This window comes from Hordeum vulgare, chromosome 6H, assembly GCF_904849725.1.
Source record: "Hordeum vulgare subsp. vulgare chromosome 6H, MorexV3_pseudomolecules_assembly, whole genome shotgun sequence".
Taxonomy (NCBI): Eukaryota; Viridiplantae; Streptophyta; class Magnoliopsida; order Poales; family Poaceae; genus Hordeum; species Hordeum vulgare.
The window spans coordinates 391,905,099-391,977,187 of record NC_058523.1 but is presented as its reverse complement, the minus strand read 5'-3'; the positions used below and the strand labels follow the sequence as shown (position 1 = coordinate 391,977,187).

The window sequence follows — 72,089 nt, the reverse complement described above, 5'->3', positions numbered from 1 at the left end:
TTCATGGGGTTCGGCCATTATCCAGTAAGCTATCTGTAGAAACCATTATTACAACTTCCTCGGATGCATCTTTCTTCACTATGTAGACACATATGCAGGTCAATCTCACTGCTAAAATGGGTAGGACTTATCAAAAAAATCAGCAGAAATAGCAAATGACCTTCTCATTTAAAGTCAGCAGCACCCATGCACAAAGTGTAAATCTTCAACATGGTTACACCAAACAATAGTATTAGTATTGTACTAGTACAAAATAGAGTCATTTATTTTGAGACGGAGGGAGTACATGCTAAGAGAAATAATCGGGGACCTGCATGTACAGCAAAACACATGGTAGAACATATTCACTCTCTAGGTATGGCAGTAATAAATTCCCTGTTTATACAACAAACTGATTGCTAACGTCATAAATCTGAAAAAGAAGATGAACTAAGTAAAAGAGCTAAACTTGAGTAAACTAAATTCAGAGAAGAAAGAATCTTTTTCTGTAAGTCACAACTCACAACAGCTTATTTCTCCCTACACAGTACTATTCAATCTTGAGAAAAAAATTATATGCGACGCAAAATCTGATGAGAGTAATCTTCCAATAATTGAATTAACATGTTCAGGCAAAAGAAACAACTATTGCTGGTCGTGTATCATCAAATTAATACCCAAACTTGCATATTAATCTTGCATTATGTACTAAAACTTTGAACAGATCAAACCTAGGACAAACACATCTTGAACTGGACCAAATTTACTTCAAAGGTAGAATTAATATGGACCAATTTGGAACCGGGACAGTTAGGAAAAGAACAGGGTGCCATGCTTATGCATCACACAGGAAAAATTAAGGGCGTACCTAATCCCTGTTGTGCTCGACGATGGCCGTGGCTGAACCAGATGGGCAAAAGGACGGTCTCGGCAGCCGTGTTGTTAATCCATGCGGCGTCGCGCATGCCGTCGAGGCTGTGAGATGCGAGGTTGTTGGGCCCACGCACGCTCCCGCCTCCATGTTGTCTGTTTGCTAGCATGGGCGTGGGGCGTGTTTTTTTTGCCTCGACCGTGGGACGTGCGAAGAGACGAAGGGGGTTTAGTAGCTTTAGTTTTAGTTAGTGGGCTAAACATGAAAGTTTAGCTCATTAGATGGTAATCGGACAGCTAATATTTTTAGTTAGATCTGTCCTCTCATCTTTTTTAAGGTATGGTAGTAGATAGATATTCCCTCAGTTCTTAAATATAAGTCTTTTTAGAGTTTTTACTAGAAGACTATATACAGATGTATATAGACATACTTTAAAATGTAGATTCATTCATTTTGTTCTGGATGTAGTCATCTAGTGAAATATAAGACTTATATTTAAAAACGAAGGAAGTAGATAGTAGATGAAGTCACACGAATTCAATTTTTTTTGCTACAATCTCTTAAAAACAAATGAAGTCTATCGGTTGACTTCCATGGTGTACTACAATCAGAAATAGGATCACATAATTATGCAAATTACCCAACAGTTTGCGATGAACTTATGAACTTACACTAGTAGAAAACAGGGCTACCGTTCGGCCCTGGCCAGCCCATTAGTCCCGGTTCTTCAAGAACCGGGACCAATGGGGGGTATTAGACCCGGTTCGTGAGCCCAGGGGGCCGGCGGGGACTCGTGGGCATTGGTCCCGATTCGTGTGGAACCATTTGTCCCGGTTCGAGCCACGAACCGGGACCAATGGTCCTCGCTGCTGGCCCACAACCTTTAGTCCCGGTTCATGTCACGAACCGAGACAAATAACTTGCCTACATATATACCCGCCGCCGCGGCATAATACTCCACAGTGCTCTGTTTTTGTCGAGCCGGCGAGGGGAGGGTATTTGGGTGCTCTAGTTCACCTCCTATGCACATGAGGTGTTCGATCAAATGCCCGAGCCACACTAGTTAAGCTTTCTCCTCTCGAAACTCGACCTCCGAGCTCCATTTTCAACGAGACTTGTCTAGATTTAGCGGTCCGTCACGCCTCGTCCCCGCCCCGTCTTCACCGCCGTCGATCGCCCGCACCGATCTCGTCGCCGGCACCACCGTGGTGAGCCTCTTGTTCTTATCTTCTTTCTGAAAGAAAAAAATTCTGACTTCAGATAGATACTTGTCTAATTTTCTTACTTTTATTATTCCTTGTTATTATATAGTGCGATGGTTTTGGTATCCGCCCCCGTCGGCCCTCATCCTGTCTATGATTCAGATGTGGTATATATTATCTTTTCATAACTATTTGGTTCATTTATTGTTTATGACAATTATGATGACCAACGTGACATATGTTTTTAATCTAGGAGGTATGTGAACCGGAAATTCCAACCCACCTAGAAATGCTTCTCGAGAAGTTAACTTTGGTTGAAAAAGAGAACAAATACTTGAAGGAAAAATTGAAAATAATTGAGGATAAGAATATGGAAATGGAGTTGCATGTTGCCGAGGTCATTAACGATCGCAAGATGCAGATCGATGCGATGCGGTTGAAGATGGATGCAATGCGCTTGAAGATGGATGAAATGCGCTTAAAGATTAGGAATATTAGAAAATATGCCATTGATAAAGACGCTTGGTATCATTATGCTGTTGGGTCAATTGTTACCTTACTTGCGATTTTGATCGCGTTTGTTGTTTTATTTAAATATTTTACATAGTTGTATGTTGTTTTATGAGAGAACTTTATGTATTTTTTTTCAATAATAACATTTGATCACTATTATGCTTTGGTTTTAATGTGATGATGAACTTGTATTAATTTGGTCATTTCTCTATTCATTTTGTTCTGCAATGGTTTTTTGATATATACCTAATTTCATAATAGAGATGAACCGTCAATGGATGTACGGTGACCGATAAACTTTGGTGTACATTACGAACCGGGACTAATGCCCGAGTCGAAAAGGGTTGTAAATTCATTATGTGGCTTTGAATGGTGCATTTTGAACATAGAAAAACTATGGGTTGTAAATTGATGATGTGCTAGATATTTGTTATGCATTAGGGGAAGAAGGAATAGCGGCCATCATCGACGGTCGAAAAATCAGGTGAGGGAGTGTTCACCATATATGAGAGAAACTTTAATAGCAAAAAGAATTATCATAAAATAAAATTAATAAGTAATTATAAACAAAATAAAATAAAATAAATAAGTATTTGTTGTAAGTAGAAACAAAACAAAATAAGCTAACTAGCACTTTGAATTTAAGTAGAAACAAAAAAAAAAATAAAAAAAATCATTAAATGCAACTAAAATTATTAAAGTATTTTCTGTTAAAAATCATTAAAAGCAAAAAGAATTTTCATAAAGAACATTTTTGTTAGAAACTTTAATGGCAAAAAAATTATCATAAAATAAAACAAATAAGTAATTAGAAAAAAAAGTATTTTGTTGTAAGGAGAAACAAAACAAAATAAGCTAACTAAAAAAATAAACAAAACAAAAATAAAGTAAAAAACAAAACAAAAATAATGGAAAAAAAATAAAAAATAGATGCGAATTTATAGAGAAAATTCAACCTAAATTCAAAGTATTAGTTAGCGCTAACTAATACTTTGAATTTAGGTTGAATTTTCTCTATAAAGTCGTTCCTCTCCATGTTGCACCCGCGGCGGAGCTTATAAACAGGCTCGGAAGCCCTTGGCTTGGCGAGGTGGGACTAAACATTCAACCGCACCACGACTGGTATCAATGCAAAAAATAAATAAAATAAATAAAGAAAAAAATAAAACAAAAAAAACTGGGAAAAAATAAAAAAAATTGCCACCAACCGGGCCACCACGGCGTGAATACGACTAGAAACCCATCCATGGGCCAGGATTCAGGCCCGCAGTAGGCCCAAAAGGCCCATCAGGCAAAGCATTAGCAAGTAGGCCCGTAAGCCTGAAGTGGAGAGGAGCTCGAGAGGGGTGCGGCAGTGGGGCTTATAAACCACTGCGCGCCCCTCTCAACTAGCGAGGTGGGACTAAACTTTGGCCGCGACGCGGGCAGCACACGGGCCTTTGGTACCGGTTCGTGGCACCAACCGATATCAATGCCCACCCTTTAGTCCCGGTTGGTTCCACCAACCGGGACCAAAGGACCAAAGGTCACTTTTCAGCAGCCGAAAGGGCGGAAAGCGGCGGCCTTTGGTCCCGGTTGGTGGAACCAACCGGGACTAAAGGGGGGCATTGGTACCGGTTGGTGCCACGAACCGGTACCAATGGCTTTGATATATGAGCCCGCGCTTCTGAAATTTTCGTTAGTTTCTTTGATCCCTCCGACGACGCCGGCAGGCTGCCCGAGATCCCGACCACGCCTCCTCCCCCCGACCACGCCACCGCTGCCCCCTCCCCGACCACGCCGCCGTCGCCGTGCCTCTGCCCCCCGACTACGCCACCGTTGCCGCCGTCGCCGTGCTTCTGCCGCGCCCCTGACCCGCCCCGTCGACGCCGTCGCCGCCCTCTGCCCCGTCGACGCCGTCGCCGCCCTCTACCCCGACCACGCCGCCATCGCCCTGCCCCGACCACGCCGTCGTTGCCACCCTCTACACTGACGCCAACGCCGTGCCTCTGCCCCTGCCCCGACCAATCTCTCCCTCCTTGGTCAGGCCGGCGGCGCCGCCCCCTGTCCTCTCCTCTGTTTTTTCATTATATGATGTTTTTTCCACATTATGTGTATATGTGTAAGTATATGTATGTATATGTTCTTTTCATTATTAGATTTTTTGTTCATATCTATGATGATTTGTTTTTTGCATTTTTATAAAAATTGATATATGTATATGTTCTCTGTGCATATAAAAGTTAGATTTTTAGTACATTTTGGTACATTTTAGGTTAGTTTTATCTATATATGTTCTCTGATTTAGTACATTTTAGGTTAGTTTTATCTATATATATTTAGAAAGAAGGAAGAAGGAAGAAGAAGAAAAAGTTTTATATATGCAAAAGTTACATTTTTAGAAAAGTATTATATATCTAGCTAGGAAGATAAGGAAGAAGAAGAAAATGAATGAGAGGAAAAAGGAAAATAAGAAGAGGAAGAAAGAATAAGAAGAGGAGAGCAAGAAGAGAAAAAATAAATAAGAAGAGGAAAAAAGAAGAAAAAGAAGAGGACAAGAAGAAAGGAATAGAGGAGAAAGAAGAATTTTTTTTCTTCTTTCTCCTCTATTCCTTTCTTCTTCTCCTTTTTTTCTTATTTTTTTTTCTTCGATTGCTTCTCTTCTATTCCTTTCTTCTTCTCCTCTTTTTATTTCTTGTTTTGTCTTCTTATTTTTTATCGGGTATGTCGTTGTCGATATATACCCCCTCCCAAATTTACCAAGTTAAAAGAGCGTTGTCGTCGAGGCCACCCCAAACCCTTGAAGCGTTGTGTCCAGGCCACCCCAAACCCTTGAAGCATTGTGTTGAGGCCACCCCAAACCCTTGAAGCGTTGTCTAGGCCACCCCAAACCCTAGAGAAGCAACGTTGAGGCCACTAACATGATTCCTTATTATGATTAGCTAGCTAGTTCTACGTTTGTCACTAATATATATCCATCTGTACCATGTTTGAATAATAATTGACATGTTGTAAATATTTGCAGAAACTATGGATCACTCCCGAGACGAAGAGGAAGAAGCGATGTTGGGGGAGATAATCGCACAAGGAAGTGATGTCATTGCGTCGTTTCTCAGAGACACCGATGGTCTGGAAGGACCGGGTGAAGAAGAGGGCTATGTTCATGATGATCTGGAAAGACCGGATGAAGAAGAGGGCGTTCATCATGATCTGGAAGGACCGGGTGAAGAAGAGGGCGTTCATGACGGCTCCATTGACCGAACCGAGTCCGGCCAGGTATATATATATTAGTTAAGCCCGTGCTGACTAGTTAATTGATGCATTCATTGTTTTCATATGTACACATATTAATTAACTCTCGTCTTTCTTCTTTTTTCTCTAGACCTCCGGATCGACCTCAACTTCGGTAAAGAAACGAGGCCCGAAGAAAAAGTTGCGCTCGGATGAGAGGTTTGAGATCATAGCAATCGCGCGCGATGGCAAGCCGATTGAACCCATCCAGACAAGGGATGCATTTCATGCTCAGTGCGGGGTTCTTGTTAGGGACAAGATCCCGATCAGTATCCAGCAATGGTTAAAGCCAAAGAAGGAAGACCCTGAGGTGCCGACGTCTTATGTCTCCGATAAACAGAAAGAAGATCTTTGGACAACGCTTAAGGAAAATGTCACCCTACCGGCAGAGGAGGATCCAGAGAAGCCAGTTAAAGACGAATTGATCAAGTCTCATGCTCTTAAGAAGATGGCAGAACTATTCAGGAGGTGGAAGAATGAGCTGAAAACATTTGTCGACAAAGAAGAGACACCAGAATTCACTGGCCGGTTTGAGAAGATCATAGATCGGTGGCCCGCATTTGTGGCCCACAAGACATCAAAAAAGAGTAAGAAGATGTCAGCGACAAACAAGAAAAATGCTGCGAAGAAGAAGCATCACCATCGCACGGGGTCAGGTGGTTACCTCAAAGCCCGACCTTTGTGGGGCAAGGCTGAGAATGACCTGATTGCTAAAGGGGTCGAATCAGAGACATTGAGATGGCCAGACCGTTGCCGGACTTGGTTCTTTGGGGTTGGCGGAACCTTGGACCCTGTATCAGGGGAGTGCGTTTGGACGGAAGAGCAACTGCGAATACCCGTCAGGAAGCTTCAGCACTATATCGCCGCAGCACAGGAAGGGCGTTCATTCCAGACAGAGAGAATGACGAGCTCACAATGTCCCTCGGGAATCCTGAGCACCCTGGACGGACACGAGGCACGCCAGGCTCCCTTCCGTGGAAGGCTGGGTTTCCGGACGCAGGGGGTTACAAAACCCAGGAGAGGAGGAAGAAAGCGGAGCATAGCCAACTGCAGGCGCTGCACGAAAGGGTACAAGGGCTAGAGGAACGAGAAGCAGATCGCAGCAAACGACCTGCCGAAGCTTCCCCTGAAGCTACCCCGCCATCTCAGCGGAGAAGCAGCGTGGCTTCCACCGAGAAGACTCAGCAGTTGGAGCCTGTCTTCACGTGCTACCCCATGGATGCTATCACAGAGTCTCAATATTGCTACCTTATGACGCAATGGATGACATTCAAAGTCAAGCCGGGTGTTGGCTCTGTTATACCTAATGAACCTGGCTCAACCTACCATGGCCAGCCGATTCCAGAAGGATATGCTAGGGTGATGGTGGATCAAATAACGGAAGGATTTGAGGACCTTGAGCTTGATCACCCTACGGGTGAAGGGGAGATTCGGCTGGGTTCTTCTCTGAAGACTCCATGCCTATGGCGGAAGGAGCTCATCCACCTTCCGAACTGGACGCCTCCGCCTCCTCCTCCTCCTCCGGCGAATCAGGGCCCGCCTCCTCCTCCGCCTCCTCCGGCGAGTGATCACGGCACTCAGCCTCCTTCTCCGGCGCGTGACGGCACTCCGCCTCCTTCTCCGCCTGCGCCGGCGCGCCCGAGCAGCCAGCTGCCTCCTCCTTCTCCGCCTCGTCAACAAGGGCTGAAGAGACCCGCTGCCGCTCCGGCTCCTCCGGCACGTAGTCCTTCTCCTCCGCCTCGTAAGAAAGGAAAGATAGTCGCAGCCGCTCCGTCTGCTCCGACGTGTAGCAGTATAGCCAGAGGCAGGCAATACAAATACGGTCCTTCTCTAAAGCCTCTAGAGAAGTTACCATACGAGAGGAGCCCGGAGGAAAACAAGAAGATCGTGCGAGCCGAAGTGGCCAACTTCTTTGAAGGGGTCAAAGCAAAGAAAAATCCACCTCCGGAGGAGAAGATAGACCCGGTAAAAGCGAAGCGTACTCTGGCTGCCCTGACGAAACCACCAAAGTCTCCGGTGAAAGACAACTATCAGCGCATTCTTACAAAGTCATTTATCGCAGCGGAGCGGTCGGGAAGTACTGTTAGTGCTCAAAGGTTAGTAGGACGACGAGCTGGTAAAAAAGTTGCCCAACTCGGTGAACACGCGAACCAATCATTGCCCCCGCTCCAGGTGTCTAGCGTCGTCGTGAATCATCCGGGCGGGATGGTGCACGGTTATAACGATCTTGGAGATTACCTACTCGACTCTGCACATTTTGATTTCTTGGAGGTGGACGAACACAGATACGTGTACGGGAAGCCTCTCGTCGATGAAAAATCGCTAACAACGATGATGCGAAGATTCCATGATTGGTATATGAAAACCTGCAGAGAGTCTGGGAGGAGGAATAGTTTGATGCTCAGAGTTAAAGAGGAGCATGACCTCGTTGGAATTGATCTGTTGAATGTTCCATTTGACGAGTTCTTCGAGTTTTTCAATCTAAAGGCCCTCGATAAGTCAATTATCACTTGCTACTGCCTGTAAGTAGTACTACTTCTGTCATTAAGTCTCTATATATAGGTCAGCTCTTTCATTGCATGTATCTTTAATTATTCTCACTATATTATGCAGATTGAAGATCGCCGAATTGAAGAAAAGACAAATCGGTGATATTGGGTTCATTAACACAAATCTCATAGATGAATATATGGTTAAATATCATGCCAAAGATACCGAGACCAACCTGCTACAATCGTTTATATTAAATCAAAACAAAGCTATAATACTCTTCCCTTACAACTTCGAGTGAGTGTTACTGTCTTGTGCATATTTGGTTTCCCTTATTAGTCGAGGTTATAGTAATGTAATTGATGAGTTATGCATGCGTGCACAGTTTCCACTATATTATCCTAGAGATTAAGCTTGAGGAGGGACTAGTAACCGTCTTAGACTCGAGACGAAAAGATCCCAAGAAGTACGCAGACATGACTGAAATTCTAGAGAAGTAAGTTAAATCTATTATTATTGCACCATATCGGCAACTTCAATTGTTCATATCCTGATATCAAGTAATTGTTTTCTTTGTCTGGCAGGGTTTGGAGTAAATTCACCGTAAAAACTCCAGAACTGCCAAAGAAGCTGCAGTTTAGACACCCGAAAGTAAGTACTATAGTAGCATATATGTTCCACGCATCTCCTAGTGATTCAAGTGCTAGTTTCATCAATACCATTTAGCAATGCTTGCTAATTATCAGTTTGATTGACCTCTATTTCTTGTAAAGTGGTTGTGGCACGAAGAAGGGACTAATTACTGTGGATACTACATTTGCGAGTCCATCCGCAACACGACCTGTGAGCGGGGCTACTCCGAGAAACAATATGAAGTGCGTAAATAATTATATTCACAATTTTATTTTATTACCATCATTTGTGTTCAGTTTCATTTATTCATATATATGTATTGACCCCCTTCTTCAAATTAGATATTTCGGATGCGAAATGAACTCCTAGCACCAGATCGTATGCGAGCAATTCAAGAAGAATTGGGGGCATTCTTTATTGACCACGTGATCGCTAAAGACGGAGAATACTATGTGGACCCTGATGCGTTCAATTTTAATTAGGAGATTATATTGTAAAAGATACTTATATTGTATATATGTAGCCAGTAGCGTCGGATAGATATACGAGAACTTGTTGTTCGACCAATCTCTCAGAGAAGGAGAGGTGGTCGATATCACTTCTCTTTGTATGCATCTGTTCATGAAGATCTTCTGTTTCCTTCATTTGCTTAACTAGCTAGCGTGTCTAGTCCTCATTACGTATAGTACGTAGCGTCGACCAAGCACGGAGATAAGAAAGGACACTTCGCTCTATTAATTAGCATGCTAACACAATATATGAAACACCTAAATTAACCCCCCTAAACCCTCCCCCTTTCAAAAAAAACAAAACCCCCAGCACCTGAGATGCTGACGCGTGGATGCCTATTGGTCCCGGTTGGTGGCGGTGCCACCAACCGGGACCAAAGGGCCTCCTGCCTGGGCTCGCCACACCGGCCACGTGAAGGTCCATCTGTCCCGGTTTATGCAAGAACCAGGACTAAAGGTTTAGGGCATTAGTACCGACGCTTTTGTCCCGGTTCAAAAACCGGGACAAATGGCCCTCATGAACCGGGACAATAGGTCCTTTTTCTACTAGTGTTATAATGAACTCTAATAGAATACTATTTTACAATCAGCCAAAACATATCCTACCATGGTAAATATAGACTGGAAGCATAAGTTCACGTGCACTTGTTCATCTATATATAGTAACTATAAACATCTCTACGTGGAATAGGTTCTGTTGATTCATATGGCAACTCCTTGGGTGAAGAATCTCCACTCCTGACGTCGCTGAAGATCTTGTGAAATAGGTTTTGTTGATTCATATGGCAACGCTCCCTGGCTCAAGAATCTCCACTCCTCATCGGTGATGTCGCTGAGGAAGTTGATGCCGTAAATTGGGTTGGGACCGAAGGCGGCATTGAAGGCGGCATTGAGCAGATCGACCCTGCGGAGCTCGTCCTTGAATAAAGCGTAACGACGATCCTCCTCGCCAGCGGAGCTGTACTTCTTGCCGTACTCGACCATCCACTAAGCAAACACCCGCCGAGTCTCCTCCTCGTTCCTGATGTTCTTGCCGTGCCCTGCCTTCCACTCCACCATGACCCGTTCGTACAACTTCAGCATCCTCCGATTCCCCCCCGACTTGCTCTCCCTGTCCGGCGAGGCCGTCGTGTTCGCCGCAAGGGATACCAGCAACAGCAGCAGCGCTGCCACCGCCATGAAGAAGAGACCGAGACGCACACGGATGCAGACCAGGACATCAATTATTACACCTCTTATCAGACTCAGACACGGATTCTACCTGCACGACGCACACGGACGCAGACCAGGACATCAATTAGTACACCTCTTATCAGACTCAGACACGGATTCTACATGCCTGACGTGCGGTGGGAACGTTCCATGGAGAAAGCGGCGGCCAGCAGTAGCGCACTCAGATCGGCGCGGCCTTGCCCGCCGGGACTCGCGGCAGAGCGCCGTCGCTTGGGACGACGAGATGCTCGACTCCCCGGACGAGCCCGCCAAAATGGGCAGATGCGGCGGATAGGCGTGACGGGCCCTACGCTCTTGTCGTGTGCTAGTCCGGGAGATGGTGGCCGCGGTGCAGTGAGAGGAGCACAATGGAGGCGGGCTCGCCCCTCAGACACGCGCGCCGGCGGAGGATACGTAGCGTGTCCAACGGGCTAACCCGAACGGATACGCGTCTTATTTTTCACCCGCAACTTATTTTAAATTTAAATTTAGACCGGATATATCTTGACACGAACAGGGGATGGACGCCCGTGTCGCCTGTCCTTCTTTTCCCTTAGATCGTAAGTCGGTGGCATGTATGTTATTTTTTACTTTTCCTTTGTATTCAACGCTCTCGCTCGTCCCGCCTCCCACTCCCACTGCCGACTTTCGTTGTTGCCGCCAGTCAACCGTCCATAAAATCATCCTCCCGACAACCTCATCTCAAGCCGTCGCCGTCACCGTCACCCAGCTCCGCTACTTTATCTCGGTGGGGCGCGAGGCTCCTAATCGGCCGGATTCTTCGAAGACGCATGCAAGTTGTATGGCGCTTTGCCCGCATGGCACAGATGGACTCCGACGATGAGATTTTTTTACAACGCGCTTTGTGATTTGGATGATTCTTCATCCGACGATGAGGAGATCGTGGCAGTTGCGTTGGTCGTCCATGACCACCTTAGTATGGAGCGGCCGCAGTTTAGGGGCTCCATTTCGGGGCACATGCCGACACTAAATCGCAACCGAGGAAGTGATCATTTCCTATTCTGGAAGGACTACTTCGAGACCCCGAACCCTCTTTTCAAACATCACATGTTTCGATGCCGTTTTGTATGGCTAGACATGTGTTCTACCATATTCGGGAGGGGGTAGTCGAGTACGATAACTATTTCGAGTGCAAGAGGGATGCCCTTGGAAAGATTTGTTTCTCCTTTTATGAGAAATGCATTGCTGCCATTCGGATGCTTGCATATGGAGTTCCCAGTGATCTTGTTGATGAGTACGTCTGAATGAGTGAGTGCATATGTGTAACGACTAAGATGCGGTCCTTTCCGATCTGGGGATCGAGGCCCCGAATTGGAAAGGAGCGCATCTAAGCGTCTCACAAACAAGGTATCATCGCACATACATAATATCAACAGAATGACAATAAGGGATTCAATTTCCATCTCATAAATATATCAGAGTACATCACGGATACAATCAAGGTAGTTCCGCTACAGACTACAAAACAAGAGAAATGGTTATGCTACCCTGCCTGCTGGCCCATGATCACGATCACGCCTCAATCTTCTGGATAGTTCACGTACAGGCGGTCATTGTCCTCATCGTACTGCCACGCCAGCTGCGTGCCGTCGGGATCACCTGTCTCTAGGGTACCTGAACTTGTTGGTGTTGTGAAGGAATCTGTGAGTCACGGGGGACTCAGCAATCTATGACCTCGGTGTTAGAACTAGTCAAGTTATTAGGTTGGATAGATGGAGTATTTAGGTTGCAGCATCCTAAGCTTGATTTGGTGGCTACTTACGTAGAACTTATATGAAGGTGGTCTATACTAGCGGTCGATAATAGATGATCACTAAGTGATCCTGAACACCTACCTACGTCAATCATAACCCCACCGTATTCCCGATCGAAGAGAGATCTTTGAGGGGACAGTCACGGTTACGCACACAGTTGGCAATTTTATTAGCTTATGTTTAAGTTATCTATTACCGGATGTTAACAAAATATTTCAAGTTGCCACATAACCGCGGGCACGGCTTTCCGAAAGATTAAACCCTGCAGGGGTGCTCCAACTAGTCCATCACAAACGTACACTGGCCGCAAAGTAATCCTCTATCACGAATCTCGTGATCTCGTCGGATTACTTAGAGGAAAACCTCCACTCTGAGGAGAACCAAAGCTTCACCGGGATTCCTATACGCAAGATATATCGCTAAGGTAAGACAAGACTAGCAGGACCTCCCGTCGTGTCGACGACCCTCATAAGAGCCGCGTATCTTAGTCTCAGGACACGACGGATGAGCTACACACACGATGGCCTGATAGAAATCACTCAAGTTGCCCTGAGTTGGCCCCGAGCAGTGTCCAGTTTGGACCAACACTCATGAGGAGCACTGCCCGGGTTGTTGATTAATTCCTTGGGGTAGCTATTCCCTATACAGATTATTATTAAGTGATTAGCAAATTAACTCCAATGTTGGGTCCTGCCGAACAAGTCTTAACACTACGCGATTTATCGAGGGGGTCCACATAACAACCCCGAACGTGTTAGGAGCGATCAATATGGAATCAAACACCGGTAGCCGGTAACTATGGCGGCAATAACGGAACAAAGCACCCAGCAAAAAGGCTAGGACTTCCGTTATTTATCAAGTATATAGGTGCATTAATTAAAATAACTGAATTAAGATAATGATATCAATTTCATGTTATCACATGAGGCAAAGCACCTGCATCTAGCAATGCTAACATTAGTAGCTGAGCAATGTCTACTTAGCCATTCAAGTTTGCTAGGAAGGGATAAGTGTTTGGTTTCATGGCATATCCGGAGGCAGTTATTTCAGTGGTAGGGAGCGAGCATATGACAAGGAAATGCAATCTAGCATAACAAGTCTAGAGATGTAATCAAGGTCATATCATCTTGCCTGTGATATCATCAGCTTGGAATGGTTCTTTTTCGTCCTGCGCGTACTCTCCCGAATCCACGAACTCATTCTCCGATCCCGGTGCTACCCAACATAAGAATAACATTCAATGAACAACACCACCTCAAGATGCAACAAGCACATGATGCATGAGATGAATATGAGCATGCATCACTATTTCTATCACTAGCACAAGCATAAGGAGTAAATACATGTTCCTGGACAGGCGACGCGGACATCCATCCCCTTTTTTGCATCAGATGGACCATACCGGGTAGGGCTCTTACACCCTACCAAAGAGATAAAAGTGGGTTGAGAAGGAAACTGCTGCTCTCATGCACCCTTAGTGCAGGCTACCAAACACGTCCTAACATGCAAGCAAGCCCCACGCTGCCGCACATCTGCCAAGGAGGGAGACCGTCCTGCCGCCGCCCACACCGCGAGGGCTTTGCCCCAACAATGCCTGCTGGAGGGGGCGAGGGGAGGAGGAGCGGGAGGTGGGGTTCCTGGATGGCGGCGGCGGGAGCTCTTTAGTTCGCCTGCGAGGGTAGCGTCTTTAGGTCGCCTGCGAGGGTAGCGACACGGTAGTCTTTTTTGTATTCCGAATCTTCTAAAGTGTTGTCTACCAGCCACGAGTGCTTTCACCACCTACACCGTTTGTAGTTAGGGAAATTTATTGCCAGTATGTAACATGATAAAATATTGTTGAGGTTCATGAAATTTCAAAAGGCACTTAAAGTGCAGAGAGCTTTTTTAGTTTGCATGAAAAAGCAACACTTATTGCCAGTATAAACTGTCAACTTAAAATATTTGAGTGATAAACAATAACTGAAGGCATGTTAGGAATAGGAGAATAAATATAGCTAAATAGGTATCCGTAACCAATTCTCTGATATGCAAAACTGGAACAGGTATTCACTAACCATGCATGTTAGAAATAGGAGAATAGAAATATGTTTTATGTGCTACTAACTATTGCTCATACATGCAAAACCCAAAAGACAGCATTTGGGTAATAAAAAGCTTAATTTTCTTACATGAACTTGTGCGGATTTGTGCATGTCGGCTGAAATTGTTCATGGGGTTCAGCCATTATCCAGTAAGCTATCTGTAGAAACCATCATTACAACTTCCTCGGATGCATCTTTCTTCAGTATGTAGACACATATGTAGGTCAATCTCACTGCTAAAATGAGTAGGACCTATCAAAAAAATCAGCAGAAATAGCAAAGGACCTTCTCATTTAAAGTTAGCAGCACCCATGCACAAAGTGTAAATCTTCAACATGGTTACACCAAACAATGGTATTAGTATTATACTAGTACAAAATAGAGTCATTTATTTTGAGACGGAGGGAGTACATGCTAAGAGAAATAATCGGGGACCTGCATGTACAGCAAAACACATGGTAGAACATATTCACTCTGTAGGTATGACAGTAATAAATTCCCTGTTTATACAACAAACTGATTGCTAACGTCATAAATCTGGAAAAGAAGATGAACTAAGTAAAAGAGCTAAACTTGAGTAAACTAAATTCAGAGAAGAAAGAATCTTTTCCAGTAAGTCACTACTCACAACAGCTTATTTCTCCCTGCACAGTACTATTCAATCTTAGAAAAAATATATATGCGACCCAAAATCTGATGAGAGTAATCTTCCAATAATTGAATTAACATGTTGAGGCAAAAGAAACAACTATTGCTGGTCGTGTATCATCAAATTTATACCCAAACTTGCATATTAATCTTGCATTATGTACTAAAACTTTGAACAGATCAAACCTAGCACAAACACATCTTGAACTGGACCAAATTCACTTCAAAGGTAGAATTAATATGGACCAATCTGGAACTGGGACAGTTAGGGAAAGAACAGGTTGCCATGCTTATGCATTACACAGGAAAAATTAAGGGCGTACCTAATCCCTGTTGTGCTCGTTGATGGCCGTGGCTGAACCAGATGGGCAAAAAGACGGTCTCGGCAGCCGCGTTGTTAATCCATGCCGCATCGCGCGTGCCGTCGAGCCTGTGAGATGTGAGGTTGTTGAGCCCACGCACGCTCCCGCCTCCATGTTGTCTGGTAGCTGGAGGGCCGAGAGAAGCACAATGATGTAGGCAACAACATCTGTTTGCTAGTGTGGGCGTGGGGCGTGTTTTTTTTGCCTCGATCGTGGGACGTGCGAAGAGACGAAGGGGGTTTAGTAGCTTTCGTTTTTGTCAAGGGGCTAAACGTGAAAGTTTAGCTCATTAGATGCTAAATCCAACAGCTAATATTTTTGGCTAGATCTGTCCTCTCGTCTTTTTAGAGGTAGTAGATAGATACTTTTCCTAAATATAAGTTTTTTTAAAGTTTTTATTAGAAGACTACATACGGACGTATATAGACATACTTTAAAATATAGATTCACTCATTTTGCTCCGTATGTAGTCATCTAGTGAAATATAAGACTTATATTTAAAAACGATGGGAGTAGATAGTAGATGAAGTCATATCAATTCAATATTTTTGCTACAATCGCTTAAAAACAAATGAAGTCTATCGGTTGACTTCCATGGTGTACTCCAATCAGAAATAGGATCACATAATTATGCAAATTACCCAACAGTTTGCGATGAACTTATGAACTTATAATGAACTCTAATAGAATACTATTTTACAATCAGCCAAAACATATCCTACCGATAGATTGGAAGCATAAGTTCACGCGAACTTGTTCATCTATATATAGTAACTATAAACATCTCTGCGTGGAATAGGTTCTGTTGATTCATATGGCAACTCCCTGGGTGAAGAATCTCCACTCCTGACGTCGTTGAAGATCTTGTGAAATAGGTTTTGTTGATTCATATGGCAACCACTAGTGGGGACGGGGCCTTTAGCCCCGGCCCGTAAGGGGCTTTAGTCCCGGTTCACCAACCGGGACTAAAGGGGCGGGACTAAAGGCCTAACCTTTTCGTCCCGGCCCTCTTACACGCCGGGACTAAAGGTGCTCCACGTGGGCGCCTCGTAGCGCCCCAGGGATAGGCCCTTTAGTCCCGGTTCGTTACAAGGACCGCGACTAAAGATTTTCAAATTTTGCTTATTTTTGGTTTTTTTTAATGAAATTATTTTTGGGTTTTAGGGTTTTAGGGTTTAGGTGTTCGGGAGATTAACGTGATGCCTCGTTCGGTGTTCGGGAATTAGTTTTCATATAATTTAAATAGAAATAATTATGCATATATATATATATATATATATATAAGATTAACTTATCTTACAAGCGATCATATATATACAATTATATGGAGATCTGAATTATCGGGACTAGAGCCCGTATATTCGATTACATGGACGAACATCAGTAATGGCCCTTAGCTACACTAAATCGTCCTTTGTCTTCTATAGCTTCCGTCCTCAGAAATCCCGCAAGCTCCTCTACAACAGCAATCGCGCGTTGCTCTGGTAGGACCTTCGTCCTCATGGCCGTGTGCTATATAAGAAAAGGAGATGAATATGAATATCAATCATGATAACAAAGAATGACGGGTAAAAATAGAGGTGTGAATGTTCATTGCTGACGTCGAATCTGTGATCCTTGAACTCAGAGGTAAACATGCGAGTGGTCTCGCAAACATAGTATCCGCATAGATGCGTTCCCCATGGCTGCTGGTCGCACTTTACGAGAATAGAATATATATAATCAAAATAATAATCTAGCATCGTAAATGTATTGAAAATTAATAGAAGTATATCATACTACTACTTACTTCAGCCGCTCTAAAGGTCAGCTTCTCAGGCTCGATACCGGGAGTCACGCACTTGAACCGCTTGCAAACCCTGCCCGACAAGGATAATGATTTGCTAAGTTTTTCATTAATTGATATATCAGAAAATCATCGAAAGAGACCGATAGAGCGCAAGAATGATTAAAATTACCCTTGGAGCATGTCCTGCAGGCTTTGGAACTGTTCCAAGGGTCTCGATAATGGGTCGAAGGCATCAACTCTTCCCTTATCAATTTGAATGTCCAACATAATCCAATGAAAGCTGCACATGTATATATATATGTGTGTGTGTGTGTGTGTCAGTAACTTACCAATTACACTTATAAGTGAATGGACACAACAGAGTAAAGACCCTCACACTACTGAAATTCAGAAATTTGCCGTCTGCCAAGGCGGACGGCAAAGGTGGCTACCACGGACGGCAAAGGATTTGCCGTCGGTCAGCAGACGGCAAAGTAGACGGTAAAAAAAAATCCGGTGAAGAGGCTCTTTGCCGTCTGCTTTCACAAAGCGGACGGCAAAGAATCTTTGCCATGAGGGGGCGGACGGCAAAATAAGTGGGACGGCATATATTGCAACGTCCCCGTTAAGTGTTAACGGAGGCCTCCCCCCTTTGCCGTCTGCCTCCCCCCCCTTTGCCATGTGGTGGCAGACGGCAAAGAGGGGAGAGAGGGGGGCAGATTCCCCCCTTTGCCGTCTGCCTCCCCCCCTTTGCCATGTGGTGGCAGACGGCAAAGAGGGGAGAGAGGGGGGCAGATTCCCCCCTTTGCCGTCTGCCTCCCCCCCCTTTGCCATGTGGAGGCAGACGGCAAAGAGGGGAGAGAGGGGGGCAGATTCCCCCCTTTGCCGTCTGCCTCCCCCCCTTTGCCATGCGGGGGTAGACGGCAAAGAGGGGAACCAGCCCCTTTTTTATTTGTTTTTTGTTATATCCAGCATTTTTAACATTAATCAGGATATATATATATTTGACATAAATAAATATCTTTCCGTACTCATAACCATATTAAAATAACTCTCATCCATAGTGCATACATATTATGGAAGTTACATCCGTACCAAACCATATATTACACTAGTTTCATCCACGTGCATACAAAGTTTCATATACTACAATAGTTTCAATACAACACATGGTACAAGAAATCGTCTTCAAGCATTCCATCAACCAAGCTTCCCATGAAGTGAAGGTAATCTGCAAAATGACAAATAAGAAAGTTAGAAAAATAATACTAGATGAAGTAGTGTATATATAGGTTATTTCGGAGAGAAATTAGCTAAGTATAGACCATTTAGGAGCTAACTAAGCTAATTATGTCATTTAGGTGGAACCCTAGCTAACTATAGGAGAAGAGAAAGAGAAGAAGAAGTAAAAGAAGGAGGAGGAGGAGGAAGAGGAGAAGAAGAAGAAAAAGGAGGAGGAGGAGGAGGAGAAGGAGAAGGAAGAGGAGAAGGAGAAGAAGGGGAAGAAGGAGAAGAAGAAGGAGAAGGAGAAGGAGAAGGAGCGGGAGCTCCTTCTCCTTCTCCTTCTCCTTCTTCTCCTTCTTCTTCTTATCCTTTTGTCCCCTTCTTCTTCTCCTCCTCCCTCTCCTCCTTCTTCTTTTCCTTTTTCCTCTTCCTTGCTTTCATTTTCCTCTTTTTCTATTCTTGTCCCCTTCTTCGGGCTAAATTGGCTAAGAATGCCTTTTTGGAGCTAATTATGTCATTTCGAGGATAATTAGCTAAGTATAGGTCATTTATTATTAAATAGGCCATTTTGGAGCTAACTAAGCTAATTATGTCATTTAGGTGGAACCCTAGCTAACTATAGGAGAAGAGAAAGAGAAGAAGAAATAAAAGAAGGAGGAGGAGGAGGAAGAGGAGAAGAAGAAGAAAAAGGAGGAGGAGGAGGAGGAGGAGAAGGAGAAGGAAGAGGAGAAGGAGAAGAAGGGGAAGAAGGAGAAGAAGAAGGAGAAGGAGAAGGAGAAGGAGCGGGAGCTCCTTCTCCTTCTCCTTCTCCTTCTTCTCCTTCTTCTTCTTATCCTTTTGTCCCCTTCTTCTTCTCCTCCTCCCTCTCCTCCTTCTTCTTCTCCTTTTTCCTCTTCCTTGCTTTCATTTTCCTCTTTTTCTATTCTTGTCCCCTTCTTCGGGCTAAATTGGCTAAGAATGCCTTTTTGGAGCTAATTATGTCATTTCGAGGATAATTAGCTAAGTATAGGTCATTTATTATTAAATAGGCCATTTAGGAGCTAACTAAGCTAATTATGTCATTTAGGTGGAACCCTAGCTAACTATAGGAGAAGAGAAAGAGAAGAAGAAGTAAAAGAAGGAGGAGGAGGAGGAAGAGGAGAAGAATAAGAAAAAGGAGGAGGAGGAGGAGGAGGAGGAGAAGGAGAAGGAAGAGGAGAAGGAGAAGAAGGAGAAGAAGAAGGAGAAGAAGAAGGAGAAGGAGCGGGAGCTCCTTCTCCTTCTTCTTCTCCTTCTTCTTATCCTTTTGTCCCCTTCTTCTTCTCCTCCTCCCTCTCCTCCTTCTTCTCCTTCTTCTTCTTATCCTTTTGTCCCCTTCTTCTTCTCCTCCTCCCTCTCCTCCTTCTTGGAGCTAACTAAGCTAATTATGTCATTAGATGGAAGTCTAGCTATTTTGCAGCTAACTAAGCTAATTATGTCATTAGATGGAAGTCTAGCTATTTTTTATTAAAACACTAGAAATAACATACCTAAGTTAGGGTGAAGCACGGTGGCTCTGGCTTGTTTCACCTGGAGAAGGCCGCCCTGGAGAAGGCTCGACTGTAGAAGGGTCGTGCGATGCGTTTCGGGACATATTCTGCACCAAACATCGTTTGCAATGTGTAGTTAGGATGAGGACACTCTTAAGATCACTCCACTGAAATGAAACTCACCGTCCCCGCCACGTTAATGACTGGCATCGGCGGAGGGACTTGGCCGTTCTTCTCGCACATAGACTGTACATTTGGTTTCGACAAGTCAAACTTTTTATTTATTAATGAAACGGACATTCAAATGCAAGATTTGAAATAACATGAAGAAGAAACTTACCACGAAGAGCTCGTATATGGCCCTGGTAGACGCTTCATTCCGTGCCCTCTCCGCCTCCACCAATGCAGTCGTCCTCTCCTCCAGCTCCCTAATTTCCTTATCCTTCTCCGCCATAGCCGCCTGCATTGCCGCTCTCTCTTTCTGAATAGCAGCCTGCAACACAACTCATTGTTAGCAATGTAATCATATTGGTTCCAACGCACAACATAATGCGGAAAGATAGTTGAGTCCATTAAACTAACCTCGATGGCGAGCTCGACTGGCCGTGGACGACGTGTTATCTCCGGACAAGAGCTCGTTTGGCGTGCCTTTATCTGCCGGAGAGTGCTAGGACAACGTATAAGGCCGTCTCCAATGGCGAGCGAGCCATGGGGCCTCCCATTGCCAGCTATCATCACCAGCTCTGGATCAATAGGCCCCTCGCTCGGGTTAAAGTCCTCCCCTTTCCTCGCCTTCCCGTGATCTCTGTACTTCACGAGCTTGTCGTGGGAGGAGATGTTGGTGAAGTTTTCTGGATGCTCGAGGTCAGACTGAGAGAATGCCTTGACCTTCTTGTACGAGGCAGTATGGGCCATCGCATAAAGGTCGTACATCTGTGGCGCCTCCGTCTTATTGTGACGCGCCTAAAAGAGAGAGAGCAGAAAATTGTATTGGTAAAGGGCTCAAGATAGCATTAAGAATGAATTGCATGAGGCATGAAGCAAACCACATACCCAGTTCTCGCCAAATTGGATTAAGTTGACGCTCCCTTGATGGTGTGGCACGCCAACCATTTTGCCACGCCTCTCCTTGGCGTTGTTGTGGCTGGTCTCCCACGTTTCGGAGCACCACTGGTCCACCAAGGCCTCCCAACAATCCATCTTATCCACACACCATCTCGGGGGCACCTAAGTTAATAAAGAGAAAATTGAGTGCGTAAGAACCAAATCAAGGAAACTAACTACAAAGCCTTAATAATATGTAATTACCTTCATGTAATGCTCCTTCTCCATCTTAGCATCACGGCACTTCGCCTTATCAATCCTAATACGCCGCGTGGCATAGTAGTCTCGAACAGCCTGCACCCGAGCCTCGTGCCGAAAGTTTTGAAGTAGGCGGCGACATTCGGTTTCGATAACCTTTGCCGCGTCGTCCTCGTATCCCTCCTCACACCTGTAGAAGGTCTGCAAACGAGACAACACCGATTAGTACAATAAATAGCTATGGTTAATTTATAATTGTGTGAAAGAGAAATTACCCAAAACTTTCGGATCACCATGTCCGCCCTCGTGTCACACAAAACACCGTCGATCTCCACCTCCGGCGGGGCCGGGGCACCCAAGTAGTGCTCCCAGGTCATCCCTACCTCTCGCTCCCGACCGGGCAACGTAACAAACCCTGGGAAGTTTTGACGGCAAAGAACACCGAGGACGCTGTTGGGCTTGCGGACACCCTTGGCAACAATCCAACCCCTACAGTATGACAAATTGAAGCCAAAACGTTAGATATTTGAGAAAACGCGAAGGCAAAAGGTTAAATAAGAGTAAATTAACTTACTTGTCCCCATTTGGCCTAATCGACCACCTCTGGTCGGGGGTCGCTGGCACGAGCGGGAGCCCCGAACTACCACGCTGGTAGACGGTATCCCACTGGGTATCCCCCTCACCCAGCTCCTCGTCGCTACCAGCATGGCCAGTTGGCTCAGGCCAGGTATCCCACTGGGTCTCTTGGGACGTACCCTCATCCCTGCTGTGCTCCGCAGTCGTGTGGAAGGAAGCCTCTGGGACACGAGTCTCGTGGGCCAAAGGCTCGTCGACCTGAGGCTCGTCGACCCGAGGCTCGTGAACCGGAGACCGTGTAGCCTCCACCTCAGACGAATCCACCCTAGAAGTCCTCCTGTGCTCAGGTGAATCAGCTTGGGGTGGTGGCGGAGACCGTGTAGCCCTACCTCTCCCGCGGCCACGTGTACCTTTAGTACAACATAAATACCAACATGAGTAATAAAATACCAATATGCATACAACATGAGTACAACATAAATACCAACATGAATACAACGTGTACCTTTAGTGCCTCTCGGCTTCGCGGGTGGTCGACCTCCTCTCACGGGGGCCGCTCCTTGCATAGTAGAGAGCAACACTCTCCGAAGAGGCGAGGCAGGAATGGAAGTACCCATCCCATCACCCGCCGACGAAGAAGCAGCCGCGGCATGCTTTCGACCCTTTCCCACCATCTTTCAACACCTGTCATGACAAAGAGTAAATGAAATTAGTACAACATAAATACCAACATGACTAATAAAAATTGAATACCTAACATGAACTCAAAATTTATATATAGTATAATAGTTGAATACCTGACATGAACTAATAACAATCGTCCTCGTCTATATATGCTTCGGGGTCAATAAATGCATCATGATCATCACTATCATCAATAAATGCATCATCATCATCACTATCTAGAAGAACATGTGGAAGGCCACCATTATGTAATCGGTCAAGAAGTGACAGGTCATCCGCAGCAGTAACCTCTTCTTCTTCCAGCTCTTCCTGTTCGGGCTCAGGGGTTAAGACGGATTCACTGTCGCTGTCTACTTCAATGTTCTGGGGTGAAGTAGAGCGGTTCTTGAAACGTTTCTTGGACATACGTGTTTCTTGGAAGAATTCTCCTTCATATGTGTCTGGGTTAATGTGAGGTTCGTAATCCTCTTCATTGAGGGTAGGTGGTCTAAAATGTGGTGGCACTTCATAAACGACATCCCAACCTTTGAGATTTGGATCAGTTTGGCAGGCCCACGGTAGATAGAAAACTTGTGTCGCCTGTTGAGCCGTAATATAGACATCGGGAACATCTAAGTGGGTGTTTTGGTTGATTTCGACTAGTCCTATATGTTCATGAGTCCTTCTAGTCTCCCTCGGCTCAAACCAATAACATTTGAATACTACGACGGTCGGTGGGTTTCACAATAGAATAGAAGTTCATAAATTGCTTCAACCCTTCCATAATACTCGGTGTCTCCTTCGCCGATAGCAGAGACAGAACAATTTGTAGTCTTTAGGTCGGGCATAGATAGCTCTTTGCCAAAGGTACGAAAGTGATACCCGTTGATGTTGTATTTGTCAAATGAACGGACCTTATAGTCAAAACCATTAGCGACTTGTCTCAACTCGGCGTCCATAGACTCTGCATCAGCCTACAAGTTTAATACGAAAGAATGGATGCATTAGCCGCAAATTAGACCAATAAGTCAAATGGGCCCTTAATGGTAATTAATTACCCTTTGTTTGAACCAAGAGATGAAACCAGGATAGTCGCCTCCATGCTTTGCGAGAAGCTCATACTCTTCGACGGAATCCTTTTCGATGACCGCTCCATCCGAGAATTCGGCGACGTATCGACTATATCAAATATCCGGGAATAAGAGTGGTTCAAAGCAATTAGAAGTTGCGGAACAATAAATTACCGAGAACTTACTCGATGTACGGCCGCACTTCTGTTAGGTTGGTGAAGATATACAATGAAATGGTCCGCCATTCTTCGACATCCAACGATTTCCCTTTCGAAGCACCGGATGGTGCGAGCTTACCTTTGAATAGGCTGAGGTTGGATCGAACTTTTTCTCGATCGCCATCATTGTACCGAGGCTTCGGGTTATGCAAATGATAATTTTTGGCTTCGTAGTGTGCTGTCACGAAGTTTGCCGCCTCCTCAGTAATGAATGCCTCGGCCATCGATGCTTCAATTCTACGTTTATTTTTACACTTAGCTCGAAGCGTCTTCTGCATCCTCTCAGTTGAGTAGCACCATCGATTTTGAACGGGCCCCCCCATTCTTGCCTCGGTCGGGAGATGCAAAATCAAATGTTGCATTGGATTAAAGAAGCCCGGTGGAAAGATCTTTTCTAATTTGCAGACCAACTCCGGCGCCAACTCTTCCATTTCATCTAGCACGCCAGGCGATAGTTCTTTCGCACAAAGAGAACGGAAGAAATAGCTCAGCTCTGCCAGTACTATCCATTCATCCTCAGGGATAAAGCCACGCAACATCACCGGCATTACCCGCTCAATCCATATGTGCCAATCATGACTCTTGAGCCCAAATATTTTCAATTTCTCAAGACTCGCTCCCCTCTTTAGATTCGCAGCATACCCATCGGGGAACATCAACCGCATTTTCACCCACAATAGCATTTCCCTCATAGCTGGCCTTTCAAGATTGAACCATGCCTTTGGCTTCGCTATGCTTTGCTTTCCTTTCCGTTGTCGCAAGTTTTGCAACGGTCTATCACATAGAGCCTCCAGGTCGATTCTAGCCTTAGGATTATCTTTTGACTTCCCCTCTATGCCGAACAATGTACCAAAAATGGCCTCCGCAATATTCTTTTCAGTGTGCATCACGTCAATGTTGTGTGGGCAAAGGAGGTCTTTGAAGTAAGGGAGATCCCATAAGCATGACTTGTGAGTCCAGGCGTGTTCCGTATTATACCCTTTGAAGTATCCTGGACGCAAAGGATCGGGCTCGAGAGCGTTTAACTGATCAAGGGTCTGTTGGCCTGTCAACGCAGCTGGTGCAGTGTTTTTGACAACTCTACCTTTGATGAAATTCTTCTTGTCTTTTCTGAACTTATGGTCAGGATCCAGGAATTGTCTATGCATGTCGAAGCAAGAATACTTGCGACCAGCCTGCAGCCAACGGAACTGAAGAGCTGCCTTGCATGTGGTGCACGGGAACCTTCCATGCACACACCAGCCAGCGAATAGCGCAAACGCGGGATAATCATGCGTCGAGTACATGTACCACACATGCATTTTGAAATTTGTTTTGGTAGCCGCGTCGTAGGTCTTGATCCCATTATCCCAGGCTTCTTGCAACTCATCCTTAAGCGGCTGCATGTACACATTCATATTCTTCCCCGGATAGTTGGGCCCTGGAATTATCAACGTCAGGAAAATGTTCTTTCTTTTCATAATCTCTCCGGGTGGCAAATTTAGTGGAATGACAAATACAGGCCAACAACTGTATTGTGCTGCCGTCATACCATACACATTGAACCCATCCGTGCTGATGGCAACTCTAGGTTGCCTTGGATCTTCCGATTTATCCTTATGTAATGCATCGAAGTGCCTCCACGCAAAACCATCTGAAGTGTGTACCAGCATCTTGTTCCCATCCGCATCTAGTTCGGTTCTTTTGCCCAATTTGTGCCATGTCATCTGTCTGGCCGTCTCTTCGACCATAAAAAGACGTTGAAGTCTTGGTACGATTGGCAGATATCGAAGAACACTAATGGGGATTTTGGTCTGATTCTTCTCACCCATGCCGTTGTCTACCACAATATACCTGGAAGAATTGCAAATGGGGCAATAGTTCAAGGCCGCATACTCAAGCCTAAATAAGGCACATCCATTCTCACAGGCATGTATCTTCTCATAGGGCATCTTTAGTACACGGAGGATTTTCTCTGACTGGTACAGGTTTGCAGGCAGTACATGGCCTTTGGGTAGAAAGCGTCCAAATATCGTCATCATCGCGTCGTAGCATTCTCTGCCTAGGTTGAATTGAGCCTTCAGAGCCATTACTTGCGCGATGGCATCCAGCTGACAAAGCTCAGTCTGCTCGTGGAGAGGACGTTTTGAAGACTCCAGCATTTCATAGAAGGCCTTTGCAGATTCCTCCATCTCATCGTCCGAATCCCGAGCATCATCAAAGTCTTGCACCATGTCTTCAATCCCGGTACCATGCTCGTCGGTGCGACGACGAATCACCTCAGCTCTGGCACGTTGGTCAGACTCACCATGAAAAGTCCACACCGTATAATTAGGCGTAAAACCCCACTTCTGCAAGTGTTTACCCATTTCAAACTCTGTCTGCTTTTTCCAGTTGTCGCAGTTGGGACAGGGGCACCATGTTTTTTGCTGGCCATTTGCAAATGCGGCTCTCACAAACCCCCTGGTTTTTGTTAACCATTCATGGGTCATGTCTTTCTGACTAGGGTGACCAGTGTACATCCAAGCACGATCACTCATGTTGCCTAGCTACCTATGGGGGCACAAGAAATAAATACATAATTCATCATCTATATTCATACGCTAATCAAGTTTGTCAGTTTTATTACGTCCATGCAACCTACACGCTAATAGGTAAAGATAGGTCCTAATCCCACCCGAGTATGTGTAGACTGGGTTCGTTTTCCCATGCTCTGCTCCAGATGCGACGCACAATTTCGGCAGCACCTCCCCGCTGTTCTCCTGATACACGTCTCGGCAATAAGCAGAGAGGATGTGTACCCGGAGAACAACAGGGGAGGCACTGACGAAATTCCGCATCGGATCCGCAGCACAGCATACGGGAAAACAAACCAAATCTACACATACTCGGGCTGTCCATGGATAATGTTGGACAATTCGAAAGGATGGCGGTTATAAATATGCAAAGAAATGCATATTTATAGATGTCGCCCTTTCGAACGGGAGACGCATACTGGTCACGCATACTCATGATTCAAGAAACCTATAGATAGCAAGTTTCATCGGCACGAAGACCGGGACAGAGCAAATTAAGGGGGTAGGAGGAGAAGTCATTTGTGCTCACCAACAAACGTCCAACGCACGTGGAGGTCGTCGAACAACTGCACATTGAAATTCACCCGATCAACACAAATACGATGTTTTTATAATTAACATGATCGGAAAATATGTGACCTAACTCATAATTTTCAAAACTATGACCCCGTGGGCCTCTGGAAGGCCGAAAAGCACCTTCTCGTTCAAAAGAAGGCAGAAGAGGTGTCGGGGGTCGGGGCTTAGTGGCGTCGGGAGTCAGTGCCGTCGAGGGTCGGTGGCATCGGTGGTCGGGGGTCAGTGGCGTCGGGGGTCCAGGGTTAGTGGCGTCGGGGGTCCAGGGTTAGTGGCGTCGGGTGTCAGTGGCCTCGGGGGTCGGGGGTTGGTGGCGTCGAGCGTCGGGGGTCGGGAGTCGTGGGCCGAGGGGCTGGGTCGGGGGCAGTGGCGTCGGGGGTCGAGGGTTAGTGGCGTCGGGGGTCAGTGGCGTCGGGGGTCGGGGGTCGGGGGTCAGTGGCGTCGGAGGTCGATGGTCGGGGGTCAGTGGCGTCGGGGGTCCAGGGTTAGTGGCGTCGGGGGTCCAGGGTTAGTGGCGTCGGGGGTCCAGGGTCAGTGACGTCGGGTGTCAGTGGCCTCGGGGGTCGGGGGTTGGTGGCGTCGAGCGTCGGGGGTCGGGAGTCGTGGGCCGAGGGGCTGGGTCGGGGGCAGTGGCGTCGGGGGTCGAGGGTTAGTGGCGTCGGGGGTCAGTGGCGTCGGGGGTCGGGGGTCGGGGGTCAGTGGCGTCGGAGGTCGATGGTCGGGGGTCAGTGGCGTCGGGCGTCAGGGGTCGGGGGTCGAGGGTCAGTTTCGGGGTGCCGGGGTTCCCTTTTCCTCTTCTTTCTTCTTCTCCTCTCTCCTCTTTTTCTTCTTCTTCTTCTTCTTCTTCTTCTTCTTCTTCTTTTTTCTCCTCCTACTCCCCCTCCTCTTTTTCTCCTTCTATTCTTTTTCTTCTTCTTCTTCTTTTTCTTTTTCTTCTTCTTCTTCTTTCTCCTCCTCTTTCTCCTCCTCCTCCTCTCCTCTTCTTCTTCTTCTTCTTCTTCTTCTTCTTCTTCTTCTTCTTCTTCTTCTTCTTCTTCTTCTTCTTCTTTTTCCTCCTCCTCCTCCTCCTCTTCTTCTTCTTCTTCTTCTTCTTCTTCTCCTGCTTTTTTTCCTTCTGCTTTTTTTCTTCTAACCTAACTAACTAACCTAATTAGCCTAACTAACTAACTAACTAACTAAATTACCCTATATATAATAAAAAACTAACCTAATAAACTAACTAAAGTAATTAACTTTTTAAAAAAAAAAACAAAAAAAACTCACCGGCAGGGGGCGGCGGCAGGGGGCGCCGGCGGCACGGGGGCGCGCGGCTGGGGGCTCGCCGCAGGGGGCGTCGGCGGCAGGGGGCGGCAGTGGCAGGGGGCGGCGGCAGGGGGCGCCGGCGGCACGGGGGCGCGCGGCTGGGGGCTCGCCGCAGGGGGCGTCGGCGGCAGGGGGCGGCAGTGGCAGGGGGCGGCGGCAGGGGGCGGCGGCGGCAGGGGGCGGCGCGCGGCAGGGGGCGGCGGCAGGGGGCGGCGGCGGCAGGGGGCGGCGCGCGGCAGGGGGCGGCGGCAGGGGGCGGCGCGCGGCAGGGGGCGGCGGCAGGGGGCGGCGCGCGGCAGGGGGCGGCGGCGGCAGGGGGCGGGGGTGGGTCGCCGCGGGAAGGGGGTAGCCGGGGGGGTGGGCTCGCCGGGGGGTAGGCTCGCCGCGGGGAGGGGATCTCGCCGGCAGGGGTGAGAGTGGTCGGGGTGAGAGAGAGAGAGAGAGACAGTGAGCGAGGTGGGGGGTAACGGCCGTTATAGGGAGGCCCCTTTGCCGTCCGCCCCCCGACGGCAAAGGGACGTAAGGCAGACGGCAAAGGGCCTTACGGCTGACGGCAAAGGCCCGCGGACGGCAAAGGGCCCGGATTTCGGACGCGGCAGGCATGGGGCCCACGCGTCCCCTTTGCCGTCTGCCCTGGGGCTCTTTGCCGTCCGCTGGCAGACGGCAAAGGACCCACACATGGCAAATAGTATTTTTGCCATGTGTCAGTTCTTTGCCGTCTGTATTGTGTCAACTGATGGCAAAGAGGTTCTTTGCCGTCAGCCAGCAGACGGTAAAGAACTGGCTGACGGCAAATTTCTGGATTCCAGTAGTGTCACCTGAAGTTGTATGGAAACAGTATGTGGTCACAGAAATTTTGATCTATTAGAAACCTTAGAAGGTTTTCCTCCGTCTCCTTTGGATAATTAGTTAGCGTCGCTATATGTATTTTATCTGGGTCAATAAACCCAATATTTAGGGTGCTCTTACTTTTACACTCCAGAATCTTCATTCTGAATAATAGAGTACAAGTTATATATAGACAATGAATTGAAATAACTAAACAAGTTATATGTAGACAACGAATTGAAAAACTTACAGACAATAGAAACTCATAAGAGATTTGTCGAGGGCGTCGCCATTGTACATCTGGAAGAGTTCATCAAAGTCGATATGGATTTCTTCGGAGCGGCCGTAGTACTCCCGTGGGACACTCAGCACGATCATCGTTCTCCCATTCTTTGATTCACTTAAGTACCATTTATGCAAGTAACACATATTTGTTGGGAGATCATCTTTGCTGACCAAAGGCTCTCCCATGACAAACTGTGGCTTAGGGGCTACCACAGCCTTGGGTATCCTGTCGTCTTGGGAAGCCAGCAAATCTTCAACCGAGATACCACATTCATCCGCCAACTCCTTTGCTTTTTCAAAAGCTTGCCCCTGCACCGGAGGGGGAACATTCTCGGTTAACACCTTGAGGGGTGGGATCGACTGTTTGGCCTGTTGTCCAAGCTGCGGAACATCTGATTTTTTCTTGCTTGTAGTTGAACTTGATTTGCTCCCACTTGCACTTGCACGTGAGCTGCTCTTTTTCACTTCCTTCTGCAATGTGTGTGTATAGTCATCAGGCTTATAATGTAAGTCATACTGTGATGGAGTGGTTATGAAGTCTTTTGCCCATGCTATGTGCTTCTCGTGTATTCCGGGCGGGGCTCGGGTTCCTTCCTTTTCATCTGCGCATCATGCTGTTCCTTTGCTATCCTGGCGTTTTCCTCGGGGGTACGATCATAAGGTCTGATAGGAAGATTAGCATGAGGTACCTTTGGGAGGGGCGACAGTTTGCGCTTTGGGGAGCTCCATCGGTTAGAAATCATCGACGGAGCGTTCTTGCTGGCACGCTTCCGCTTAGTATCATGTGCGGGCGGCGGCGGAGACGGACGACCCAAGTCCGGCGGCGATGATCGAGATGGACTCGTGTTGTGCTGGCCGACGTCATGTGGAGGGCTTAGAGGTAATGGAGGTGTAGGTGACCTGCGACGACTCGGAGGCGGTGTTGTCCTTGGGGCTTAGCCTGGAAGCTTGATGTAGTTCTTGTCCCATAGGATGACTCCACCCAGTACTTCTCCGAGTGTCCTCTCATCTTCGGGTCCAGCTATGTCGAGTTCCTTATCATGAAACCCCGTCATGATTTCATCCATCCCGACTTTAGCAAAGCCGGCTGGAATCTCACGGCCATGCCAGCGTGCATCAGGGCCAGAAGGTAAAGCTTGTCCGACGGCCACCTTCATGGATATGTTCTTGAATTTCTGATGGAGTTCACATGATGTTGACTCCTTGATTCCATCCACGGGGTAGCCGGGACCGCCCTCTATCATTCTTCGTTCATCGTCGGGCGGGGCCTCAGATTCAGCCACGCTGCTTTTCCGCTTAGATGGGGCGCCGGTAATATCAACTGCGGGATCTTCCTGGCGCGGTACTCCTCTAAGCTCATCAATCTGCTTATGTTGCTCGTTAATCCTGGCAAGCAACTGGTTGAACTTGTCATTCTCCTAATCCTGCTGCCGCTTCTTTGCTCTCTCTCAGCTTCTATAAGTGTCTTGGTCTCTGGCAAACCCAAGCCACCACGGGTAAGAAGGACCGAAGCCTCGCGTTCGTCCTCCATGTTCGTCATTGCCGAGGACCAGTGTGAGCAAATCTTTATCTTTATCTGCGGTGAACTTTCTTTGTCCCTCCTTAATTTCTTTCACTATCATTTTCCAATTCTCCCTGGGTATCCTAAGATCGTCATTGCAGATGAGGTCCCCTGTTCTTTCGTCGTACGACCCACCATGCGCAAGGAACCAATTTCTTGCTCTCAATTCCCACTCATCACGGAGTGGTTCAGGTACGACGCCTTTATCTATCAGATCTTGCTCTTTCTTATCCCACTTTGGGATGGCAGTCTCATAGCCCCCTGGCCCCATCTTGTGGTGATATTTCTTCTTGTCGGCATTTATCTTGTTCTTTTCTAATAATGCATGGGCATCTTCTGACTCCTTGTACTCTTGAAATGCCTTCCATTGATTCGCCTGTTGGCTAGATACCCCTCAAATACTGGCACTTTCTGTGTCTTCAGATAGTTTTTCCATAGCTTCTTCTTCTAGCTACGGAACAGTTCGGCCATCTTCTTCAGACTCCACTACTTGACTTTGGCCCTCAGTTTGTCTGCGGCGTCTTCATTCTCACATTCTGGCAGGTTGAAATGTGACATGAGATCATTCCAAAGATTATCTTTGTACCTTTCGGCGACATAGTTACTATCGGCTGCCCCTTTGCGCTTGTTCCACTCCCGAACGCTGATCGGGACGTGATCCCGAACGAGAACTCCGCATTGCTTCTTGAATGTGTCAGCAGCATTCTTAGGAAGCTTGGGTTCTCCCGTAGGAAATATCACCTCAAATGTGTAATGCGTCCGTGCATCCAACTTTCTAGTCAGGCCTCCTTTCGTAGTTTTGCTCAATGTGGAGGCCTAAGAGGGAGAAACATTTGTCAAATGAATGTATATGTATACAATATGGAGCTATCTCCAATATTTTTCACATATTACAAGTGATTGTCGAACTTCATATGTATACCTCGCCGGACTTGTCCTCTTCACCGACTTCTCCATCAGTGTAGCTATCACCTTCTCTGTCATTGGACCTATCTCCTGCCCCATCGGCTTCATCTTCGTGTCGCTCGACCTCCATTCCAACGTCCTGGTTTAGATATGACGACGGAGATTCAGCTGGTTCAACGTCGGGGCCGTCTTTGATTATATCTTCGAGAAGTTCTTCCTCTTCGAGGTTCCTGATATGTGGATCCATAGTTCTGCAAAAAACGGATTCTCTTAACCTTTGTACCAAAAAAGAATTATTCTATCGGGAACTCCGTTCCAAAACAACTTAAGTCCCGGGTCGTGGCTCCACCCGGGACTCCTAGATTTCTGCATAGTATTCAAAGTAGGAGTACTTTTCCAATTTGAGCATTCAATAAGCAAAACCAAATCGTAAAATAAAGTAGTATTCAAATTAGCATGCATTCAATTATAAGCTAATACATCATCACTTTTGTCCGTACATCGTCGAATATTATCACTAATATTCCTCGAATACTATCATACATATAGCATCACTAATACATCTAGAACCGTAGCGCCCAACGGGTATCGGCGCGGGCGGTGGACACCCAAAGAGAAGGAACCATCACATGATCATAGCTCCAGTGAGATCCCCGAAGAACCTGCCAGGTATGCTCGAACCTGCCCTCCAACGCAACCATGTAGTGACGGACGTGCTCATCCTCCTTGCTGACACGGTGACGTACCACCTCCGCGGTGTCCGGAAGCCTCAGCACCCTCACTGGCCCACGCGACCGCCACCAAACAAGGATCGGGTCAACGACGGGCTGGCTCCTCACCAACCTACGCCCCCCGGAAGCTAGCACCTCCCAATACCAGCCGGGCGGAGCCCAGTCCCGGACAGGGCCCCTCTGATCAAGCAGGTGTCCTCCGCCGAGTCGACGACGAGGATGCGGGATAGGCATCGTAAAATGAACTAAAAAAATAAACTAGTACTATTAATTTTCTTGCTAAAAATAAACTATTAACACTTAAACATATACAATAGCAAAGTTAAACTATTAACACTTATTTTCATTTTTCTTCTCCTCCTCTTCTTTTCTTCTCTTCTCCTCCTCTTCTTTTCTTCTCTTCTACTCCTCTTCTTTTCTTCTTTTCTTATACGCTATACACTATATACACTATAGCAAAATTCCTCCTCTCCTTATACACTATACACTATATACACTATACACTTAAGCATATACACAATACAATATACACTTTTTCTTCTTTTCTTCTCCTCCTCTTCTTATTTTCATTTTTCCTAATCTTATTTTCTTATTTTTGTTCATATTTCTTCTTCTTGTAAGCCTAACCTAATTCTAAATATTACTAACCCTAATAATCTAGCACAAACCTAATAACAATAGGAATTAAATGATAAAAAAAATCTTTTTCTTTTTCTTCTTTTTTTCTCCTTTTTCTTCCTTTCTTCTCCTTTTTCTTCTTCTCTTCTCCTTTTTCTTCTTTTCTTCTATACTGGCCGGAGTGTTGGGGAGGAGGGGGCAGGGGGCTTACCGGCCGGTGGTGTCGATGGCGCGCGGCGAGGAGGACGGCGCGGAGGACGGCGCGACGGCGAGGAGCACGGCGCGACGGCGAGGAGCACGACGCGACCGCGAGGAGGACGGCGCGACGACGAGGAGGACGGCGCGGCGGCGATGAGGACGGCGCGACGGACGGCGCGACGGCGAGGAGGACGGCGCGACGGTGAGGAGGACGGCGCGGCGGCGAGGAGGACGGCCGACGGCGAGGAGGATGGCAGGCGGCGGCGAGCAGGACGGTGGGCAGCCTGACGGCGTCGGTTAGTTCGTCGTTGTGCCGCGCCGGGCAGGAGAACGAGAGGAAGAAGAAGAGAAATGGACGAATTGGGTTGGAAATTTTCGAAGTCCCGCTTATATAGGTGGATCTATAGTCCCGGTGCGTGGCTCGGACCGGGACTAAAGACCCCCTTTAGTCCCGGGTGGAGCCACGACCCGGGACTAAAGGCCTCTTTTCGGGCAGACCAAGAGGCGGGAAGCAGGGGGTCTTTATCCCGTTGCGTGGCTCCAGCCGGGACTAGAGGGTGTCTTTAGTCCCGTGGCGTGGCTCCACCCGGGACTAAAGCCCCCTCCTCGCCTGCACGATAAGTTTAGTCCCACCTCGCCCAGCGAGGGGGACTAACACTTGTTTATAATCCCCGTCGCAGCTTGTCCATCAAGCTCCTCTCTAAAGCAGGCTTACGGGCCTAAACTTACTGAAAATTGAAACTATATTCGAAATTGTGGATAAAATTCAATCTGAATTCAAAGTGAATTCATGTTGAATTTTGTCCATGATTTCTCATATAGTTTCAATTTTTTTCTATTTTCAAAATTAATTATTTTGACTATCCAAACTATTAACTTATTTTGTTATTTTCAATTAAAAACTATGTTTATTAAAAATTCTTTTTGCATATTTGAGAATTTGACAAAACTATGATAATGAAAAGTGTTTGAAATTGAATAAATAATTCAAAACTATTTTCTATTTTCATAATTAATAATTTTGACTATCCAAACTATTATCTATTTTGTTATTTTCAATTAAAAACTATGTTTATTAAAAATTCTTTTTGCATATTTGAGAATTTGACAAAACTATGATAATGAAAAGTGTTTCAAATTGAATAAATAATGCAAAACTATTTTCTATTTTCATAATTAATAATTTTGACTATCCAAACTATTATCTATTTTGTTATTTTCAATTAAAAACTATGTTTATTGAAAATTCTTTTTGCATATTTGAGAATTTGACAAAACTATGATAATGAAAAGTGTTTCAAATTGAATAAATAATGCAAAACTATTTTCTATTTTCATAATTAATAATTTTGACTATCCAAACTATTATCTATTTTGTTATTTTCAATTAAAAACTATGTTTATTAAAAATTCTTTTTGCATATTTGAGAATTTGACAAAACTATGATAATGAAAAGTGTTTCAAATTGAATAAATAATGCAAAACTATTTTTTATTTTCATAATTAATAATTTTGACTATACAAACAATTATCTCTCGAGGTAGTAGGGTTTCGAACGAGAATTCATCTCTTACAAAGGGATTTAATTTTTTTGAACTTATTTGAACTCGATACTTTTTGTGTGTTCAAAATGCACCATTCAAAGGCACAACACAAAATTTCAACAATTTCTGACTTCATTTGGTATATTTCGTGCATTTACTTATTTTTTTGAGCTAGTTGACCCTGAAATTGAAAAGCACTACAAATGAACTCTGAAAATGTTGAAAGTTGGCATGCTGTCATCATTTCACCCACATAGCATGTGTTAAAAAGTTGAGAGGGCTATGACAAAAACTGGATGCAGTTCGTGTACAAAACGGACAATCTCTCTCGAAGTAGTAGGGTTTCGAACGAGAACTCATCTCTTACAAAGGGATTTCATTTTTTTGAACTTATTTGAACTCCATACTTTTTGTGTGTTCAAAATGCACCATTCAAAGGCACATCACAAAATTTGAACAATTTCTGACTTCATTTGGTATATTTCGTGCATTTACTTTTTTTTTTGAGCTAGTTGACCCTGAAGTTGAAAAGCACTACAAATGAACTCTGAAAATGTTGAAAGTTGGCATGCTATCATCATTTCACCCACATAGCATGTGTTAAAAAGTTGAGAGGGCTACGACAAAAACTGGATGCAGTTCGTGTACAAAAGGGACAATCTCTCTCGAAGTAGCAGGGTTTCGAACGAGAACTCATCTCTTACAAAGGGATTTCATTTTTTTGAACTTATTTGAACTCCATACTTTTTGTGTGTTCAAAATGCACCATTCAAAGGCACATCACAAAATTTCAACAATTTCTGACTTCATTTGGTATATTTCTTGCATTTACTTTTTTTTTAGCTAGTTGACCCTTAAATTGAAAAGCACTACAAATGAACTCTGAAAATGTTGAAAGTTGGCATGCTATCATCGTTTCACCCACATAGCATGTGTTAAAAAGTTGAGAGGGCTACGACAAAAAGTGGATGCAGTTCGTGTACAAAACGGACAATCTCTCTCGAAGTAGCAGGGTTTCGAACGAGAACTCATCTCTTACAAAGGGATTTCATTTTTTTGAACTTATTTGAACTCCATACTTTTTGTGTGTTCAAAATGCACCATTCAAAGTCACATCACAAAATGGACAATATCTCTCGAAGTAGAAGCGACCCCCACAATAAGAGACGCCATTCTTCTTCTCTCATATATGGTGGACACTAGCTCACTTGATTTTTCAACCGTCGATGATGGTCGCTACTCCTACTTCCCCTAGTGCATAACCAATATCTAGCACAAGGAGAAGAAGGAGAAGCGACCCCCACAACAAAAGTGGTTCCGCGGCACGCCACGTGGTTCCGCTGCACGCCACGTGGTTCCGCTGCACGCCACGTGAGACTAATGGTCTTTCATTTTTAAATGATTGTTTTAATCAAAAACAGATCTGTTACAAAAGGGATTTCATTTTTTGAACTTATTTGAACTGAAGACTTTTTGTATATATATGTGGTCGAAATACATGATACCATAAAGTTAGAAAGGGCTAAACCATTCAAAAGTAGCAAATGAAGTTAGAAAGGGCTAAACCATTCAAATTTGGAAACTATAATGGCACAAACAAAAACTAGACATATATAAATTGGTCCAAGAAGTACATGATACTAGTCCAAACAGTACATAATAATAGCTACCATAGATATATATACAAGTGTTCGACGTTCAGAACGCTACTCGTCTGAATCATCTAAATCAGAATGTCCACGTTCCTCGAGGTGAGGCTGGCCATAGTTGACGACTTGAATCTTGCGGTACAACTCGTATGAAACGTATGCATCTTTTGCTGCATACTCAATGTTGATATCATCAAGTGGGCCCTTCTCCCAAAGTTTTTGCTGATACTTTGGGAAACTGGTCTTCATATCACCATATGACTCGTCGATCAAGGCAACTGTCATATGAGCCATCGAAGTCCTCTCATGTCGAAGCCTGAATATCGTTTGGAGATCAACGAGGCAACCAGCTGGTATCTCAATACCGAAGTTGTGCCTCATCATCAGCTTGTCGTTCCCTATGTCAACGGAAGCAAAAGTGATGCCGCTGCGAAGGAACTCCATGAGTTTTGGACAATGCTTGTCACTCTTGCAACAGAAACAAATTAAAATGGAACAAATGTTACATACTGCTGCAATAAGGAAGCATGTTTCACTACAACTAAAGAGAAACTTATCTTTAGGATTCAAATAGAACATATGCAATGGAACCTAGAGAGATCACTATAGCTATCCAATGGAACCTAGAGAGATCACTAGCTATATGCAATTTTCATGACTATGACATATCATATTGCTATCCAATGGAACCTAGAGAGATCCCTAGCTATATTCAATTTTCATAACCTTGGATCAAAGAACAACGCAGAAAATTGTATCACTACAACTATGATTTCAATGGAACATATTGAATCAATCAGATTTTTCAGATTATGGAACACTATTCCAATCAGATTGTGTTCCCTTCAACTAATCAAAATTGTTTCACTACAACTATTTGAAGCGAACCAACTATGATTCCAATGGAACATATTAAACACTAGTTGATTGTAATACGATTTTTCAGATTATGGAACACCATTCCAATCAGATTGTGTTCCCCTTCAACTAATCAAAATTGTTTCACTACAACTATTTGAAAGGAACCAACTATGATTCCAATGGAACATATTAAACACTAGTTGATTCTAATACGATTTTTCAGATTATGGAACACTATTCCAATCAGATTGTGCTCCCCTTCAACTAATCAAAATTGTTTCACTACAACTATTTGAAGGGAACCAACTATGATTCCAATGGAACATATTAAACACTAGTTGATTCTAATACGATTTTTCAGATTATGGAACGCTATTCCAATTAGATTGTGCTCCCCTTCAACTAATCAAAATTGTTTCACTACAACTATTTGAAGGGAACAAACTATGATTCCAATGGAACATATTAAACACTAGTTGATTCTAATACGATTTTTCAGATTATGGAACACTATTCCAATTAGATTGTGCTCCCCTTCAACTAATCAAAATTGTTTCAGTACAACTATTTGAAGGGAACCAACTATGATTGAAACAAATAAACTTACAATGTCATTATCTTGGATCAAAGAAAGCCTCAAAACTTACCTCGCCCATTGGAAGATCAAGACATGGCGTGCGAAGCATAGTTGGATGACGGCAACACCGCGTTGATCGGCCGTGTACTCCAGATCAAGCCCGAAGAACTTCTCATGATCCGCTGCGTGGTCAAACCATCGTTCCTTCAACTGTTGAAGAAAAAACGGCACCTCCCTGCTTAGGTTCGTGTACACGACACGGAGCTTGGTCGTGCCATGTGCGAACACCTCACGAAAGATAGTTGGCATGGTGGAAGAAGAGAAGGGAAGAAGAGAGGAGAAGAACAGAGAGGGCAACACGAGAGAGAAGAAGAACAGAGAAATGTCGACTGTACGCTTCGATTCGTGATTTTCATCGCCCGAAACGACGCGGGATGCAAACCGTTTGGGCCTTTAATCCCGGGTTGAGCCACCAACCGGGACTAAAGAGGTATACCAAACGGTTGCCACCACTACGGCAGACCACGTGTTAGGCCTTTAGTCCCGGGTTGAGCCACCAACCGGGACTAAAGAGGTATACCAACGGTCGCCACCACTACGGCAGGCCACATGTTAGTCCTTTAGTCCCGGGTTGAGCCACCAACCGGGACTAAAGAGGGATACGAACGGTTGCCACCACCACTGCCCGCCGCGTAGCTCTTTAGTCCGGGTTTGGAACACGAACCGGGACTAAAAGCTCCTTACGGGCCGGGACTAAGCCTCGAGGGAGGCATTGAGAATTGGGGCGACGTGGCCGGTCCTTTAGTCCCGGTCCAGAGGCAGGCCGGGACTAAATGGTCCAGACCAAAGGCCCGTTTTCTACTAGTGAACGCTCTGTGGCTCAAGAATCCCCACTCCTCATCGGTGATGTCGCTGAGGAAGTTGATGCCGTAAATTGGGTTGGGACCGAAGGCGGCATTGAGCAGATCGACCCTGCGGAGCTCGTCCTTGAATAAAGCGTAAAGGCGATCCTCCTCGCCAGTGGAGCTGTACTTCTTGCCGTACTTGACCATCCACTCAGCAAACACCCGCCGATTCTCCTCCTCGTTCCTGATGTTCTTGCCGTGCCCTGCCTTCCACTCCACCATGACCCGTTCGTACAACTTCAGCATCCTCCGATTCCCCCCCGACTTGCTCTCCCTGTCCGGCGAGGCCGTCGTGTTCGCCGCAAGGGATACCAGCAACAGCAGCAGCGCTGCCACCGCCATGACAGCCGTTGGGGGGCTCCTCATCTCGACGGAAGGTGGGGTTAGGGGTGTGTGCAGCTGTTGGGTCGTACCGCTAGCTCTTGGATCTAACTCTGGATTTGGCGATCCCTCGGTGTTGTATGTATAGGTTCATTGAAGAAGAGACCGAGACGCACACGGATGCAGACCAGAACATCAATTATTACACCTCTTATCAGACTCAGACACGGATTCTACCTGCACGACGCACACGGACGCAGACCAGGACATCAATTAGTACACCTCTTATCAGACTCAGACACGGATTCTACATGCCTGACGTGCGGTGGGAACGTTCGATGGAGAAAGCGGCGGCCAGCAGCAGCGCGCTCAGATCGGCGCGGCCTTGACCGCCGGGCCTCGCGGCAGAGCGCCGTCGCTTGGGACGACGAGACGCTCGACTCCCCGGACGAGCCCGCCAAAATGGGCAGATGCGGCGGATAGGCGTGACGGGCCCTACGCTCGTGTCGTGTGCTAGTCCGGGAGATGGCGGCTGCGGTGCAGTGAGAGAAGCACAATGGAGGCGGGCTCGCCCCTCAGACACGCGCGCCGGCGGAGGATACGTAGCGTGTCCAACGGGCTAACCCGAACGGATACGCGTCTTTTTTTCCACCCGCAACTTATTTTAAATTTAAATTTAGACAGATATATCTTGATACGGACAGGGGATGGATGTCCGCGTCGCGTGGCCTTCTTTTCCCCTAGCTCGCAAGTCGGTGGCACGTATGTCATTTTTTTACTTTTCCTTTCTATTCAACGCTCTCGCTCGTCCCGCCTCCCACTCCCACTGCCAACTTTTGTTGTTGCGGCCAGTCAACTGCCCATAAAATCAACCTTCCGACAGCCTCATCTCAAGCCGCCGCCGTCACCGTCGCCCAGCTCCACTACTTTGTCTCGGTTGGGCGCGAGGCTCCTCATCGGCCGGATTCTTCGAGGACGCACGCAAGTTGTATGGCGCTTTGCCCGCATGGCACAGATGGACTCCGACGATGAGATTTTTTTTTACAACGCTCTTTGTGATCTGGATGATTCTTCATCCGACGATGAGGAGATCGTGGCAGTTGCATTGGTCATCCATGACCACCTTAGTATGGAGCGGTCGTAGTTTAGGGGCTCCATTTCGGGGCACATGCCGACACTAAACCGCAACCGAGGAAGTGATCATTTCCTAGTCTGGAAGGACTACTTCGAGACCCCGAACCCTCTTTGCAAACATCACATGTTTCGATGCCGTTTTTGTACGGCTAGACATGTGTTCAACCATATTCGGGAGGGGGTAGTCGAGTACGATAACTATTTCGAGTGCAAGAGGGATGCCCTTGGAAAGATTTGTTTCTCCTTTTATGAGAAATGCATTGCTGCCATTCGGATGCTTGCATATGTAGTTCCCGGTGATCTTGTTGATGAGTACGTCTGAATGAGTGAGTGCATATGCCTTGAGTCCATGTATAGGTTTTGCAAAGCGGTCATAGTCGTCTTTAGAGGGCCAACAGGGGGGCAACTGTTGCAACTGTTGCAGATACAGCATGGTGGCTGGCGATGAATGCTAACAGGGGGGCAACTTGAGAGAGCCAACTGTTGTAGATACAGCATGGTGGCTGGCAATGAATGCTAACAGGGGGGGTTCCCGGGGATGCTTGGTAGCATAGACTGTAGGCACTAGAAGTAGAAAAACTACCCTTCTGCTTGACAGGGCCAGAATAAGGGCCATGTCCAAGCTTGCATTGTCATACTCAAGGCCGTGGCTTCCCAAGATCTCTAGAATTGGCACTCTTTCTTCGGCATGGCCGGATCTCACAACAATATCAATGTGCTCCAGCGCTCTCCGATGCTTGCTAGAATGGATGAAGGCAATTTCCCGGAGGTCAATGTTGAGATGAATGGTTGCCAATAAACCAATGGATACTATCTAGCTGACGGTATCTATCTACAATGGTCTAGTCTTGTGAAGACAATTTCCAACCATTTAGGAGAGAAGAGAAAGAGATTTACCCAAGAGAAAGAGAGAGTTCGCAAAGATGTAGAGCGTGCTTTTGGTGTTCTTCAATCTCGATGGGCCATCGTTCGGTATCCCGCTAGAACTTGGAGCACCAAAATTTTATGGGAGATGATGACAACTCGTGTGATCATGCACAACATATCGTAGAGGATGAGCACCCAAAACATCTCTGTGATCAAGAGTTACAGTTTCATGGAGACAATGTTGTACCTCGGCATATAGAAAGGGCAATGTTTGCACACTTCGTCAAGTTTCATCATAAGACGCGTAATTAAAAACTCATGTATTGGTGTAAAATGATTTTGTTAAGCATGTGTGGATTTATGTCGGCAACTAATAGATGTATCAATAACTTTTCCTTTTAAATGTATTTGAGATAATTTAATGTTTATTTGACTTGTAAACTACGAGATATTTTATGTGGTTCTCGAACTAAGAAATACTTGTATTTTTATTAAATTTTTAAATGTATTTAGGACAATATAATTTTTATTTTTATTTTTATTTAAACATATGTAACATTAAAATTAAAAATGACCGCAAGCCTGCCACGCGAACGAAAAATGGGTCAGCGCGTTGGGTGTATGTCCTACACAGATAAAAAGAAGGCAGATATGCCGATTCAAATGGACAAAACTCGTATTTGTTTGGATCATCCGGTTAAAGTTGCTTTAAGGTTGCGGTCGGTCGGCTCATTCGGTGTAAAGCGACCGGGCATTCGGACTGAATGTTTTCATATATTTATCATTTAGGTTCTAATACTAGTCCCCAGGTGTATGTGCATCATGCTTAATTATATGTCTAGCAAAACCATTCACAATGGATGCATACTAGTGGTTGAGGCCGCCGTTGCGGGCCATTTCAGAGAAAGTTGTGCGTATCACACCAGGGGCGGACCCAAGATAAAATTTTAGAGGCGGCAAAGATCTGTCAAATGGAGAATTTTTTCTTTGCTAAGTGGGGGCAAAACATAATTTAGCTTGGCATATTAAGAGGGAGATGAAAATTTAGTGGGGGCAGCTGCCCCCATAGCTTCTACATTGGAATCGCCCCTGTATCACACCTCATCTCGAAATTGTGTCGTGTAAATATCACATCCATCTCAAAAACAAAGATTCCATATCAACATGAACAAAATTGAAAGTTCATTACACACTTCATGGAACGAGTGACACATGCATCTTGGCTCTAACATCACATTGACAAAGAGTACTGGAATCATCTCCACAAAAAGAAAGAAAAAACATTGGTCGTGGATAGAGTGAATAATCTTCAGCTCGAGCTCAATACATCCATTGTACCATATCCTGGGTCAGTCTTCGTCGTTGTTGTCGCGGCGCGTAACCATTGTATCACTTTTTCCTCACCTCACAATTTCAATGCACAATTTAGCCCATCAACTTTGCAATTGCTTGATTATATCCTTGCGAAGTGCACCATATATACCTACTCCAGCATGGTTAAACCTGTAAAAGAAGTTGGGTGCCTTTTCTTGGATTAAATCCAATGGAGCAGCTCTGTTGAGGGCACGGTTGGTGCTTCCACCTCCTTGGACCTTCAGAGCGAGGCAAAGATTTTATCGTTTGAATCTAGGGCAGAACAGATGGTATGAAATTGAACAAATCAAGAATTAAGGAAAAGGGCTAATAGCCCATTTTGCTGGGCCTCTTCCCAAACGTGGATAAAAAGCACAGAAAAAGAAAAGGTAAAAAAACTTAAAAAACTGAAGAAAATATTAAAAGGAACTCCTTGCCATAAAAAAAAGAAGTGTGCTCTTAAAATCCCGCCATTTCTGATCCACTTTCAAGTGACCAAACAAATTAATAAATTGCCATGTGACAAAAAAATGGAATTTTCCGTGTGAACCAAAAATATGAATTTCCTATGTTATGAAAAAGTTGCCATTATGAATGGAAAAAACATGTATAAAACCTATATAAATCATAGCAAAAATGTCATGGGTGAAAAAAAAACTGAAGTGGCTCATAAAAAATGCAGAATTTTCATGGCAACAATAGAAACTTGGGAAAAATGTCACCATGAAGCAATAAAAATAAATACAATGGACATTACACAAAGCTAAAATTTAGCGCCTAAACAATACTATGGCAGATGCATATTTTAAATTGACATGCTTATAAGAAACAAATTTCTCATGTATATGTAGTAAAAAAAAATATGATTAAAATTGTCGTGGCAAAAATGTATATTAAAAATGTCATGGCAATATAACTTTAAATGACATGTTTTGTAATGCCATTTTAAGTTAATTTGTCGTGCCATGGGAAAAATTGCTTTCGTAACATGGCAAAAAAATATGTTGATGAGATGGCAAAAGTTGTAACTTTTTTAAAATTTAACAAGTATATAAAGTAACACGAATTATGATTAAAAATTGCCATGGAAAAATGTATATTATGAAAATTTCCATGGCATTTTAACTTTAAGAATATGTTATTTTTGCCATGGCTTTATAATGGCATTTTAACAATATTGCCCATGCCATGATAAAAAATTATTTTGGTAACATGGAAAAAGTTGTAAGATTTTTACCATGGCAATTTTGGTATTGGTGGCATGACAAAAGTTTTAAAGATTTCTTGCCATGACTATATTTACCATGGTATGAAGTATGAATTCCCCATGCCCCTAAAAACTAAATTTGTCATGTTATGAAGAATGTTTTTGCCATGGTTAGTGAAAGGACGTGGGTGTTGCCTAGAGGGGGGGGGGGGTAAATAGGCGCTTTAAAATAATTACGGTTTAGGCTTGAACAAATGTGGAATAAAATTATATTTTAATTTGTCAAGCACAAAACCTAAAACAACTAAGCTCACCTATGTGGACCAGCAACTTATGCTAAGCAAGATTAATAACTAAGTGATAGCAAGATATATAACAAGAAATAATATGGCTATCACAAAGTAAATTGTATAAGTAAAAGGCTCGGGTAAGAAATAACCGAGGCACGTGGACGTCATGATGTATCCCGAAGTTCACACCCTTGTGGATGCTAATCTCTATTTGGAGCGGTGTGGAGGCACAATGCTCCCCAAGATGCCACTAAGGCCACCATAATCTCTTCACGCCCTCGCACAATGCAAGATGCCATGATTCCACTAAGGGACCCTTGAGGGCGGTCACCGAACCCGTACAAGCAAGGTTGGGGCAATCTCCACAAATTAATTGGAGGCTCCGAACGACACCATGAAGCTTCGCCATAATGGAATATGGCTTCGAGGTATCCTCAAATGCTCGGGGCAATCTCCACAACCTAATTGGAGACATCGACGCTTGCCCGGAGCTTTACACCACAATGATTGAGCTCCGAGGCACCACCAAGCTTCTAAGACGCCAATGCATCCACGAAGAACAATCTCTAGGGTACCTAGCACCCAAGTGTAATAAGCTTCTCAAACTTTTTCACCTCCACGTATTACCGTGGAGAACTCAAACCAATGCAACAAATGCAATGGCAAGAACACACGAAGTGGTCAAGTCCCTCACACTCAAATCCCTCCATAAGAACAAAAGCTATTGAAGAATATGAGAGGAAGAACAAAGAGCTCACAAAGAACTCCAAGATCAAGATCCAAGGGGTTCCCCTCAGATAGAGGAGAAAGTTATTGGTGGAAATGTGGATCTAGAACTCGTGTCTCTTTTCCCTCAAGAACTAGCAAGAACCATTGGAGGGATAGAGAGTTAGCAAGCTCAAAGAAGGTCAACAATGGAGGGGAAAACCGAGCTCAAGAGTTGAGGAACCATTGGGGAAGAAGGCCCCCTTAAATAGAACCCCACGAATCTGCGAGTTATGTGCAGAATTACACACGAGAGGTACAACCGGTGGTGCGGGCGGTACAACCGCCCAACCACCGGACCACAACAGAAACATGGCCGACGGTTCCACACAACTCGATTGCTGGACACGGCAAGGTCCCAAGTGGTATAACCGCCTAGAACACCGTTAGTACTGGGCTATATAATATAGCGGTACAGCCGGTCCACCTCTTCCCAACAACCGAAGCTTAATAGAACTGTGTCCGGTTGTAGCCCGACGTTGGGCCGGTTCAACCGCCCAGGGCTGCCACCCTGGGCCACCCAGTTGTGGGCGGTACAATCACCCTGGGGCAGCGATACAACGGCTGGGGACCACTCAAGGGCAGCACCCCCACGGTATCACCCCTCGAGTGGTGGTTAGACCGGATGACATGAGTGAGCGATACAACCGCATGAAGAAAACAGGAAAGACCAGAAGTGCCATAACTTCTGCAAATGAGCTCCGAATTGAGCAAACTCAAGCTTGTTGGATTCAGGACAATAAGAACTATCCAACAGCAGCGTGAAACCTCTATGAATGAAGAACTCACAAAAACTCCAACATTGAAAACATCAAAGAAGATGCACATGAACTCTGTTTCTGATGAAATCGAGCTTGTCATAAAGATGACCATAAGCTCAAATAGTGATCAAGAGAAACACCAAACAAGAACCAAGAAATATGATGCAAGGATGCAAATGGTTTGAGCTCTCAACAAATGATATGATCTAGCTACTCACCTGAGAGCCCTCTTAACAATATGACAATCTATCCTAAAATAGAAAAAGTTGTCAAGGGCAAACCTATACCTTGCACATAATCCACTTGAGGTAGATTATGACGATCTTGACTTCCTCAAGATGGACCACCTTTCTTGATTGCGTTGGCTTGATCAAGACTAGTTGATTGCTCCCCCATACTAACTATGGGTGAGCCACTCTTCCACACATCTTCACAAGTCCATTGCTACCACAATGAACGACAAGCTTCAAGCATGATATCTTCCTGCTGCTCCACTTGAACTTGGACACCACAATCTTGATGACGATCACCACTTGATGTCATCCTTCATGGGTTGAATGAGATCTTCCTCTTCACGCAAGCCCATGAAAACACACCTAACCACACATAGAACTCTCACGAAGACCATAAGTTAGTACACACAAGCGTAATGGACAATGCTTACCATACCATGGGATCACTTGATCCCTCTCGGTACATCTTATATGCTTTGTGTGTTGATCAACTTGATTTACTGATTGACTTAGTCTTGATCAACCTTGTGACTGTATGACTAATATTTGGATAATACCTTGAATACCACCTTGGTCATCATATAAACTCCTTGAAACCAACAGATGGACTTCAAGAAGTGCCTATGGACAAATTCTTCGAATATAACTTAAGGAAACCATTAGTCCATAGGGATTGTCATCAATTACCAAAACCACATATGGACAAATATGCTCTAACAATTAGTAACGTAAATTTACCATGGAAAAATAAATATTGATAGATCAAACTTTCAATGTTCTCAAACTAATTTGCAACTCCCATGGCAAACATTCTTCGGATGGACATGCCAAAGGGCACAACGAATAATGGCAAACACATGCTATTAGTTGCTATGAAGAAAAAGAGACATCTATAAATTTAGAAATTTTAGTTGCCATGTCAAGTTTGCCATGTTTTTGAACATCCTAGGTTCCCAAAATGTTTTTGAACATCTTAAGCTTGCCATTGCAAGTTTGCCATGTTTTCGAACATCATAAGTTACCATGGCAAAATTCTTTGAATAGATATGGCAAAAATACAACAAAGTCATGGCAACACGTGCTTTTGATTGTCATGGCTACATCTGCCATGGTATGAAGTATGAATTTGCTATGCCTCGTAAACTACAATTGCCATGCCTTGAAAAAAATTGACATGTTATGAAGGATGTCATTGCCATGGTTAGTAATGTAAATTTGCCATGGGAAAAAATATTGATATATCAAACTTGTTTTTTCACAAAATAATTTGTAATTGGCAAACGTTCTCCATATGGACATGTCAAAGGGCAAAGGGCAGAAGGAATCATGGCAAACACATGCTATTAGTTTGCCATGGCAAAAAAGCACATTTATAAATTTACCATTTTCAGTTTCAGTGGCAAGTTTGTCATGTTTTTAAACATCTTAGGTTGCCAAAATGTTTTTATCATATTAAGCTTGACATGGCAAGTTTTCCATGTTTTTGAACATCTTAAGTTACAAAAATGTTTGTGAACATCTTAAGTTGCCATGGCAACATTCTTTTGAGAGATGTGGCAAAAAAGACACGACTAAAGCATGGCAACGCATGATTTTAATTGCCGTTGCAAAAAAACATGTAGAAAATTAAGAAATTATCTACTCCCTCCATCCGAAAATACTTGTCACGGAAATGAATAAAAATGGATGTATCTAGAACTAAAATGCATCTAGATACATCCATTTCTCCGACAAGTATTTCTGGGTGGAGGGAGTATGTTTTTAGTCCCATCCATTTCTCTGACAAGTATTTACGGACGAAGGGAGTATTTTTTTTAGTTCCATGGCAAAATTTGTTACAACATGTTTGATAAACTTTCCATGTGTACCAACTAGGCGAATGCAAAAAAATGCCATGATGAATAAATTTCCATGACACCACTATACAACATGTTAATTCACATGACAAAATCTATACCAGAGACATGTTAAAAAATGCTATAAAGTGTTTTTTCTCATTGCAAAATAGATTAGAAACTTAACGATGGTAAGCAAAATGTGTATGGCATGGCAAAAGTTTGTAGTGGTGACATGGCAAAAATTTTATAGTTGTGAAATGGAAAAAGCTTTAAAAACTATTTTTCCATGGAAAAAGAATGTTAAAAACAATATATAATTTTGATTCAATGCAACATACAAAGAAAAAATGATTCATGGCTGGTGGCAAAGTTGAGTTGTATGTACTCGTCACACGGCAAGTTTAAAAAAATCTGATTTAGAGCATGGCAAAGCTAGAGTTATATGTATTGGTCACATGGCAAGTTTACAAAAAAATGCCACGGTTTATAAAAAATGATAGCAAACTCGTAGCAGTTTCTGCCATTTCAACATAAGCTATCAACAACCAGCATTCCAAAATGAATGGAATCAGAGTGATGTATGAGACATATTTTTGTATGATGTACTTCCTCCGTTTCTAAATATAAGTTTTTTTAAAGATTACACTACGGACTACATACCGAGAAAAATGAATGATGTATAAGACTTATATTTAGGAATGGAGGGAGTATGACACATAATTTTCTAATGAACATTTTTTGCAATGATATGCTCAATGAACTATAGCATGAAAGGGCATGTTTAATAAAAGAACAAAAAAATTGCCATGACTAGATGCCCATTGCATTGTATCTTTACTGAAGTTATCATATTTTGTACAAAAAGGAAAAATTGACATGTATCTTAAATATAACTTCGCCATGTCACGAAAATAAACTGGCCATGGTGATTGAATTGAAATTGCCATGTATGTTATATGTAGCTTTGCCATGTCACAAAGTAAACTCTCCATGGTAATTGAATTAAAATTAGGGTTTGACTATGTCACATCTAAGGTGACTTCACTCTTCCCATATTTTTTAATTGTCCAACCCAGTTTCTCGTTGCACACAGCCCACCACTGTCACGACCTAGGACAAAAAACTCTCAAAAATATGGTAAAAAACTCTCAAAAAATACAGCGTACAAGAATCATACTGTCAACCACTTGCCCATTAACACATCATTTTTAGCTATTTTTAAATATAATTTTTTATTGAATTTGAAAAATATTGCTTCATTTGATTTTTTTTCAAAAATGTGATCCTGTCGGCCTAGCCAAGGCCAATTAGTCCCTATCGTCTACAACTAGGCCGACGGGCGTGTCGGCTTTGCAAGTGGGCACTTATCGGCCTTGGTTAGGCCGACTAGTACTAATCGGCCTAGCCATGACCAATTAGTACTAATCGGCCTACGCGTGACCAATTAGTACTAATTGGCCTAGTCGTGACCAATTAGTATGAATTGGTGTTGGCAAAGCGAATAAATGCATGGAATTTCATTTTTCCACGTAATGCACAATTTTTTATGTCCACGATATCAAAATTGCCCCTTTATAATTTTCCCGCCCTTTCTTTATCGCCTCCATTTGTCGCTAGGCTTTCGTGCCATTTCTTTCCCGCCTCGTTTCCCACCAATTTATTTCCCGCCTTCTTTCCCGCCAATTTTTTTTCCCGACATTTCTTTTCTGCCTCATTTTCCCGCCATTTTCCTTGTCATCTGAGTCTATAAAAGAAGGCATTGGACTGTCTTCCTCCATCATCCAGCCATAATTAAAAACACAAATGTTCTAGTCATTATGAGTTTGCCTTGCTCGGATCAAAGCATTAGGCCTAGGGAAATGAAGAGTGCGAGTTTGCCTCGGGGGTGGAAGTAGTGCGTTTTTGGTGCGGTGATCTCTGCAAGGTGAAGGAGGTGACAGATTTTTCAGATTGATTGGGCATGAAGTTTTTTATGTGCGCCAATTATGAGGAAGATCCACCCGTTTCTATTTCTCCATACATCAGGCCTCCGGTATGCTCAAGTCATCAAGAATAACATGTTGTTGATATTATTTCTTACTTGATATTTATATTTATATTTATATTTTTTGTAGTCTCCTCCTCCTCCTCTGTGCATGTACTATTGTTGGATTGACATGGAAATGTCGGACTAGGTGGTGACTGAGATTCGTGAAAGAGGTCGTCGTGCATGGGCTAGTTTGGACGCGGAGGAGTGCCGCGAGAAGGCCGAAGCAGAGGAGAAGAGAGAGTGGCAAGAGTACTATGTGAAGCAGAGGACTATGATTGATGAGATGAAGAAGAAAAACCGAGAAGAGGAACTTCGACTGGTGTCGTGGTTTTTTCACCGCATATGTCCTCGTGCAAGGACTTAGGTGCGAGGCCATCGGAACCATGTGGTGGCTTGAGAGGGGTTGGTCGAAATCGAGAGACACGAGTTTACTCAGGTTCGGCCCCTCCGATGGAGGTAAAAGCCTACGTCTTGCTTGTGTTTCATTGATGAAGATGATGATCTTGCTTACAAGGGTGCAGACTCGCCACCTCTAATCTCGTGGGTGTCTAATGTGTCTATCTCATGATTTGTCTTGTCTAGACCTATGTTGTCAATCTGTCCCCCTTGGGGCGCCCTACCCCTCCTTATATAAGTGGAAGGGGTAGGTTTACATGTAGAGTCCTACTAGGAGTAGGAACAGGACTAGTCTCTCTTGAATCCTAATCCGGGTCTTGTTTCCTTTGTGAGGGAGTCTCTCCTCATCTTGGGCCTTCTCTTGTGAGCCGACCCTCCTGGCCTCTCTATCAGCCGCCTTATGCCAGGGTGTACGTCGGGCCTTGGGCCTTCATCATTTGTCTGAGTCGCCTGTGGGGTCAAGTATGAGTCGTTCGCCAGGTCACTGTTGAGTCGCCGGTGAGTCGCCAAGTCCTTGGCGGGTCATACTTCAAGCCGGGTTACACTGCGGGGTATATCCCCGACATTAGCCCCCAGGTTAGCTTGAATTTATTCATGGTAAGCTCCTCAAATAAGACTAATAAATATTTTAAGGGACCGTCTTGCTCCTTTGGACAACTTGATTTACGGAAGTGGCTCCTTGAAAAATCCGGGTTTGTTCTATGAATTGTCTTCAATCATTTTGCAGTTACGTGTCCTCCACAATAAAATACATATGCCATTGAATCGACCTTCAATGCTTTGGCTTGATGTAAATTTGGGGAATAATAAATCCACACAATGTTGAACCGGCTTCTCTTTGCTTCGGCGGGTTATGATTGATAATGGCGGGTTATGATTGTTGGTAATGCCCCGTCAAACAACTGAACTCGAATTGACTTGATCAAATTATTGGGGTTAAAGAAATCCATGTAATGCTGAACCGGTCTTTCAATGCTTCAACTGTAGCCCCCAAGCTCCAAGTTTAGCAGCTCATGACGACTTGGAGATTTGCAATAATATCTTTGACCATGTAGCCCAAAGTGACGGGTTGTCTTGCCTGCAGCAGCCTGGGACTTGTAATCAGCATCAGTTGGTGTAGCCCCCAAGGGCCGGCTCATCAGTGTGTGATGGGTCGGGTCTTCAATTTGGACCTCATGATCTGCGAAACAATTGAGTGTTGTAGCTCCCAAGTGACGGGTTGTCCTGCCTGCAGCAACCTAGGACTTTAGAAATTTTGATCTGAATAGTGTAGCCCCCAAGTGCCGGGTTGATTGTTTGCGGCGACTCGGGACTTCGACGTTCTTCTCCTTTGAAAATAAAACATCATATGATGTAGCCCCAAGGGTCGGGTCATTATGCAATAATGAGCACGGACTTTGTAAATCTGATGACGTAACCTTGAGAAGCAATGTGTTGCCCCCAAGGGCCGGGTCATTATAAAAATGATGAGTCGGTTCTTCCTTGAATCCATACTTGAATAAAGAGCAATATGTAGCCCTCCAGGGCCGGCTAATCTCCTTGAGGTAGCCGGGTCTATTGATGATGTGCTGATTTGAAAAGCGGATTGCATTAGCCCAAGTGTCATGGTGGATGCTTGCGGTGACATGGGACTTTCATACTTTGATGTAATCTTGATTTGAATAATGTAGCCCCCAAGTGTCAGGTTGCATGCCTGCAATGACTTGTGACTATTCCTTCCATTATATAATCATATCCACTCTCATGATGCCTTTCTTGATGAAAGAAATCCTTGACCGTGGTTGTAATGTAACCCGACAAATATATACTTGATAAATCCATATGTTGGAGAAATCCATAAGTGTTGTAGTTTACTACAGAGCACAAGTTGAAAAAATCCACGAGCCGATCAATTAGATGACCCGGCATTATATGTGATAGGGCGGCTCTTCGAGAAATAATTAATTCTTCCGAGGTGGCGTAAAAACCCAATCATTTGACATTGGTTATGATAAACCATGATGAAAATCAAGCCATATTGGCTATCAATGATTTATTTTCTCCTGCAAAAATTTATGCTAGACCCGGTTTGAAGACCAACATGATATGTATGTATGATGTATGATGCAGTGCAATATGATGCATGTATATGATAGAATAATGCTGGCAACACCATAGTATGGCATCAAGTTATTTTAAATAAGCCGACTCAGTGAGTCATGGCAGCTGGCTCAGTGGGTCACAGCGGGCAGGACGAGCTCTCAAGGTTCTAGTGGTACCCAAAAAGGTTAAGACGGCTGAGTGAGTCACGACAGCCGGCTTAGTGAGTCGCGGTAGGGTAGGACGAGCTTGCAAGGCTCTAGTGCTATCCTAAAGAGGCTTTTCCAACAACCTTAGTTGTTTAGACCGGCTGATCAGGCGCGATTCGAGGTTCAGTGAAGCAGGTTCAGTGAACCCATGGTTTGTCTATTTTCCATATGCCGGCTCCCGCAAGCACCCTTCATGTTTTAACCAAGGTGAGTTTAGGGTCCAAACTGGATTAAATCGCCAAGAGTACATGGGACCATAGGACAAGTCGCCAAACACACAGTCCAATATAACCATTGTAATGCGTTAATTTTTCGCTAGCCAAGAGGGCATTCAGGCTGAACTCAGTGAGTAGAAGCCCCCAAGTGACCTATGATTAGGGAAAAGTCGGACATAGGATTGCAGAAGCGTTTACGCTCTTACTACAAAACGACTTGGGAACTATAGCCCCTAAGTAAGCCGACTTAATTATCAAAACCATATAAGGTGCCCATGTTTGAACCATGCAACGTGGCAACTTTGGTCCTCTTTGGCTTACTAGTATCCACTTTTGAAATAAGTGCAGCATGGCGACTTATGCTCTTTGATACTAATAGTGTCCATTCTTTGACGGCGTGTGAAATAATAAAGACTCATGCTCTCAAGAAGCTGAAACAGCAGAGACCCTGAATTTCGTGGGCGCCGGCTTTATTGCTGTAACGACCCGGGGTTCTTGAATTATTCATCCCAGTTGAGTGTGTCGAGCCATGTCCATGTAGCCCCCGAGTCTTAAGTCGACTCAAAGAGGCAGCTTGAGAATCTCCATATTTGATTGTGGCATAAGCCGGCATAAGGTTTGACAGTTGATGATGGATTTTTGACCCGTGCTTAATTCTCGGGTGGTCCGGCTCTCGTGGCTCATCGATGGCGGCTGAAATTGTAGCTTCACCAGGGATGTTTCCTTCATGACAATCCCTCATGTTTCTCTTGATGTTTTTAAGCAGATAGTATTGCCAATGCTTCATGGGGATGGCGTCTTGCACGCGTCCATTGGACGGCTCGTACAGGCGAGCACTACACCGGTGAGTTGATATAAAATGGATCATGGGAGCGGCGACTTGCGTCTGTCTCTTGGGCGGCTTGTACATGCAAGCACTACACCGGCATGTTGATATAAACTGGATCATGGGGACGGCGACTTGCAACTGTCTCTTGGGCGGCTCGTACAGGCGAGCACTGCACCGGTGGGTTGAGTTGAATGTGAGAACTGTCTGGCGATTTGATACGTACTCGAGAATCAGCCATGGCATTGCAAACCGCCTTGGTGCGCAGGCGTGAAAGTTGGCCACGTCATTGTAAATCGGCGCTGATGGCGAGTTGATCACTGCGTTGGAAACCGGTGTGAACGGAAAATTGACCATGCCATTTGTAAACCGGTGTAGATGGCGAGTTGACTGCCTCGGATTGATGTAGCATGGATGGATGCTGGCCCGTGATTAACGTGAGCTCCATATCCATAATATCATATTGCCTTTGCAGCAAGCACTTGTCCTGCATAGAAAAAATATCACGGACGAAGTAATTGTTCTTAAAAAATTATGTGTATTGATAAAACAAATAGAAGAAAATATCACCTGATGATAATTTCGTCTGATGACAAATGCGACTGGCTCACAAAAACATAGCTGATATACGTACGCTTTGTACGGATAAAAACCGATCGCGACTGTTTGCCATCCGTAATATGAGCTGATGGTAGTTTGGCATCCTTGTAGATATACTCAATGTGTACTCCAGATAGTACTAATTGATTTATCGTGGCTCCATTCTTCCACAATACTGATTGTAAACAACTAGTGCTGCATCTCCTGTCATCATGTATCCTTCCATAAGGTAGAGGTACCTTTTGAGGTGCTGCCACATACTCATATGGTGAGCATCAGGTGAATTCCAAAGACGCTTGATGGTACTGTAATTCCAAATAGCTTTCGAGTTCTTTTTGTAGGCGTAACTGAAGCAGAGAGTAATGGGAAACCATCTTCAGCCATCATGCCATCGTAGTATCTGATGCACCATAGGAGGAAGCGCGGCTCCGAAATCAGAAACCCAATCTTCAGAAATATCATGCCCAGAGGAAACTTTCTAAGCGAGCATCTGATGCAGCACTGCTACGACAACAGACAACAGCGCGAGAGATTGGCACGTTGACGGAGACTGGGCTTGCGTTGGTTTTTTTCCTTTAAGAGGAAAGGGTGATGTAGCACATGAGCAGTAAGTATTTCCCTCAATTTGAGAACCAAGGTATCAATCCAGTAGGAGAATCGCGTCAAGTCCAGAGTACATGCGCAAACACAAAAGAGCTTGCATCCAACTCTATGAAGGGGTTGTCAATCCCTTCAAGATTGATTGCAAAGTGAGATCTGAAGGCGGAAAGTGCAACGAAGTAAAAGAGTAAGGCTGAAAATATGGTGTGAAGTAGACCCGGGGGCCATAGTGTTCACTAGAGGCTTCTCGCAAAATAGCAAATATTACGGTGGGTGAACAAATTACTGTCGAGAAATTGATAGAACCGCGCAAAGTCATGACGATATCTAAGGCAATGATCATACATATAGGTGTTGGGACCCCGATCCTAAGCCATAGGAATCCAGCCTGTAACACATCGCATTGCTTTGTGGTCTCACGCACGGCTAACTCCACGGCTGCAGCCTTACCTTAGCCGGGACCGTTTGCGTCTTTTGACTCACGTATGCGATAGTGTCGCTAGCAATCCAATGTCAAAGAACCCGGATCGACATGTCTAGTCATAAACCAAAGTGGCAGTACCGCACAAGGACAGGCATACATGACCCAACAAAGCAGGTGTCGGTCATCAGCGAATGTAGACGGGTCGTAGCAAGCTACAAGGACTCCATTACATCGCGTGACATTTCCCAAAGGGGACAGACACATCAGCTAAGAAGGACACATGCCGGTCAACCAATGTGTCCGCAGCAGTAGCGAACTACCAAGGCTCGTTGGATCACAAAGGGGCATTTCCTTGTAGGGAGTGCTACTAAAGTTCACGACTAGGTAATCGAACCCCATACATATCAAGTACGACACACGTACGCATGGCATATCGATATGTATAGATACATCGATGGCATCACAACATAACCATAAACATACAAACTTTATTTAAGAGGCTCGGAAGAGCCACACACATAATATTACACATCAAGGGTCTCACGACCCATGATAGCAGTCATTCAATTACAAGCCAGCGGAAGGGTTATAAACTGTCTGTGTACAGACAGGGCAACTAGAAGGCACATGGCCTGACTATACTACAGAGCCGACATAGGACCAGATCGTAGCTGGGACACCAGCTACTCGTCGTCGTTGATGTTTACGAAGAACCCTCCGTTAGGGTCATTAGCAACCTCTGCAACATTTATTAAGCAAACATGAGTACGAAGGTACTCAGCAAGACTTTAGGAGAACTAACTACTCATGCAAGGTATCAAAAAGGTATTGTGGGGTATCATGCGGAAAGCCAGCATTTGACTCGTGGCTAGACAACTTGACAACTTGATTTCTCGCACACGAGTCCACTAACACCACAACAATACACTATCGTGGAATCATTCCGTCTCCGTATGGAAATGCCGTCCATGACACTCACGCTTATCTTGGCAATTTTATGAGTAGCCATTGAAGTTATCTATGAACAACATATGTCTCCAAGTAGTCCATATCCGCGGACGCGGCTATTCGAATAGATCTTAACCCTGCAGGGGTGTACTTCGTCACACACGCTCTCGCCACTTATCGCCATGTGCACGTCATGCACCTCGGCAACCTTCAAGCGGAAGCCCAGCGAGGGAGTCGGCCACGACCGTTAACCACACTAGTACCTAGTCCAGGTTTATCGCCTATCTGAGAGTAACCCGTACGGAAGTCCGGCCGAGGTTTCCGCCACGGCCTCAAACGATGTGCGCAGGGTTCCCAAGCCCACCATCCGGGTGCCACTTGGTACACCGTGCCACTGCCTACCGCATCACGGTCCACCTCTCAGGTCAGAACCATGCACGGCTTGCAGCATTACTATAAACATCAGAAACTACTTGCAACTCCTGGACCGGGTGCTACGCGATTAATAGGCCGAGCGGGGTCATATTTCAGGGCCCAGCATGTGGTAGTATCTAGTCTTGGAACACATACACGGAACTCAGTTCCTAAGGACGGTTCCAATGAAACAACCCGCCATGTACTCCTACACAACCTTTCACAGGTACCTTTACCAAATCAAGTTCAACACACAACCTTTGCTCACCGAACACATTCCACATTTCTGTTCATCTCCCAGATGACAGACCATACACAACTCTAAGCATAGCATGCATAGCAGGATAAGGCACATCATAGTTCAAGCAACTACCAGGTATGCTAGGTTGCAAGGTTCGGCTATTTACTGTGACAAGGTCAAGTCATGCAAAGGAAGTGGGTTCAACTATCGTGGCAAAAGCAGTTGAAGCATTTGATCTTAAATGCAATAAATAGGTGCAGGAGCGAGAACATGGGATTTATCGGGATGATCAAAAGGTTTGCTTGCCTTGTTGTTCAGAGGAGGAACGATATGCGTCAGACGGATATTCAGTGGAATCCGGGGGTGCGGAGCCTACCGAAATGAATGGCAACATTCAATAACAATCATATGCACTCAAAATGATGCATGAGCATGGCATGAGAATGCAAGGTGATAAGTTATTATTTCCAACATGTATTAAGTTTAGAGTTGATTTGAATCACATTCAAATAGCAATTCAAACGGGGTATTCTCGGATACCGTTTTAATTGATTCGACCTGATGCTCAGATCAACTTGATGTTAGCATGCATGAAATGTCATGTTATGGTACTGATTTGTAAGTAGGACAGTGTGTGATCATTGTATTCATAATGAAATTTGAATAATTTTCCAAATTCCATTTAAAAAGTAATTATAAGAATTGAATTATTCCTTATTCCACAATTTAGGGTTCTGTAACTGTTTCAAACATAGTTGAAAATAGCATAATCAGAATCTTTGAATTTTTCTGATACTTCTTCATATATAAATTATTTTCATTGGAGTTACAGATTAATTTCTATGATTTTTACAATTTTTAGCAATTTCCTGAATTAGTTTTATACTGGAAATTCTAATTATTGCATCAGACTGACGTCAGCAGGTCAGCCGACCTGTTCAGGTCAAACCTGACAGGGGGCCCCACTGGGCAGCCTCTTTGGGACTAATCCCGCGCAGACCAGCCCTAACTGAGGTTTGACTTGGCCTTGGGCCCACTTGTCAGCAAATGATTAGGTCACTAAGCTACTGGGTTAGCTTGCCACGTCGACCCCCACCGGAGGGTGGTCGCCGGCGACTAGGCACGCGGCAGAGGGCTCGCCGGAGGTGACCTAGACGGCGCTGCACAGCACCAAAACGCACGCGGTTTGCAGCTACAACATGCTCGCGAAGTGGCCGATTTGGCAGGACCATCTGGGGAGGCTAGGGTCGCCGGAAGAGGCGTCGGCGACGAGCCGGAGCGGCGGCCGAAGCTCGGCCTTTTGTGAGGGGCGGTTCTAGGGCACGGGGAGGGCAGCTGGAGGGCTCGACGCGCTCCTGGAGGCTCCAAGAGCTCGATTCCTAGCTCGGGCGCGTGGATCGGTCATCACAGCGACGGCAGCGACATGGCCGGCGGCGAGAAGCTCTTTGCCTTGGTGGGGAACTAGGATACGATGCACGGGAGAGCGTGGGGCGAGAGGGAAAACGACGACGAGCTCACGGCGGTTCCGATGGCGCTGAAGAGGGGCTCGGGGATGCGCCGGAGGAAGCGAATCGACGGGAGAGGTCCGGCGGCCGGAGGTGGAAGACGACGGCGTTGCGGGTGTTGCAGGGCTTGAGGAAGCTTCGGCTTCTGCAGAGATGACCAGGGCGACGAGGCGGAGCTAATGGCGTGCTCTGGGAGGGAATCCTATGGCCAGGGGCACGGGCAGTTCGAGCTCGAGCTCGGCTCTAATGGCGGCAGCAAGGAGGAGAAGGAGATCCGGGAGGAGGAAGAGAACCGAGGCGGGGAATGGATAGGGGAGGCTCTGGGGAGCTTATCCCCGTCGTCGCCAGCGCGAGGCGGCGGCCAGGCAGGCACGCAGGTGCGTGGCCGCGCCGGAGGGGGCGGCGGCCACCTCCTGCTGCCTACGGGCGCGAGGGAGGGGACGAGTCAGGGATGGGCCGGGCCAGGCTTAGGCGATAGGTAAGGTTTTTTCCATTTTTTCCGTTTTTGCTTTTCTGTTTTGTTAATTATTGTTTTGCTAATTAATTCAGCTCCAAACAAAAAGTAAAAACAATTTTAGACCTCCTGAAATATTTGTTATAATATCCCCAACCATTTCCAAGGTTTTCAACATATTTGGAGATTTATAGATTCTGATTTCAAGTTTTAAGGTTTGAAACCAGTGGCTTTTGCATTTATTCAAAAAGCTTAAGGTGTCAAGAAAATAGTTTTCTCCAATGCTCATTTACTTTCATGATTTATCAGAAAGTTTGAACATTTCTTGAGGCCATTTTGGGTTCATTGATTTTGAACTAATTTGAGATTTCCTTTAATTGAAATGGTGGCTAGGGTTTTGAGTTTTTCCTTTGCCACTTTGTTGCTTTTGTTGAAACTTCTTAGATGCAAATGCAAAGAAGACATGAGCACAATGCTATCTTGCTTAAGGGTTAGGGATGTGGCAACTCACCCCCACTCAAAAGAATCTCGTCCCGAGATTTAGAAGTCGTCGGGAATAACGCCGGATATTCAAGTCGGAGACGATCCTCTCTTTCCCAAGTTGCCTCCTTTTCAGAATGATTTGACCATTGAACTTTAAGAAACTTGAGGTTTCGACGTCGAGTGGTACGCTCAGCATGATCAAGAATACGCACGGGGTATTCTCGGTAAGAAAGGTTATCTTGTAGATCAAGCGTTTCGTGGTCCACTTCACGGATAGGATCCGAGAAGCAACGCCTGAGTTGCGAGACGTGGAAAACATCATGAACCTTGGAAATATGTGGAGGAAGTTCCAACTGGTAGGCAACTTCTCCTCATTTGGCAAGAATGCGAAAAGGACCAATGTAACGAGGAGCCAACTTGCCCTTGATACCGAAACGATGGGTACCCTTCAAAGGTGTAACCCGAAGGTAAGCCTTCTCGTCAACTTCAAAGGTCACAGCCTTATGATGACGATCATATTGGCTCTTTTGACGAGACTGGGCTGTTTTCAACTTTTCACGAATAATGCGAACCTGCTCTTCTGCATCCTGGATCATATCCGGGCCAAAGAGTTGCCTCTCTCCGGTTTCTGACCAATTAAGAGGGGTTCGACATCTTCGTCCATAGAGAACTTCAAAAGGGGCTTTGCCCAAGCTTGATTGATAACTATTGTTATAAGCGAATTCGGCGAATGGAAGGCATTTCTCCCAATTCATACCGAATGATATAACACAAGCTCGGAGCATATCTTCTAGAATTTGATTCACTCTTTCTACTTGACCACTTGATTGGGGATGGAAAGCAGTGCTAAAAGATAAGTGAGTCCCCATGGCATTCTGAAAACTTTCCCAGAAGCGAGAAGTAAAGATACTTCCACGGTCCGAGTTAATCTCCAGGGGAACACCATGAAGAGACACTATTCGGGAGATATATAATTCTGCTAGCTGGCTAGCTGTTATACTCTCACGAACAGGAAGAAAATTAGCCACTTTGGAAAGACGGTCAATGACCACAAAGATAGCATTATTTCCTTTCTTGGTCTTGGGAAATCCGGTAATGAAATCCATGCTAACTTTATCTCATTTCCCTTCAGGAATAGCTAAAGGTTGAAGGGTGCCAGCAGGCCTTTGATGTTCTGCCTTAACTCGACGACAAACGTCGCAGTTAGCAACGAACTCAGCAATTTCTCTCTTCATCCTAGTCCACCAGAACCTCTGGCGTAGGTCCTGATACATCTTAGTACTACCGGGATGAATGGTGAGAGGAGAATCATGAGCTTCCTTAAGGATTAACTGCCTTAGATGTGGGTTCTTAGGAACCACTAAACGATTCTGGAAGAACACAACACCTTGATCGTTCATGGAAAATTCTTTAGCGTTTCCGCTAAAAATATTCTCCTTGATCCGTGATATACCCTTGTCACGCTTTTGGCTAGCTATAATTTGATTCTTAAGAGTAGGCTTCGCCACCAGGGTAGAAAGGAATCCTTGAGGAACAATGTGAAGATTCAACTTCCGAAAGTCCTCATGGAGATGTGGTTGACCTTGTTGTAGCATCAAATTGTTACAATAAGATTTACGACTTAGTGCATCGGCCATAACATTGGCCTTCCCCCGGGTGTAAGTTATCCCTAAGTCGTAATCCGAGATCAACTCAACCCACCGTCTTTGCATGAGATTCAAATCCGGCTGGGTGAAGATATACTTCAGACTTTGGTGATCACTGAATATTTCGCAACGATTACCCAGAAGGTAATGTCGCCAGGTTTTTAGTGCATGGACCACAGCTGCAAGCTCAAGGTCATGGGTGGGATAAGTATCCTCATGTGGACGCAACTGTCGAGATGCGTATGCGATCACATGACGATCTTGCATGAGAATGCAACCTAATCCTTGTCGCGAGGCGTGGCAATAGATAACAAAGTCCTTAGAAAAATCTGGTGGTAGCAACACAGGTGCGGAAGTCAGGCGTCTTTTCAGTTCCTGAAAACTATGCTCACTCTGTGGTGTCCACTCGAACTTTTTATCCTTCTTGAGGAGTTCAGTTAGAGGCTTTGCAACCTTGGAGAAATTCTTGACGAAGCGGCGACAATAGCTCGCTAGACCAAGAAAACTCCTAACTTGCTTAACCGATTCAGGTTGAGTCCAGTCAAGGACAGCTTGAACTCTCTCGGGATTGACAGCAATACCCTTACCAGAGATTACGTGGCCTAGATAGGTCACTTCTGGTAACCAGAATTTACATTTTGAAAATTTGGCATAAAGGCGATGCTCTCGAAGTTTCATCAATACCAGCCTTAAATGCTCGGCATGTTCTTGTTCATTCTTCGAGTAGATGAGAATATCATCGAGGTATACCACGACGAATTTATCCAAATACTCCATGAAGATTGAGTTCATCAGCCGAGAGAAGGTGGCTGGGGCATTGGTTAAACCGAAGGACATAACGGTGTACTCATATTGGCCATAACGAGTAACAAAGGCCGTTTTTGGAATGTCCCCGTTCTTAATCTTGATTTGATGGTATCCCAACCTCAAATACATTTTAGAGAAGACTGAGGATCCAGCGAGCATATCGTACAGATCGTTGATCCTGGGGAGCGGATACTTGTTCTTTATGGTGACCAGGTTAACTGGTCGGTAATCTACAACCATATGATCCGTTCCGTCTTTCTTCTTGACGAAGAGGACGGGGCAAGCCCAAGGAGAAGAGCTAGGACGAATGAAACCCTTGTTCAAGGCCTCATCTAGTTGCTTCTTAAGTTCGGCTAGCTCCAGGGGTGCCATCTTATAAGGTCTTCTGGCTATTGGAACAGTTCCCGGAACAAGATCTATCACAAACTCTACATCTCTGTCAGGTGGAATTCCTGGCAGTTCCTCTGGAAAAACATCCGGGAAGTCACGGACTACCGGAATGTCTTCAAGTTCCGGAAGAGGGTTGGCATTTAGGGAATAGAGTTGGCATTTGGCAACTCGAGTAGAGACATTTACTATCTCACCCGAGGGATGGGTAAGCTGGACATTTCTAGAATGAGTATCAATCTTGGCATAGTGAGCTGACATCCAGTCCATGCCCAAGATGATATTAATATCCGAAGATTTCAATGCTATCAATGAGGCTAGAAAAACTAGCCTATCTACTATAATTTCATTGTCATAGGTTATCCTAGAGGTTTGCCATTTACTACCAGGGGTTTGGACAACCAATGGGATTGGCATATCACAAAAAGACATGTTATGCAACTGTGCATAACTTTCTGAAATGAAGGAATGAGAAGACCCAGTGTCAAAGAGAACGGACGCTGGGTGATGATTAACAAGAAGCGTACCCAGCATGACGTCGGGATCCTCTGCAGCTTCTTCTGCTGACACATAGTTCACACGGCCACGTGCAGGAGTTGGCTTCACATAGTAAGCTTTGCCCGACTTGGCTTGACCGACGGACTTTCCGGGTTGCTTGGCACCCACATTCTGAGGACACTCACGGGAATAATGCCCTGGTTCTCCACACTTGTAGCATATCACCTGGTTGGCACGTGGTGCAGCATTGCTAGCTGGGCCACCATAAGCTTTTGCTGGAGGGTTCGCCTGATTCGTCTGAGGCGCCACGTAGGATGGCCTCGGAGTGTATCTTGGCGGCAGAGAACTGTTTGGAACCCACAACCTGCGTTTTGGAAACGCGGAACCAGAAGACGAGCCAAAGTCACGGGAGTGCTTCCTTGTGGCTTCGAAGTCAGTATGACCAGTCTCCGCACTGATCGCTTTGTTGACCAGGGCTTGGAAACTTGCACACTCATGGAGGCGCAGGTCACGACGGAGCTCAGGGCTCAGACCCTTACGGAATCTTGCTTTCTTCTTGGCGTCAGTAGACACCTCCTCTGTTGCATAGCGGGCGAGATTACCGAACTCACGGCTATAGGCATCCACAGACAACTTGCCCTGAGTGAAGGCACAGAACTCCTCTCTCTTTCTGTCCATCAGGCCCTCTGGAATATGGTGCAGACGAAAAGCTGCACTAAAGTCTGCCCATGTGGCCACTGGTTCAGCGGGACGCATAGCTTCAAAATTCTCCCACCACAGATTGGCGGATCCTTCCAGGAAATACGCCGCGAAGGTCACCTTGTTGGCCTCAGACACATTCGCAGAGCGAATCTTGCGTGAGATGCTGCACAGCCAGTTATCAGCGTCGAGGGGATCGACGGAATGATGAAACTTTGGAGGATTCAACTTCACAAAGTCATTGAGGGACACTACAGCATTCCTAGGCTGTCGAGCCGTATTCTGCTCAATACGCTCTAGCAGTCGGTTGGTCTCCCTTTTGTTTCTTTCTGCCTCAAGCAGCACTTCTACCAGAGAAGGTGGGTGAGGCAGGTCTTCCTGCGACGCTTGACTACCCTCACCTTGCTCATGAGCAGGGGCACGGTTCAACCTGGTGAACACCATCCTGACAAATAAACTCATAGCTTAGACCAACATCGTATCAATACTAGCTATGGATTAAGAATGTACTGAACACACGGAATGCGGAAATGAATATCCGAACAGCATGGTAACAAGCAACTGCTATATATACACCATGGTTCATACACACCCTTACATAGTTCAGTACAACCTTAACCGAAGAGCAAACTACTGGAATTATGAAACTACTCATCAGAGGCTTACAAGCTTCCTATACATTATTTATCTAGGCCTCCGGAATTCATTTCACATTACTACCACACTTCACAAGTCACGCAGGACTGTGAACGTACGGCTACTACCATACTATCCTTCCGCTCACAGCTCAGGCATCCGCATAGAACATCTCATAGAGATTACCTCCATGACCTGGAAGCTCAACCTGCGGATCAAGAAACACTCTAGCCTGAGATCCCTGGGATCCATAAGGACACGGATGTGGCCTTGGTCCCCTGACTGGTGGTAAGAGGGGTCCCCGAAGAGGTGTGACTCCTCCTATAGCTGGCCAGTCAACGTGGGTCGGAAGATGGCTCCTAACAGGGTTCAGCATCTCCATCTCTCCATACCCTGTCTGGACTACCGGTGCCAGCCGCGTCAAAGCTATCCACAGACGGGCACGGGTAGCATAAAGCTCCATGCGGAGAGCACGAGCACCCCTGTCTCTGTTCTCTAGCATCTCAAAAGTGGACTGCAGAAGTGGATCCTCCATAGAAGAATCAAAATAGACTCCACTGAGGTATCCCTCTTCACCAGGCTGAGAGGCCGGAACATAGGAGAACTCTGAATTCTGCAGCAGTGCATGTCTCGCTCTCATAATAGTCAGCATTGAATAGGCAGCATCCTGTACTGCCATGTCAACGGTGACCCCCAACCCATAGGACCAATGGATTGGCTTCTCCGCTCCAGGGTAGTCTGGGAATACCCTAACAGTGCAGATGTACTGGCTCTGGTTGAAGTCCCGGTATTGTTCCTCTACCGTGTACTCGGGGTACCAGCGGTAACCGCACACCGACATCACCCTGACCAGCATGGCCGTATGACCCGGCACATCAATGCACCTGGTCAGACGTACCACCTGAGGAGAAGGACGGCCAGGCATCTGTAAATAGAGAGTAATGCAAAAGCATTAGAGCTCAGAATGCAAAATTGGGCAGCATAACGGCTGTAAATGCTCAAAAACAAATTTTGAGACAACCCAAAATGGAATAGCGTAACCACTCAACTATCAAGTTCCACTTTCTGATCATCAATTTTACTTCCTGCTTCCTAGGAATAAAAGAAACCCAATATCTCTCGACCCGTAGTCCTATAATCTACCGATCAGAAACACGAGCCTAGGAGAAGATGAGTAACCTAGTCCTTAATTCCCGCAGAAAAGACGAGGATGACCAGAATATAATATCTTGAGAAGAGAACAAGAGTGTTACGTTCCCTTCCACAAACAATTCCCTTATATATAACTAAGAAATTCTAGACTCAACTTCGACCAGTTTGGCTTAGTAGTCCTACAGTCAGTCAGGCTCTGATACCAACGCTGTCGGGACCCCGATCCTAAGCCATAGGAATCCAGCCTGTAACACATCGCATCGCTTTGTGGTCTCACGCACGGTTAACTCCACGGCTGCAGCCTTACCTTAGCCGGGACCGTTTGCGTCTTTTGACTCACGTATGCAATAGTGTCGCTAGCAATCCAATGTCAAAGAACCCGGATCGACATGTCTAGTCATAAACCAAAGTGGCAATACCGCACAAGGACAGGCATACATGACCCAACAAAGCAGGTGTCGGTCATCAGCGAATGTAGACGAGTCGTAGCAAGTTACAAGGACTCCATTACATCGCATGACATTTCCCAAAGGGGACAGACACAACAGCTAAGAAGGACACATGCCGGTCAACCAATGTGTCCGGAGCAGTAGCGAACTACCAAGGCTCGTTGGATCACAAAGGGGCATTTCCTTGTAGGGAGTGCTACTAAAGTTCACGACTAGGTAATCAAACCCCATACATATCAAGTACGACACACGTACGCATGGCATACCGATATGTATAGATACATCGATGGCATCACAACATAACCATAAACATACAAACTTTATTTAAGAGGCTCGGAAGACCCACACACATAATATTACACATCAAGGGTCTCACGACCCATGATAGCAGTCATTCAATTACAAGCCAGCGGAAGGGTTATAAATTGTCTGGGTACAGACAGGGCAACTAGAAGGCACATGGCCTGACTATACTACAGAGCCGACGTAGGGCCAGATCGTAGCTGGGACACCAGCTACTCGTCGTCGTCGATGTCTACGAAGAACCCTCCGTTAGGGTCATTAGCAACCTCTGCAACATTCATTAAGCAAACATGAGTACGAAGGTACTCAGCAAGACTTTAGGAGAACTAACTACTCATGCAAGGTATCAAAAAGGTATTGTGGGGTTTCATGCGGAAAGCCAGCATTTGACTCGTGGCTAGACAACTTGCATTTTTAAATAATTTTGACAACTTGATTTCTCGCACACGAGTCCACTAACACCACAACAATACACTATCGTGGAATCATTCCGTCTCCGTACGGAAATGCCGTCCACGACACTCACGCTTATCTTGGCAATTTTATGAGTAGCCATTGAAGTTATCTATGAACAACATATGTCTCCAAGTAGTCCATATCCGCGGACGCGGCTATTCGAATAGATCTTAACCCTGCAGGGGTGTACTTCGTCACACACGCTCTCGCCACTTATCGCCATGTGCACGTCATGCACCTCGGCAACCTTCAAGCGGAAGCCCAGCGAGGGAGTCGGCCACGACCGTTAACCACACTAGTACCTAGTCCAGGTTTATCGCCTATCTGAGAGTAACCCGTACGGAAGTCCGGCCGAGGTTTCCGCCACGGCCTCAAACGATGTGCGCAGGGTTCCCAAGCCCACCATCCGGGTGCCACTTGGTACACCGTGCCACTGCCTACCGCATCACGGTCCACCTCTCAGGTCAGCACCATGCACGGCCTGCAGCATTACTATAAACACCAGAAACTACTTGCAACTCCTGGACCGGGTGCTACGCGATTAATAGGCCGAGCGGGGTCGTATTTCAGGGCCCAGCATGTGGTAGTATCTAGTCTTGGAATACATACACGGAACTCAGTTCCTAAGGACGGTTCCAATGAAACAACCCGACATGTACTCCTACACAGCCTTTCACCGGTACCTTTACCAAATCAAGTTCAACACACAACCTTTGCTCACCGAACACATTCCACATTTCTGTTCATCTCCCAGATGACAGACCATACACAACTCTAAGCATAGCATGCATAGTAGGATAAGGCACATCATAGTTCAAGCAACTACCAGGTATGCTAGGTTGCAAGGTTCGGCTATTTACTGTGACAAGGTGAAGTCATGCAAAGGAAGTGGGTTCAACTATCGTGGCAAAAGCAGTTGAAGCATTTGATCTTAAATGCAATAAATAGGTGCAGGAGCGAGAACATGGGATTTATCGGGATGATCAAAAGGGTTGCTTGCCTTGTTGCTCAGAGGAGGAACGATATCCGTCAGACGGATATTCGGTGGAATCCGGGGGTGCGGAGCCTACCGAAATGAATGGCAACATTCAATAACAATCATATGCACTCAAAATGATGCATGAGCATGGCATGAGAATGCAAGGTGATAAGTTATTATTTCCAACATGTATTAAGTTTAGAGTTGATTTGAATCACATTCAAATAGCAATTCAAACGGGGTATTCTCGGATACCGTTTTAATTGATTCGACCTGATGCTCAGATCAACTTGATGTTAGCACGCATGAAATGTCATGTTATGGTACTGATTTGTAAGTAGGAGAGTGTGTGATCATTGTATTCATAATGAAATTTGAATAATTTTCCAAATTCCATTTAAAAAGTGATTATAAGAATTGAATTATTCCTTATTCCACAATTTAGGGTTCTGTAACTGTTTCCAACATAGTTGAAAATAGCATAATCAGAATCTTTGAATTTTTCTGATACTTTTTCATATATAAATTATTTTCATTGGAGTTACAGATTAATTTCTATGATTTTTACAATTTTTAGCAATTTCCTGAATTAGTTTTATACTGGAAATTCTAATTATTGCATCAGACTGACGTCAGCAGGTCAGCCGACCTGTTCAGGTCAAACCTGACACGGGTGCCCCACTGGGCAGCCTCTCTGGGATTAATCCCGCGCTGACCAGCCCTAACTGAGGTTTGACTTGGCCTTGGGCCCACTTGTTAGCGAGTGATTAGGTCACTAAGCTGCTGGGTTAGCTTGCCACGTTGACCCCCACCGGAGGGTGGTCGCCGGCGACCAGGCCCGCGGCGGAGGGCTCGCCGGAGGCGACCTAGACGGCGCTGCAAAGCACCAAAACGCACGCGGTTTGCAGCTACAGCATGCTCGCGAAGTGGCCGATCTGGCAGGACCATCTGGGAGGCTAGGGTCGCCGGAAGAGGCGTCGGCGACGAGCCGGAGCGGCGGCCGACGCTCGGCCTTCTATGAGGGGCGGTTCTAGGGCACGGGGAGGGCAGCTGGAGGGCTCGACACGCTCCTGGAGGCTCTAGGAGCTCGAATCCTAGCTCGGGTGCGTGGATCGGTCATCACAGCGACGGCAGCGACATGGCCGGCGGCGAGAAGCTCTCGGCCTTGGTGGGGAACTAGGATACGATGCACGGGAGAGCGTGGGGCGAGAGGGAAAACGACGACGAGCTCACGACGGTTCCGATGGCGCTGAAGAGGGGCTCGGGGATGCGCCGGAGGAAGCGAATCGACGGGAGAGGTCCGGCGGCCGGAGGTGGAAGACGACGGCGTTGCGGGCGTTGCAGGGCTTGAGGAAGCTTCGGCTTCTGCAGAGATGACCAGGGCGACGAGGCGGAGCTAATGGCGTGCTCTGGGAGGGAATCCTATGGCCAGGGGCACGGGCAGCTCGAGCTCGAGCTCGGCTCTAATGGCGGCAGCAAGGAGGAGAAGGAGATCCGGGAGGAGGAAGAGAACCGAGGCGGGGAATGGATAGGGGAGGCTCTGGGGAGCTTATCCCCGTCATCGCCAGCGCGAGGCGGCGGCCAGGCAGGCACGCAGGTGCGTGGCCGCGCCGGAGGGGGCGGCGGCCACCTCCTGCTGCCTACTGGCGCGAGGGAGGGGACGAGTCAGGGATGGGCCGGGCCAGGCTTAGGCGACAGGTAAGGTTTTTTTTCCATTTTTTTCTGTTTTTGCTTTTCTGTTTTGTTAATTATTGTTTTGCTAATTAATTCAGCTCCAAACAAAAGTAAAAACAATTTTAGACCTCCTGAAATATTTGTTATAATATCCCCAACCATTTCCAAGGTTTTCAACATATTTGGAAATTTATAGATTCTGATTTCAAGTTTTAAGGTTTGAAACCAGTGGCTTTTGCATTTATTCAAAAAGCTTAAGGTGTCAAGAAAATAGTTTTCTCCAATGCTCATTTACTTTCATGATTTATCAGAAAGTTTGAACATTTCTTGAGGCCATTTTGGGTTCATTGATTTTGAACTAATTTGAGATTTCCTTTAATTGAAATGGTGGCTAGGGTTTTGAGTTTTCCCTTTGCCACTTTGTTGCTTTTGTTGAAACTTCTTAGATGCAAATGCAAAGAAGACATGAGCACAATTCTATCTTGCTTAAGGGTTAGGGATGTGACAATAGGCATCACGTCCGAGACAAGTAGACCGATACTTTCTGCATCTACTACTATTACTCCACACATCGACAGCTATCCAGCATGCATCTAGTGTATTGAGTTCATGACGAACAGAGTAACGCCATAAGCAAGATGACATGATGTAGAGGGATAAACTCAAACCATTGATGAAAGCCCCATCTTTTTACCCTTGATGGCAACAACACGATGTGTGCCTTGCTACCCCTTCTGTCACTGGGTGAGGTCACCGCACGGTATGAACCCAAAACCATCATTTCTCCCATTGCAAGAATCATAGATCAAGTTGGCCAAAAAAACCCACAAATCGAAGAGAATTACAAGGATATGAAATCATGCATATAAGAGATCAAAAGAAACTCAAATAAGATTCATAGATAATCTGATCATAAATCCACAATTCATCGGATCTCGACAAACACACCGCAAAGAAGATTACATCGGATAGATCTCCATGAAGATGTTGGAGAACTTTGTATTGAAGATCCAAGAGAGAGAAGAAGCCATCTAGCTACTAGCTATGGACCCGTAGGTCTATGGTGCACTACTCACGCATCATCGGAGAGGTCATGGTGTTGATGAAGAAGCCCTCCGTATCCGAATCCCCCCTACGGCAGGGCAACAGAACGTGCCCCAAATGGGATCTTGCGGAGAGAGAAGCTTGCGGCGGCGGAAAAGTATTTTTGTTGATCTCCTGATTTTTCCTCGGATTTTAGGGAATATATAGGCGAAAGACCGTGGGCAGGGGAGGCCCAGGGAGCCCACAAGCCTGGTAGGCGCGCCCCCTTAGCCGCGTCATGAGGGCTTGTGGGGTCCCTGCTGACCCTCTGCCTTGGTTCTCAAGTCTCCCGATCGTCTTCTGCTTAAAAAAAATCTTTCTGGAAGTTTTATTCTGTTTGGGCTCGTCTAAAATCCTCCTGTAAAAAGGGTCAAAAACACGGAAAAAACACGAACTGGCACTTTGCACTGAGTTAATAGGTTAGTTCCAAAAAAGATATAAAAGGCATACAAAACATCCAAAGTTTGACAAGATAATAGCATGAAACCATCAAAAATTATAGATACGTTGGAGACATATCAAGCATCCCCAAGCTTAACTCCTGCTCGTCCTCGAGCAGGGAAGTGATAAAGACTAAATTTTTGATGTGGAATGCTACCTAGCATAGTTGTCCTTTGTAACTTCTTTCATGTGACATGAATGTTCAGATCCGTAAGATTCAAAACAATAGTTTCCTATTGACATGAAAACAATAATACTTCAAGCAAACTAGCAAGGTAATCATAAACTTTCGAAATAACAAGGCCAAAGAAAGTTATCCCTACAAAATCATATAGTCTCGCTATGCTCCATCATCCCCACGCAACTAATTTAAATCATTCACAACACCGATATTGGCCAAATAATTGTTTTTGCACTCTTACTTTCTCAAACCTTTTATAACTATCATACAATGCATGAGCGTGAGCCATGGATATAGCACTATAGGTGGAATAGAGTGTGGTGGTGGTTGTGAGACAAAAAATGAGGAGATGGTCACATTGACTCGGCGTATCAAAGGGTTATGGAGATGCCCATTAATACATATCAATGTGAATGAGTAGGGATTTCTATACAAAGGATGCACTAGAGCTATAAGTATATGAAAGCTCAAAAGGAGAACTAGTGGGTGTCCATCCAACTTGCTTGCTCCCGAAGACCTAGGGCAATTTGAGGAAGCCCATCATTGCAATATACAAGCCAAGTTATATAATGAAGATTCCCCCTAGAATATGGCGGTGACAAAACGAGAGGCTCTCAATCATGAAGAACATGGTGCTATTATGAAGCACAAGTGTGGAAAAAGATAGTAGCATTGTCCCTTCTCTCTTTTTCTCTCTTTTTTTATTTGGGCTCTTGGCCTCTTTTTTTTATTTGGGCTCTTTGGCCTCTATTTTTTTTATTTCCTCACACGGGACAATGCTCTAATAATGATGATCATCACACTTTATTTACTCACAGCTCAAATCTCAGAACGATGATGACTCTATAGGAAATGCCTCGGGTAGTGTACCGGGATGTGCAACGATCTAGCTTGGCGTATGACGTTTGAAACATCTCGCTAGCTATATTACGATCATGCAATGGCAACATGAGAGTGACGGCACAAGTCATGACATGAAACGGTGGGAGTTGCATGACAATATATCTCGGAATGGCTATGAAAATGCCATAGTAGGTAGGTATGGTGGCTGTTTTGAGGAAGGCATATGGTGGGTTTGTGCACCGGCGAAAATTGCGCGGCAATAGAGAGGCTAGCAATGGTGGAAGGTGAAAGTGCATCTATACCATGGAATCACATTAGTCATGAAGAACTCACATACTTGTTGCGAAAGTTTTTATTAGTAATCAAAATAAAGTGCTAACCGCATACTCCTAGGGGAAGGGTTGGTAGGTGTTAACCATCGCGCGATCCCGACCGCAACACAAAGGATGACAATCAATAGATAAACTATGCTCCGACTTCCTAACATAGCGATTCACCATATGTGCATGTTACGGAAATCACTAACTTCTACACAAGTATTTCTAGATTCACAACACCCTACTAACATAAATCTTAATATTACCAAATCCACGTCTCAAAACTAATTGAGAGGAATCAAACTTTTCTTTCTACTCAATGCACATGAAGATGGAAGTTTTTGTATCCCCTTTGGGTACCTATCACCTTTGGGACTA

The 72,089-nt window shown here is 45.3% G+C and overlaps 1 protein-coding gene, 1 long non-coding RNA gene and 1 pseudogene across 3 annotated transcripts; all 3 read right to left on the bottom strand.

The window, feature by feature from the left end:
- Positions 1 to 9,996: 9,996 nt before the first annotated feature.
- LOC123406183 lies at positions 9,997 to 10,971 on the bottom strand (annotated as a pseudogene). Its single transcript, XR_006612027.1, has one exon. The product of XR_006612027.1 is annotated as an uncharacterized LOC123406183 (transcript).
- Positions 10,972 to 13,755: 2,784 nt separating this feature from the next.
- LOC123404506 lies at positions 13,756 to 15,625 on the bottom strand. Its single transcript, XR_006611822.1, has 3 exons — positions 15,507 to 15,625; positions 14,623 to 14,771; positions 13,756 to 14,233 (listed from the first exon to the last, which is right to left on the bottom strand). It is a non-coding gene; the product is annotated as an uncharacterized LOC123404506 (long non-coding RNA).
- A 20,863-nt stretch (positions 15,626 to 36,488) lies between these two features.
- Positions 36,489 to 39,398, bottom strand: LOC123405516 (probable cysteine protease RDL5). Its single transcript, XM_045099174.1, has 2 exons — positions 38,934 to 39,398; positions 36,489 to 36,498 (listed from the first exon to the last, which is right to left on the bottom strand). The coding sequence occupies exons 1-2, from the start codon at positions 39,332 to 39,334 to the stop codon at positions 36,489 to 36,491; spliced, it is 411 nt and encodes a 136-aa protein (XP_044955109.1). The 5' UTR covers positions 39,335 to 39,398.
- Between the last annotated feature and the right edge of the window lie 32,691 nt (positions 39,399 to 72,089).

Coding starts and splice junctions, on each gene's coding strand:
- LOC123405516 (XM_045099174.1), bottom strand. CDS start 39,334: ATGAGGAGCCCCCCAACGGCTGTCATGGCGGTGGCAGCGCTGCTGCTG.